General features: G+C 40.3%; 2 protein-coding genes across 3 annotated transcripts; one reads left to right on the plus strand and one right to left on the minus strand.

Annotated features, from left to right (window-relative positions):
• The first annotated feature begins 11,801 nt into the window (after positions 1-11,801).
• On the plus strand, positions 11,802-19,012 carry LOC127010454 (eukaryotic translation initiation factor 4 gamma 1-like). Its single transcript, XM_050884648.1, has 7 exons — positions 11,802-11,983; positions 15,319-15,437; positions 15,665-15,799; positions 16,112-16,264; positions 16,400-16,467; positions 17,289-17,442; positions 17,591-19,012. Exons 2-7 carry the CDS (start codon positions 15,324-15,326, stop codon positions 17,759-17,761), a joined length of 795 nt encoding a protein of 264 aa, XP_050740605.1. The 5' UTR covers positions 11,802-11,983; positions 15,319-15,323; the 3' UTR covers positions 17,762-19,012.
• A 7,548-nt stretch (positions 19,013-26,560) lies between these two features.
• On the minus strand, positions 26,561-45,415 carry LOC127010455 (F-box/LRR-repeat protein 6-like). Of its 2 annotated transcripts, none has more exons than XM_050884650.1 (10): positions 44,667-45,415; positions 42,104-43,555; positions 39,146-39,309; positions 35,349-35,521; positions 34,986-35,126; positions 34,223-34,390; positions 33,868-34,004; positions 32,489-32,716; positions 30,972-31,210; positions 26,561-29,182 (listed from the first exon to the last, which is right to left on the minus strand). In XM_050884650.1, the coding sequence occupies exons 2-9, from the start codon at positions 43,159-43,161 to the stop codon at positions 30,997-30,999; spliced, it is 2,283 nt and encodes a 760-aa protein (XP_050740607.1). In that variant the 5' UTR covers positions 43,162-43,555; positions 44,667-45,415; the 3' UTR covers positions 26,561-29,182; positions 30,972-30,996. The 2 variants fall into 2 exon arrangements, with proteins under 2 accessions (XP_050740607.1, XP_050740606.1); XM_050884649.1 differs by having other exon boundaries at positions 26,561-29,241; positions 44,667-45,414.
• Positions 45,416-72,089: the final 26,674 nt, after the last annotated feature.

Below are 72,089 nucleotides of genomic sequence, written 5' to 3' on the forward strand. Positions count from 1 at the left end.
GCACCACGGTCGATACTTGAGCGTCTGTGGCGGCGGCGGTGGCTTGGCGCTGAACTTTTATGAGTGTAGGCTCCATGCTTACATAACTACAAGAATATCAGGATGTGTGTGTGTGTGTGTGTGTGTGTGTGTGTGTGTGTGTGTGTGTGTGTGTGTGTGTGTGTGTGTGTTGGAGCGATACTAATATCACGTTACATTAATCGCAAAATCACATATTTTTCTCCCGTGACTGAAAGACATTTTTCGATCTGACAACTGACAAACAATATACTGAAACGTGCAGTCTGGCTTTCCCTTACTGCACAAAGGCTACAAATAGAAAAGAGGCAGTTTGTTAGGTCCGGACACACTTCCCCCGAACACTGTCAAAAGCTAAAGAATGCTAGAAACATGCTCCTGACAACACTACAAACATGCGATGAGTAAAGCCTGCTGAAATTCCTCCAAGCAAAGACGGGAGCAATGTTCAATCCTATGGCGGTTGCTGCTGCAGTGCTTAGCTGCATTGCATATAGCATAATTATAGCTAAACGCTGTCGCCGATATTTGTAACTGCAGAAAACATGATTAGAGAGCACGTTCTACACTGAGGACGCAAATCCCACCTGCTGATCGCCTGCCATTACTTCCAGATCCTCACCACCTTCGGTACTTAACTGATCAGCTGCATTCATATTCCGCGCACGAAAGGGCTACACCAGTGCTACCAACTTGTTGACGAAGACCTTTCATAGTAAGTTTGAGACAGCGATTCTTCGATCATGCCTGAAGTCCTCTGATAGTGTTTCAAGCACTTGCTGAGCGCGTGTGTCCGTGTCTTAAGGAATTGTATGTTTCCCTTGTTTTAATTTATATTTTTATCCAATGGTCATTTGAATTCCTTGTTAAGCATAATATGTGACAGGCGACTTTACACATAATACAAGTGGATTCCTTTGCCACGCCCTTTTTCTGCTGAGTAATGAATAACCTTTCAGTCACTCGAACGAAGTATAGATCAAAGTCTAATTATAATTAGACTTTGGTATAGAGACTATAGACAATCGTTTACGTGTTTTTCGTAACTTTTACTGGTAAATCTTAAAACAACGCACGCGTCTTTCTCTTTTACGTAAGATATATTTTCTTTCGATTTATGAGGAGTCGCTTATGATTTTCACACACACACACACACACACACACACATATACAAGAGACCCTTCCTCCATTTTTAGCCTTATGCAGAGTACTATTAAGCCTTGATGGAGTACTCGCGTTTTACTATTTATATAAATGTATAACCATATAACCTTTCTTAAATTCGCTATTCATACGCTATCACTATAGAAAGGCCTTGCTCTTAGTGTTATATGTTCTCTTCTTACACATGTCAGTCTTATTTAGATGAGATAAAAATGTTTTCTCCTCATCACCTTGACTTCTTTCACCACTTTCCATCCTTTCATCACTCCGGTGGCTCAATCGGTTAGAGCGCCGCAAGGCTTCACGACCAAACAGGCGGCTGTTCGAGCCCCGCTCAGGCCGGATTCTTTCCGTTGACTAGGAGTGGTTACTGTCCCCCCTTGAGCAAGGGGGATGGGATGTGTGGTGTGTGAGGTCCTGGCAGTACCCACAGATCGACAATAATGAGCACTTGCTCACGCTGGCGAAAGGGAGTCCAACTCGTGATCAGGCCGTTGTGAATTACACACACACACGTACACCAATACTATAATTTCGTTGTGTCACGCTTCGTAAACAAGGGAAAGGAGATCAATCACAGTCAAAGAAAACATGACAGGTAAAAAAAAAATAGACACAAAAAAAGTTAAGATTTTCGCCGAGTGAGGCAAAACATGAAGGTGACAGATACGGTTTCCTGTTTTGGGGATTTTATAGCATCCCGGGATTCCGGGAAAAAGCAAGACATTTCCCGGGATCCCGGGATTTCCCGTAGCAGATAATGTTTGCTAATACTCCTGCTCCATCGTAATTCGTAAATGAACCTCAGTAGTATATACATCATAAGTAGTTACTTGCCCTGTGAAAGTGTGAAATAAGTATTTTTAAATGACTTGGAGTTTCCTTGTATGTATAGAATATGAATTTTTGCATACAATAGCATATCCATATGGAAGCTTGACCAGTGGCACAGGGCACCCCAGTGACCCCCACCACTGTAAACTACACAGAAAATGAAACTATGGAGTAACCTGTGCATATATTCAACAACATGTAAAATAATTTGGACATCATATTCCGAAAAAGCTAACCAAAAAACTGAAAATTCTAAAATGCCATGAAATAAAAGAATGATAGATATAACCTGGTATTTTGTCATTGTACGTATTGAAATAAAGCTGAAGAAAACAATGAAAATTCTGCAAGGCACATACAAAATCATAAATAGAATATTTGGAAGTTAGGCCCAACTCTCCAGACATGGTAAACAAAAAAAACACAAAAAAGTGAGATGGGACTCAAAACACTCAATACTAGAGTATGGAATGGCCTGTAAAAAATAAAAAAAATAAAATCAGACAGCTGCAAACGCAGTCATACACCCTAAGAGTTATTCATGAAATAACATTTCAAAAAGCACAAACAGTCAATACTAAGATCACTGAGCTTTGATCTTAATTTGGAGTGGCCGCCTTCAGTGACCCCCACCAAGCCTCGATCCATGCTCCACAGAGAGAGATATGCCTGGGACCCAGGCATCTCTCTCTCTCTCTCTCTCTCTCTCTCTCTCTCTCTCTCTCTCTCTCTCTCTCTCTCTCTCTCTCTCTCTCTCTCTCTCTCTCTCTGCTATAAAGTATATCCTATACTGCTTAAAGAAACAAAGAGCGAAATACTCTCCTCCCTCATAACCGTATTCAATATGTCCTTGCGACAAGGCACCGTCCCTTCGGATTGGAAAAAGGCTAACGTGACACCGATTTTTAAGAAAGGAGACAAAAAATACCAGGTAACTACCGACCCATTAGTCTAACTTTAATTGTAGGTAAGCTACTTGAGAGCATAATTAGAGACAAAATTGTGAGTTACCTCGAAAGCCACTCATTAATTTAATATGGGATTCACAACATGGCTTCCGTAACAAAAGATCCTGCCGATCAAATCTATTGACCTTTTATAACGACCTCTTCTCAGTTTATGACGTAACCAAATCATTGGACGTAGTCTATATTGATTTCCAGAAAGCGTTTGATAAAGTCCCACATCATAAATTACTTTATAAATTAAAGCAAATAGGTATTGACGGTCAAGTAAACCAATGGATCGCGAATTGGTTGAGCAACAGACAACAAAGAGTGGTGATTGACGGATTTAACACAGAGTGGGCGCCGCTCACTAGTAGCGTCCCTCAGGGCTCGGTTCTTGGCCCAGTGTTCTTCATTATTTACATCAACGACGTGGATGTTGGACTCAATAATCGCATTACTAAATTTGCAGATAATACAAAGATTGGTAACTCGGTTCTCACTGACGAAGACAGGCAAAGCCTCCAAGAGGATTTGCACAAAATTTCAGCATGGTCGGATAGATGGGAGATGCCCTTTAACGTAGACAAGTGTCGGGTCCTTCAAGTTGGAACAAGAAATAAGAAGTTCTATTACGAAATGCGCGGCGTTAAACTCACAAGCGTTCAATGCGTTAAGGACCTGGGGGTCAAAATAGCGTCAAACCTCAAATTCTCACATCAATGCATCGATGCAGCAAATAAAACGAACAGAATTTTGGGCTTCATTAAAAGAAACTTTTTATTCAAGAATAAAGATGTAATACTTCCGCTCTACAATAGTTTAGTCAGACCCCACTTGGAATATGCGGTACAGTTTTGGTCTCTTCACCATGCAAAGGACATTGCAAAATTAGAAGGTGTTCAGCGTCGGGCAACAAAAATGATCCCATCCTTGCGCAACAAATCCTACGAAGAAAGGCTTTCCTCCCATAACATGTTCTCTCTTGAGAAACGTCGACCTCCTGAGCTTTCCTCCCTACACATGTCTCTGAAACGTCGTTCATCCTCAGAAAACTGGTCGAATGTTTTAAAATACTTAATGGTTTCACGAATGTAAACAGAACAAAATTGTTTATGATCGATCACACTTTGCGAACGAGGAACAATGGCATAAAACTCAAATGTAGACAAGTAAATTCAGACTGCACCAATTTTTCTTCATCAACGTTGTAGTGCGAGAATGGAATAAGCTCCCACCGTCAGTGGTCCAGTGTAACACGATTGACTCCTTTAACAACAAGCTCGACCGTCATTTCCTTGAACTTAATATTAACTAGAGTAGAAAAGCAACGTTTTGGAGCCATCTGATCAATGTTGATTCATTAAGGACTGACCACCTATAGTCTAGACCATGGGGTTTGTGTGGTCTGATTTTCTATGTAATTCTCTCTCTCTCTCTCTCTCTCTCTCTCTCTCTCTCTCTCTCTCTCTCTCTCTCTCTCTCTCTCTCTCTCTCTCTCTCTCTCTCTCTCTCTCTCTCTCTCTCTCTCCTTGAAAGCCACTTTTTACCTTGAAAGCCACTCATTGATTGGGGACTCACAACATGGCTTCCGAAACAAAAGATCCTGCCGATCAAACCTATTAACCTTTTATAACGACCTCTTCACTGTTTATGACGTAACCAAATCAGTGGACGTAGTCTATCTTGATTTCCAGAAAGCGTTTGATAAAGTCCCGCATCATAAATTACTTTACAAATTAAAGCAAATAGGTATTGACGGTCAAGTAAACCAATGGATCGCGAATTGGTTGAGCAACAGACAACAAAGAGTGGTGATTGACGGATTTAACACAGAGTGGGCGCCGCTCACTAGTAGCGTCCCTCAGGGCTCGGTTCTTGGCCCAGTGTTCTTCATTATTTACATCAACGACGTGGATGTTGGACTCAATAATCGCATTAGTAAATTTGCAGATAATACAAAGATTGGTAACTCGGTTCTCACTGACGAAGACAGGCAAAGCCTCCAAGAGGATTTGCACAAAATTTCAGCATGGTCGGATAGATGGGAGATGCCCTTTAACGTAGACAAGTGCCAGGTCCTTCAAGTTGGAACGAACGAGGAATAAGTTCGAATACGAAATGCGCGGCGTTAAACTCAAAAGCGTTCAATGCGTCAAAGACTTGGGGGTCAAAATCGCGTCAAACCTCAAATTCTCACAGCAATGCATCGATGCAGCAAATAAAGCGAACAGAATGTTGGGCTTCATTAAATGAAACTTTGTATTCAAGAATAAAGATGTAATACTCCCGCTTTACAACAGTTTAGTCAGACCCCACTTGGAATATGCGGTACAGTTTTGGTCTCCCCACCATGCAAAGGATATTGCTAAATTAGAAGGCGTTCAGCGTCGGGCAACGAAAATGATCCCTTCCTTGCGCAACAAATCCTACGAAGAAAGGCTTTCTACCCTTAACATGTTCTCTCTTGAGAAACGTCGCATCCGAGGAAAACTGATCGAATGTTTTAAAATACTTAATGGTTTCACGAATGTAGACAGATCAGCATTGTTTATGATCGATGACACTTTGCGCACGAGGAACAATGGCGTAAAACTCAGATGTAGACAAGTAAATTCAGACTGCACCAAATTTTTCTTCACCAACGTTGTAGTGCGAGAATGGAATAAGCTTCCACCATCAGTGGTCCAGTGTAACACGATTGACTCCTTCAAAAATAAGCTCGACCGTCACTTCCTTCAACTTAATATCAACTAGAGTAGAAATGCAACGTTTTGGAGTCTTTTGATTAATGTAAAATCACTTAGGTTTAAGGACAGACCACCAACTCTGGACCATGGGGCCTGTGTGGTCTGATTTTCTATGTAAATCTATGTAAATCTCTCTCTCTCTCTCTCTCTCTCTCTCTCTCTCTCTCTCTCTCTCTCTCTCTCTCTCTCTCTCTCACTTTTCCTCCATTACTAAACTACCTCTCACACACCTCACCCCCTTTCCTAATCCCCTTCACTCTGTGTTTTTATCTCTTTCATTTCAGCTAAGATGGCGCCTAAGAAGTGCAGTACTTGTAACGGTAGCTTCTCAGCTCACTTTTTTACAGGGCGTTCTGCTGTCTGTCGACTGTGTCTCTCCAGGCAGCATCTCGAGACAAGACTGCAGGAGCAGGAAGAGAAGATGGAAGAAGGCCAGAATAAAATAATAGAGCTTTCTCTCACCAGGCAGCATCTCGAGACAAGACTGCAGGAGCAAGAAGAGAAGATGGAAGCAGGTCAGAATAAAATAATAGAGCTTTCTCGCACTGTTGCCTCCTTGCAGGAATTCATCCAGGCTAACGTTGCTGTGGTGCCAAACCCTTCTCCAACCGCCCCCTTGCCCTCATCGGTACCGTCGACACCAGCGGACAACACCACGCAACGGGAGGATGCTAGTGGCACCGCCCATGATGGCTTCACCGTCGTGAATGGAGGAGCCAAACCAGCCAGACAAGCGATTTATCCTGTTCATTGCTTCAACAGGTTTGCCATTCTGGAGGAGGAGGACGAGCAGAAGAGCACCTTCGTGGTGGGTGACTCCATGATTCGCCAGCAGGTCGTTGAGTTCTGCGGCAGAGTTCCTCGTCGAAGACGGAACTATTGCTATCCTGGTGCTGGGATCGACGATATAACTGCTGCTCTTGAGGAGATCTCCCCCCAGGCTACTAATGATTCACTGTTTGTTATTCACACAGGTACGAACGACGTCACCACGACCTGATCTGAGGAACTCCTGGAGAAGTACCGTAGGCTCATCCAGCAGTATAAGTCTAAATCCCCTAACATTTTGATTTCAGGAGTTCTACCACGGACTTAGGCGGAGAGCGACTTTTTCAGTAAGGCCTTCAGCCTAAACAACCGCTTACAGACTCTTTGTAGGGAGCTTGACGTGGAGTTCTTCAACGCATGGGACAATTTCTATGGACAAAGTGACCTCTTCCACAGGGACGGATTGCACCTTTCTCCCATCGGGGCAGCCAGATTCGGAAGGCTCCTCAACGACGCAGTACGTGTCATCCGAGCAAAAAACGAGTCACAGCCACGTCCCTCCACCCCGCCCGTGTAAATAGACGCCGTGCATCGCAACAAACCCGTAACCGTGATCCCGCAAGTACCACCACCTCTATTACCAAGCCTCTAGATAACTTAAAAATCCTTAGTTTCAATGCGCGTAGCCTAAGAAACAAATTTGATGAACTGAGATGTCTTGCTTTAACAGAAAATTTTGACATAATTGATATAACCGAAACATTTATCGACACCACAAATATTGATTTAAGTTCCGAATACAACATAGATGGCTACAGACTCTTCAACAAAGATCGTGTAAACCGTAGAGGTGGTGGCGTCGCCCTTTATGTCAAAAGCTATTTGCAACCCACTGACAAAACACCGGGAAACAGTAACGTTGAACATTTGTGCGTGCGAGTAAACATTGCAAAAGTCAATTTAAATATATCTGTCACCTACAGACCTCCCGGGCAATCACTCGATGACGACCTTGAAATGTACAGCGTCTTAAGGCAGTCACTTAATAACAACGACTCACTGATATTAGGAGACTTTATCCTCCCCCATATCGACTGGGCGACACTGTCAGGTACAGAAGGCGAGTCACATAGAATGATCGAATTTCTAGAAGAAAATTATCTAAGCCAAATGGTTTCTGAGCCAACTCGACAAAATAATATACTCGACCTTGTTATAACGACCCAAGATAACCTAGTCAGTAGTGTCACGGTAGGAGAACACCTCGGTTCTTGCGATCATAAATTAGTGCGCGTCGACATTAGAGCTCAATCATCAGTGACTGAAAGTAAAGTAAAGGTGCCCAATTTCAAAAGAGCTAACTTCGTAGAAATCCGACAAAAACTAACAGAAATACAACTATCAGATGACGGCAACGTAGATGAAGCCTGGCTAAGCCTTAAAAATCACTTACTCACTCAGCAGAACACATTCGTCCCCTTGTGCGAGAAGCGAATTAACACTAATAACACTAATAAAAGCCCACCTTGGTTTAATAGCGAAATTAAACAATCAGTCAATGCGAGAAAATTGTTTTACTGGTTAAAGAAAGAACAAAGCACGCCCGAAAACATTAGACTTTATAATGATGCCAGGCGACGAGTAAAAAGACTAGTAGGTCAGGCAAAGCGTAGATATGAAGAAAATATTGCAGCCAACTGTAAAAATAGTCCGAAATCTTTCTTCAGTTACATAAACAACAGAAAGGCGATCAAAAGTGGTATTTGACCTTTAACAAACAGCGACGGTGCACTAGTGACTGACAGCCAACACATTGCAAACCTCTTAAACAATTACTTTTCCTCGGTGTTTAATACTAACAGTCTTCCTCTCGCTACCAACAACACCAGCACTGTTGTAAATCTCGAGCATGCATTGCCTAATTTTGAAATAACAACCGATGAAGTCCTTAAAGCTCTCCATTCACTTAAAACAAATAAAAGTCCCGGACCCGACAAAGTATATCCTATACTGCTTAAAGAAACAAAGAGCGAAATACTCTCCTCCCTCACTACCGTATTCAATATGTCCTTGCGACAAGGCATCGTCCCTTCGGATTGGAAAAAGGCTAACGTGACACCGATTTTTAAGAAAGGAGACAAAAAAATACCAGGTAACTACCGACCCATTAGTCTAACTTCAATTGTAGGTAAGCTACTCGAGAGCATAATTAGAGACAAAATTGTGAGGTACCTCGAAAGCCACTCATTAATTGGGGATTCACAACATGTCTTCCGTAACAAAAGATCCTGCCTGTCAAACCTACTGGCCTTTTATAACGATCTCTTCTCAATTTATGACGTAACCAAATCAGTGGACGTAGTCTATCTTGATTTCCAGAAAGCGTTTGATAAAGTCCCACATCATAAATTACTTTATAAATTGAAGCAAATAGGCATTGACGGTCAAGTAAACCAATGGATCGCGAATTGGTTGAGCAACAGACAACAAAGAGTAGTGATTAACGGATTTAACTCAGAGTGGGCGCCGGTCACTAGTGGCGTCCCTCAGGGCTCGGTTCTTGGCCCAGTGCTCTACATTATTTACATCAACGACGTGGATGTTGGACCTAATAATCGCATTAGTAAATTTGCAGACGACACAAAGATTAGTAACTCGATTCTCACTGACGAAGACAGGCAAAGCCTCCAAGAGGATTTGCACAAAATTTCAGCTTGGTCGGATAGATGGGAGATGCCCTTTAACGTAGACAAGTGCCAGGTCCTTCAAGTTGGAACAAAAAATAAGAAGTTCGATTACGAAATACGCGGCGTTAAACTCACAAGTGTTCAATGCGTTAAGGACCTGGGGATTAAAATCGCGTCAAACCTCAAATTCTCACATCAATGCATCGATGCAGCAAATAAAGCGAACAGAATGTTGGGCTTCATTAAAAGAAACTTTTTATTCAAGAATAAAGATGTAATACTTCCGCTGTACAATAGTTTAGTCAGACCCCACTTGGAATATGCGGTACAGTTTTGGTCTCCCCACCATGCAAAGGACATTGCTAAACTAGGTGTTCAGCGTCGAGCAACAAAAGTGATCCCTTCCTTGCGCAACAAATCCTACGAAGAAAGGCTTTCCACCCTTAACATGTTCTCTCTTGAGAAACGTCGCCTCCGAGGAAAACTGATCGAATGTTTTAAAATACTTAATGGTTTCACGAATGTAGACAGAACAAAATTGTTTATGATCGATGACACTTTGCGAACGAGGAACAATGGCACAAAACTCAAATGTAGACAAGTAAATTCAGACTGCACCAAATTTTTCTTCACCAACGTTGTAGTGCGAGAATGGAATAAGCTCTCACCATCAGTGGTCCAGTGTAACACGGATTGATTCCTTTAAAAACAAGCTCGACCGTCACTTCCTTGAACTTAATATTAACTAGAGTAGAAAAGCAACGTTTTGGAGCCATCTGATTAATGTAAAATCACTTAGGTTTAAGGACAGACCACCTAGTCTGGACCATGGGGTCTGTGTGGTCTGATTTTCTATGTAAATCTATGTAAATCTCTCTCTCTCTCTCTCTCTCTCTCTCTCTCTCTCTCTCTCTCTCTCTCTCTCTCTCTCTCTCTCTCTCATGCATTTTCATATTTTGTAGCAGATATAAGAGAAAAGTAATAAAAAAAGTATCCCGGGATTTCCCGGGATTTTACAAATTTCCCGGGAAGAAAAAAAAGAAAACTTTATGGCCGGGATCCCGAGATCCCAGGATCTTCGGCTGGACTGTCGAAGCTTCTGTCACTCTTGCTGAAAGCGTTAAAATTCATCAAACTGCATTACTACAATTACCTGTCAGTCACTTCATGCATGCCAAAAACTAGTTGATTCTCTCTCTCTCTCTCTCTCTCTCTCTCTCTCTCTCTCTCTCTCTCTCTCTCTCTCTCTCTCTCTCTCTCTCTCTCAAGAAACGAGACTCATTAAAAGGCAACACACATACGTTGATAAAAAAAAAAAAATGCACGTAAATGCTAATAAGAAAAGTTATACGTGAAAATTTGGAATCATACCCAAGACGCACGGAAATTTGACTCCCCTCTTTCATTGCACAACGTTAGGTCAGGTTCATCTATCTACAGCAATCGGCGAAGGAAACTCGATCAACATTACCAGTTTATCGTACTTAGCACACTGTATTTTCCTGTTTCCTGGCCCATAACTATCGCAGAAAAGTAACATCAATAATTAACGGGTTTAACAATAACTGATAACAGCGTTCTGAGTACGAGTCTGGTAACGCTGGATTCGATAGGTCTGACGAAACAAGTAATTAAGATTAACACAAATTTGACTTCCCTTCCTCCCTTCTAATCCCCCAGGCATATACACAAAGGGTCAACCCTCCAGGACATTGCGGTCACCTTCTGTAGATCACACACAGCAGACAGTAAAGAAAATAGCAAACAAAGGGATGTAGCCTACTGTCTGGAGAGGGGAGGGTAAGGTTTTCTCTTTATCTTGGGGGAGGGGACCACGGCGCCTGAGACGAGTAGTGACCAATGACGTGTGCGTGTGAGACTCCTTAATTATGTGGGGGGCTCCTGGGTTAAGATTGGTTTTATTTAACGCGCCGATATATCTTCTACTTAGCTCCAGGTTTATGGGGCATGGCTGCCCTGTGCCTGTCAGCCTGCCCCTGCCACCCACCTGCCCACAGGCCTGCCCAAGGAATCGTAACTTATTTCCCCCTTGCACCTGCCCACAAGAATCTTTACAGCACTGCCAGAAATCACCGTTATCTTACTCACCTTGTTTACGTGGTAAAGCCTCGGCTGTCACAACAGGTCGGCTTGCTTTGAAACCACGTAAAGGAATAACAACAGCCCGAGGCCGCACATGGCGCACGTCCTCCGTGTTTGGTGGGTTTTCTTTATAAATAATTCCTCTGTTCTGCAATGTTTAGAAAAAAATGACAGCCATGAACAAATAAATAATCGGAACAATAGTAGCCTACAGCTTTATCGTCACCATGCGCAATGCAAGTCATCGAAAAAAAGTGAAATTACACGTGATTGCCCAACCCCCGGCGGGCTACACAGGTGGTGGAATATGTAGTTCTTTCATGAACAGTTTTTTATACTAATTCAGTAACTGATTTCTTGTTGTTTTATCTTCTCATTTTGGGGGATATTAATTATCTGTCTGTCTTATATTTTCCTCCCCCTTCCAGAAGTACACATTTCACAGTATTGAGCAAGATAGATACCTTTCCAGGGGTCCGGGGGCCGGGGCTCAGTGGCCCCCAGCCCCTGAACACTGGGGGGCAGGGCGGCGCCTCCCGCTCTCCTCCCTCCCTCCCAAAGAGACTATTATACTCCCCCCCGCGAGCCACTCGGAACCAGTGTAAACAAACCCGGGGCCGAGTAGGACGAGGCGCCGCTATTCCTTGGTGCTATTCCTGAGTCGCCGAGTGGCGCTCCTCAAACGCCTCCCCGAGTGTCAGCTCTACTAGCGGTAAGTATATGTGAAGGCAGGGAGTCTAGTGTCACCGCGAGCTTTAGTCAGGCCACAGCTCACCTGCGCGGGGAGAGCCTGTCCATTACCGCCGCGGTGATTGCGTCATCCCTTCTTCTTTCCTTGTTCATTAACCTGCTGAGCACCTGCGCCGTGAGCTCCGCGACACGCATTATTGCCCATACAGGAAGTGCATCTAACATTTTACTCACTATTACCTATGGGGGGTGTCAGGTGCCGGCACAGCCTCTGGACAAGCTACTCTGTCATGCTGGCGCTGCCCTTGCCCCATGGGCAGTTGTGCCCTCTTGCCTGCCCTGCACCCATACGGCCTCCGTGGCCATCCCCTCGTGTTGGCGCTGCTCTCATACCCACTGAAGTATGACATGTTGACACTAGTCCAGCACTAGGGCCAGGCAGCAATAGAAACTAAAATAAATCAGAATCGGCAATTTTGATTCTTATTTCGCACAGCAAGTATAGGTCTAATGTATTGGCCACTTAATAACTGAAGCTGACTCAGCATCAAGGCAGGGGTGGTGGACAGGCCAGTCAAGTAAGTTGACATTGTGGAAATGGTATAAATGTGTAGAATCCCTCTGTTCATATTGAATCACAATTTACACTTTCATATGATAATTAAGATGAAAGTAAAATTGGCAGTACCGTATATGCTATTAGCTGTGTGTGGCCGCAGTACTCATCTTCTTACCATTGACACTTAAGGCTGTGGTGGGTGAGAACCCTTTAACCCAGGACACAGGGCCAGTTCAACATGTAGGATATCACAGTTTACCTTCCACGGTGTATATTAGCACCATCCCTAAATGAGGGCTGTGGCGGGGTCAAGGTGGGGCAACAGCTGTGTCCAGCATTGCTGTCTCCCAAACCCATGATGCATAACTTCTGTGATATATGTAAAAAGCATCACTAATAAGATAAAACACATACCAATACAGTTTTAACATAAATATTATGATATATATATATATATATATATATATATATATATATATATATATATATATATATATATATATATATATATATATATCAAAGAAAGGTAAACTTATGCGTAAGGGATTTTTATGGCAATAAAGAAATGTGGCATACATATTTTACAGTGGTGCTAAGAAAATGTTATTATTTTCATTGACTTTCACCACAGTTCAAAGGTGGGTATGGACTGTTACAATTATATTTATAAGACCAGTGCAGGGAGATCTGATAGAAGTATTCAAATGGGTCAAGGGTTACAACAAAGGCGATATAAGTAAAGTACTGAGAATTAGCCAGCAGGATAGAACACGCAGTAATGGATTTGAATTAGAAAAGTATAGATTTAGGAGGGAAACAGGCAGGCATTGGTTTAGTAATAGGGTGATGGGGGAATGGAATAGACTCAGCAATCACATAGTGAGTGCAGGGACGGTAGCTTGTTTTAAGAGTAGACTTGATAGCTATATGGACAAGGATGACAGGTGGTAGGTGGGGGGGAATCTGGAGCTGCCTTGTGTAGGCCATTCGGCCTCTTGCAGTCTCCCTATGTTCTTATGACAGCTTGAAGGAATATAAGTAGAAAATATGATATTTTCTTGATAAAAATAAATATGTTAAACCCCTGATGAGTGGCAACACTCCCACTGACCTAAGCTGACATAAGTCACGTGTCAAGTGCTTCCACGAACTCACTTTGCGTCTTGACACAGACATTGTAACCAGGATGTAACAAAATATATGAGAGAGAGAGAGAGAGAGGGCAGTGTTGAGTGCATTGTCAGAGTGAGGGATAGATGGAAGAAGGGATTGAAGGGAGGAGAGAGAGAATTACTGAATGAAAACAAATCATGGTGCTGGAACACCGAGGTCATCAGGTGCCATTTGTAAAACAATAATAAATTACCGTACTTAAAGTAAAATTAGATAAAATAAATGAACAGAAAACTAAGAAATGATGGCACAGATTTAAAAAATTCAACCATAAAAGAAGCATAGTTTCCAGAGAGAGAGGAGAGAGAGAGCATCTCAAGTTTGGGAGACATGGCACCATTGGACACAGGTTTTGCTCTGCCTTGACCACACCCCAGCCCTCATTTAAGGGTGGCGCTACTATAGTGCCTGACCTGCCTGATGGGTGAGCCTCCCATAACTTACTCTGCTAGGGGTTACCTCTTTGGCTGAGTGGTTAAGGAGTGGCTTACCCATCTCACCAGTTGTAGGTTTGATCCCTGGCACAGGTGAAACCCTTTCCTGATTTGGATTAATTTTCTTGTGTGTTTTGTGCCACACTGTGATTGTGTGGAGATTTAGTGAGTGGTATCTCAGGAAATATATTTTGTTACCCACTCACGGGAAACACAACAGAACCTAGAAGAGGATGCCCACTGCATTGCCACCACATGTATTGCCCGAAATACTTCACTATATCTCCACACAACCAAATCGTGTCACAATACACACAAGAAATTAATCCACACCAGGAAAGGGTTCCACCGGTGCCAGGGATTGAACCTGCGACTGCCGAGATGGGAAAGTCACTCCTTAACCAGTTGGCCAAAGAGGTACCCCCTTCACAGAGTGAAGTACAGGAGGCTCGCCCGTCAGGCGGGTCAGGCACTACACCAGGTTATCCCAGGTACCTAATAAATGACCATTCTCAGAGGAAGGATGAACAGGTGGATGGGCTGCTGGCTGACTGCCCAGGCCAGGATTCGAACTAGGGCCCGCAGATTTGTTGTTAAACTAACCACTGTACCAGGGAGATGGTATGTAATAAATGTCCGTCATTTTTAATATGAAGGTGCAAGTAATTAAAAACTGTTTTTGCTAAATTAATAACTTATTGCCACAATATCAGTAACTTATCCACACCAAATTTGTAAGCAAGTCCCACTAAACCAGTAACAGCCAAATCAGTGCTGAGGCAGTGGATATAAACAAACATGGCAGCTGCTCATGTAAATCGTATTTAAAAGCATTTCACATCCTGTCTAGTAAGTCAACAACCGGCTGCATCCTAACACTTCACTTGCAGATGGAATGCTGGCAGGAGTTTTGACAGGAAACACCTGCAGCCTATGTTGATTTCAAGGTGTTTGATTTAGTGCTTCATGAGGAACTCTAGGAGTCCCTGCAATTCTGTAGTATTCCTATGTTGGTCTATTGACTGGCCTGTACTTTAGGACTGAGAGTAGTGTGAAGTGTGGAAGAGGGGGGTGTCCAGCTTCTATCCTGTAAACATTTGCTACTACTTAAGTGTTTCATTAATTCTGCACACCATACAGTTTGTTCAGCATACATTCATTTCACTATACCAAATACCCTTTATCATTTAGCCAACATGCCTGAGGGTCCATCCTTGGATATGGTGGGTGATGGTAGCAGCAGTGGTCAGCCAGCCCTGCGCCGCTGTGACAATCCTTGGAAGCCTAATGCCCAGCATGGCCAGTCTGAGGTGAAAACTGAGGATCTAAGATTATTTGTACATATTTATAGGTCATCATATGAATTACATCCTGCTTTTATAGAACTTGATTTTTCAAATTAATGTCATTCAGAACAATTTTACAGTAAAAAACTGTTGATCCTATCAAATTTTCATTTCATTTATTAACTTTAACAGAAGTTTAGTACAAAGTGTAAGCTGGAAGCACCATTTTCATTTGTAAAATTATTTCTCAGGTATATCGAAGGATGCTGGGCATTTTGAATCGAGTAACTCAACAGTCACTTGGCATCTTTCTGGAACAGGCTCGAGAATTACCTCTTTCTGATCCCACGCACTTGCCCCACATACTCAGTCTCCTCCTGGAAAAGGTTAGAATAATCAACTGTAAGAATATGGTGATTGGTTTCAAAATAATGATTCTGTCTTATTCCCAGTACTCTAGTAATATGAATGTTGGGATTTACAATAACTGGATTGGAGTGGCCATCAAGCCCAAGATTAGTGAGATGCCTAGTGAGGAGTGCTAAAAATTCTACTATGTATATTGATTTTGTCAGAAATAATACTAAGGCAATACATCTGATAAGCACTCAGTAAAGCAATATGTGTCAATGGTATCCTGTTGTCTGACTATAAAGCTTGTATTGGGCTGCCACTGATGAATGCCTAATTTTCTTTAGTCTCAGGATGAGCCTATGTTTGCACCTATTTATGCTCGCCTGTGCCGGAATCTGGCAGCAAGTGCCGGGATCCAGCGAGACCTGACAACAGCCTGTAAAGATCACTTCATGGAAAACTATCAACAACTTCTTCATTATAATAATATATTTGAGGTAAGATTGTTAACACTTGTTTATATGTCAATTATAAATGTTTCTTTTTTCATCAGGCAGATTGAAAAATATGCAGTATTTTAGAACTGGTGTTGGAATTTAATATGATTTCCTTTTCTTTTTCTTTTTTTACAGGGACCAATATCATCTCAACTGATTCATGAAGAAATTTTAGCAAGAAAAAGGTTCATTGGTCATATGAAGTAAGTTAACAGAAAATTGACTTCTATGTGTATATGGATATATTTAAAGGTGCCTGCTTCCAATCAGCAATTCACATGTTATCAGATGTCCATTTCTGAAGGTAAGTGAATAAAGGTGGTACTATGTGCATGACAAGAATATCTTGCAGTGTACAATGTAATGATCATCATGGAGGACAGTGAGGGAGGGAGTGATGGATGATTTCAAGTTTGTAATGTGTGTGGTAGATTATTTGTAGAGGCGAGAACAAGAATGCTTGTGTTCAAGGTAGTTTACTTGTGACACTGTTCTTTTAGCTGAGAGTTGCTTAAAAGGTGCATGAGTTTGGTAGACAATGAAGAAGGAATTTCAGAGTAAACTTTGGCAAAGGGATGGTAATGAAATTGCAACATTGAGAAGGAAGATTTAAATAGTTGTATTTTCAGCATCCTGCAGGTAGTTCAGGGCAAGAAAAACATTTATGTTAGGTGGGAAGGTTAGTCCTTTTCTTTGATGAGGTACCATCCTAGCATGAAGAGCTACATTGAAAGGTTTGGAATTGGAAGACTAAAACAAGAGGAGTGGGAGATAATAACACAAGGTTAAGTGCAAGGTTTTCAGTGCTCAGTGAATACTTATTTCATTGTAACTAGAAGGCTTTTGGAAACACTCCAGATGTTAAAGAAAATAATGAAATATGGTAGATACAGTGTTCAGTTAAATAAATTCTTTATGTCAAATTTCAGGACTAATTGTGTTTTTATTGATTGAGTTTGAATTTCACAATGTGCTCATACTTTATTGTGTATAGATTATTTGATAAATTAAATTATTTGTTTAGGTTTATGAGTGAGCTGCATAAGGTAGGCGTGGTGCCGGGTGACCAAGTGGCAGCCATGGCGGAGACTCTACTGGAGCATGGGGATGACCGTTCCTTTGAAGGACTCTGCCGTCTTCTCTCATTTTCTGGCCTTAGTCTCAGTCGTACTCATGAGGTAAGACTTCTTGTTTTCTTAAATAGTTTAAACAAAATAACCAATCAGGATTTGTGTATGCAGCAATGTGATTGCTTATGGAAGATTGTTTATATGAATTAAGAATGGTGTCTCACAGATTTATTTACCAAAAACATTTCCTTTACAGGAGTTGGTAGACAGGTGCTGCAGTTATCTCGAGGTGTGTCTGGCAGGCGGCAGCTTGAATCCTCGATTGCGTTTTCTCACCCAAGATATCCTTGACCTTCGCAACAATGGTTGGAGACCTCAGGAAGGAAATAGAATCCTCCCTCCTCCAGGTAGAAATGTACGAGGATAGTTTTATGCATAGTAAAACTATTGGCTGTTACCTTCGACTGTGTTTACCTTTTATTCAGTAAGATATTCATCGTCATGCTTAGTGTGTCACATAGTCACCTTTCATGTGTATAATATCAAGATGACTGCAGCATTTCATGCAATTTGTGCTATGGTTATGGTTTCATTACATTTCACACAAACAGTACTTCAGAGTTGTCATTCAGTGACATAGAAGACCTTATAGCTTTGATGAATCTGTGAGAGTCAAATACAAATACCATAATTATCATCAATATACTAGTTATATGGTTATAGGAAGTTTTCTTCTAAAGTTTTGTAATGACATTTTTATTTGTTTTGAAAAAAACAATGCATCACACAATAATAGGTGATTAATCCTGTTGTTTTCATTATGCTTGACAGTGAAGCATTCTAGTTTAAACCAGCATAAGTCTTGTCAAACAAATTATTTCTCTTAACTTTGACGTGAAAGTTTTGTAAGAGAATGATGATTGTTCCATTTTGACAGCTGCATGTATGCACACTGTTGACAAGACAACTTCAATAAACAATCGTGCAAAGGTTATGTTGGGAAGGCATCATCATCAATCATCTTAACTCTCCCACCTCCCCAACATCAATAGGATTTATTTTCAGTGAGTGAGTGATAGAAGTAATATATTTAAAATAATTATGGATCTGATTACTTTTTTCATACACAAAGGCTTTTGATTTATATATATTCAGAAAATATGCAGTATACAAGTGTTACCTAGAGAATTACAGCTATGAGTAAAGAAAATTTTGGTGATTTAATTTTGACAAGTATATTCCTTCCATGATGAGCATCAGTGGTTAGGGATTTGGAAAATTAAAAGCTCCCTCCAGTAGATAGTGCAGCGCCTCTTGAGAAATAGAACACCTATATTCTTGGGTGTTCTTAAAGAAAACATCCAACAAGAGGCAGCAAGTTTAGGACACAGTGGGACTTTGCTTCTGCAAGAAACTGTGCATGTAACAGTAAACAACTTTCAAAATATGAAAACTTGAGTAATCAGTATTCAGTTATTTGAGAAATTGTGGCGATACTTTCTATGTCATTGCTGTAGATTATAATCAAAGGAGGTAACAGTGACTACAGATTAGATAGAAAGTGCAGGCAAGGGAGGTTGAAATTAGGTTCTGGTTTTATCATGACTAAGTGTATTTTATCTTGGAAGATAGTGTCTCATGTTCAAAATAATTATCAAATAAAATCATTCATTGCAAAGGAGGGGTACTTTAGCCTGCATAATGGAAATGCCCTATTTACTTCAGATGAATCCACTGGGAAAACTGTAAAGTTGATTCTACTTTCCTGTAGCAGATACACTCTTGCCACCTTCCAGCTTGATACACTCTTGCCACCTTCCAGCTTGCCAAAAATGAATTCGTAGACATGAGACTTCACTCCTTTCCTACTTCAGGCACAAAGTATGTGCAAGGATGTTGCATTGTTCATATGTATATTGATCTATTCATATCTGTGACACCATGTTCCTTTATGGAAACCCTCATATGCCTATGACAGAGTTGGGAGGAAAATGCCATTTCTTATACCCTTTTTTTTTTTTTTATCCCCATACTCGCATTTCATCCTTTCATAACTCTCTTCAGTGCATCTGTTACCTGTCTGCCCTTCATTGCTCTTTCTCTTCATCCCATCATTCTTACAAAGAATTCCCAAAGTACTTAAACTCAATCTCTTTTTCCATCCCCTCTTCCCGCAACTAGATCTTACTTGTTCATGCTCTCTGCATTGGCTGTACCTATGTCTGCAAAATTAAGTCTGTTCCCTTAGCCATCCAAATTACTCTTACTAGCTTCTTGTATTGCAGATTCTCTGTTACATCTTAATAGATTCTGTTCCATTGCTTCAATATAATAATCATCAAGACCCCTGTCTTGCAAAGCATGTGCAATTTAAGAGGCCTAATGAAATGGGAAAAACAATAAACTTAACACCATTAAGGATTAGGTTATGTTACAGTTTCAAGCATCTTGAAGAACTTGTGTGGATCTGGAGATATAATGCCCTCTAAGCTTGTGCAGACAGGGATTGCTTTCTAGACTGATTTTGAGAGAAAAATGTGCTGGGGATAACAACCCACCGTTCATGAAGCATCCCATAATATTCTACACTAAGCTGTCTGAGTCTCTGATCACACTCACCACTTCATGGGCTCCATTGACCAACTATACTCACCTTATATTGACCACTTTGTTGATATATATATATATATATATATATATATATATATATATATATATATATATATATATATATATATATATATATATATATATATATATATATATATATATATATATATATATATATATATATATATATATATATATATATATATATATATATATATATATATATATATATATATATATATATATATATATATATATATATATATATATATATATATATATATATATATATATATATATATATACACACACACACACACACACACACACACAAATACTTGCCTACTAATGATCACCAGCAGGACCTTTAATTACTCTATGAAAAAAATATTTAAAAAAACTTATTTATAGAAATAAATGAAAAAAAAAAAGATAAGTTAATAGTAATTAACTTGAATGTTTCTTACATTTAATCTAAAGGATTACAATAAACAATATGAACTATCCATACACTTTAATATTCTTTTCTAATATATCTATCTAAATGATCATGTTCACAGGAGGTTGAGAGGCTGGGATCATATTTACATTTTTGTTTGTAGGATGACTTTTAAAGTTTCTCGTGACAGCAGTGGCTCAAGAGTTGACCAAATTAAGAATATACAAAATTAATCAAATTTCCTTTGATTAAAAACTATTCACTTGTTTAGAAAACCACATTAGCACTAACATTCAGTAGCAATAAATGTATAAAAATAAACATACTGAATTAGTAAGCTGCTATACTTCAGTAAAACTCCAAGTCCACTCCAGTTAATAATATTCATTGAGTCTGTAACATTTGCATTTCAGAGCTGTCTCCTGTGATCATGACCTAGAAAACACAAGGGAACATTTATGTACAATGTTCTGTTTGGTATTAAATGCATAATATCAGATCTTCCATCATAACATTAGTCTTAATTTCAAAATATGAAAATAAATGTATTAAAAATAACGAAGCAACAGGCAACTTGTGAACATTAACTTCTGTTTCATCATTTCAAACAAAACTTGATTTGACATTTCCATCTATAATACATAAATAATTACATCCATCAAAACTGAACATTTTAAAACACTGCAGAACAAAATACAAAGATGCAAGAGACTAGTAATAAGAACATGCTTCTTAGATAGCCAAAGTCTAAAAAAAAAATAATAATAATAATAAAGAAAATAAAAATAAGTAACTAGCCTCATGGGTATTCAGTGTACCTGTGCCAAATTGCAGCTCACATTGTAACTTGTGCTCTCTGGATTTGGGCGGTTGTATTATTTACATTTGACATTTCTTTCCCTGACTCTAAAATATCTTCTGTGTGGAGAATAATATGACTGACAAGTTACACTGCCTGAATCGTCATACATATTTCACGCAACAAGCCTTACCACTCTATAGATAAATGAGGAGTCTTAATGATCTCCTCTAAGTACAGTACAAGTCATCAGTCATATAACAGGTCCATATTCTTAGATATTGCTTGAATAATACAAAATTAGTTATCAAACATGATCATGTAAAAGCCAAACACTTATTTTAAAAACCCTTCACTTATGATTTATTTGTCTTCAAGCAGTTACTAAGAAATAGGTGGAAGAGTCAGGAAGGTCTGAAAATTACATATGAATACACACTGACCATGATCTTGAGTACAGGACTCGACATAAAAATCTGGAACTCTTAAATTTCTATGTACAATGACATTTTACATGCTTTTATAAAGCAGATGAGAGGCCATAAAAAAGGAGATCTGAAACATTACTGAAAATATTTAGTAAAAAATTATGATAAACTTAAAAACATTCAGATAATTGGTAAATGAGAAGTCTGCTGCAATCTGACTTAATATACAATATTGTCATTATTTTTTTTCACTGGAACAGAACAATTTCAGTACAGGGAATTTTTTATTTTGCTAGAGAAGGAAAGTTGGCCTGGAAGTATTTAAATATTTTGGCATTGCATTTACCATACACTAAATTACAAAATGATGCTGTATTTCTGTGCCATATACCCATTAAAAAAGAAACTGATTACGGAACATAATCTTTTAAAACCAATTGTTTTACAAGATTCCTGTGCATTACAGTGTATCATGCACTGAATGTCTGCATCATTTGACTTTTTGATGAATGAATGGCATGTTAAAAAGGTCTTTTTTCAAACATATAAATTACTGCATAACTCCATAAAATTTCAAGTGCTTGACTGCCTATTTCATAGGAAAAAAAGAAAAAGAAAAAAAAGGCAGCAATGACATGAAAATTTGCAACATAAAAAAAGGCTTCTACCTTCAGCATATATGAATTTCCACACATTTTTTTCTAAAACTCAACTATAGGAACAAAATACTTTTATATTTTGAGCCAAGCAATTGTTTTTAGCAGACAGTTTTAGTATGATTAAAGATACAGGTAATGTCAAAAGTTTCAATGAAATTAGCTGCTTGAATGTATGTAAGGTGTATGAAAACATTTAAAAGGTGAGGAAAAAGGTTAAAAATCCTAAGGCTGTGTTTCAGGAAAATGCTGCCTCACCATGGAGCTGCTGAGCATCGGGTGTGTGCTTGCAACCCCAAGGAGACTGACTGAGCACTGCACCAGAGCCATCTTATCCTAATGCAATCTTTTGATACTTGACCAATCAATTACCTTCTTCCTCAAACAGATACATGTGCTGATTCTAATAAGAAATCTACTTACAGCTGCCTTTTCCAGTTAATTAGTAACTTTTTTATAGAAGACAATCTAGCTCCCCTCTACCCCATGTGGCCTGCTGCTAGAATGTTATATATTTCTTATGAAGGAATATATCTTGAAAAGCATCTCCATGTGAATTTAAAATAGGTTTTGAAATCTTCCAGTATCATTTCATTTTGTACGTCCATGGGCAATGCTGTAACTTGCTTGCATAGTGCCTATCTACGTGTTTGGCTTGATGGTCATTCCATTAATTTAATCAGCTATCCTCTACAGTTTCATAAACTTTTCTTGAAAACAGCCTCACCAGCAAACAAGCTTGAGACTATCTGCCAAGTTTTTTCTTTTAATATTTTGTCCTGATCATCTTGGTGTTTAAATTTAGACAGTTGAGGATGCATCACACATACACAAAATTAGAAAAAGGTTTATATATATATATATATATATATATATATATATATATATATATATATATATATATATATATATATATATATATATATATATATATATATATATATATATATATATATATATATATATATATATATATATATATATATATATATATATATATATATATATATATATATATATATATATATATATATATATATATATATATATATATATATATATATATATATATATATATATATATATATATATATATATATATATATATATATATATATATATATATATATATATATATAGTTTTTGCAAATAGAAAATACTAAGAATATTTTGCTATGCTACTGCAGTCAATCTTATTTAAAAGCAAAATAGCTGTGGTAATCTGAATTAATTACGGTGAATGCACAAACAACATTCTTTGATTACCCTTTTAAAGCATTTTAAGTAAAAATATAAAAACTAAAGTAATATAAAATTATTTGAATATTTGCAGTAAAACTGGATAAGTGGCACTTTCTACAGTATCATTATTACATTGCCAAAGTAGTTTGTATATTAAACAAAATTATTACACAATTTATTGTATAAATTGACCTAAAAGCCTCAAGATATACTTTATTTATACTATATATACTTTACCATCCACTCTATTCACAGTTCTCTTCTTTTGCCCCAAACCCCCATTAGAAAGCTAACTATTTTAACTGCATTATAAGAAAGAAACGTGAGCAAGACCTATAATAAGAGTAATGACTCCAGTCACTCTTATCTTGGTGAGAATGCCTTATTAAAGACAAAAAACTAAATAAATACTCTGACAGTAAATACATAAAATGGAATTAACAAACTTTTAATTACATTAGGTATTTACATAATTTTACTCATACCAATCTCAATAAGAAATAGCTGAATGCAAAATTGAAGTCTGATGTCATACCAGGTTGAACAATTGCATCTCTGATTGACTTGAGTGTAGAAATGAAAAGCAGACCACCAACAGCTGACAAGACAGGCTCAGCTTACATGTGTTAGCTCAACGAAGCACACTTACACAAAGGGGATGAATTTAGGACTGATAACCACATGAATGGCATCTAATGCCTATGCAGTATTGCACAATCCTTAATGCAAAATAATGGTGTGTAAGCAATATGGCGAATATTTTCAATACTTTTTCACAATATACAAACTCCATCTTTATTATATTTGCATTCAAAGTTGTGTGACATGAATATATTAAATAACTCACATCCATAAGAAAAAAAAATATATAATCCAATGCTCACTCATTTTTTATCAAATCTATTGCATAGCTTTGTGTTACATTGTTTTCGGTGTATATTTACAAGATAAGTCTTGAAATTTAATTTCACACACTATAAATGTGTTATTCAAGTTAAAACAGCACACACTATTTTTTGTCATTAGTTTATAATGAAACTGTGAATGAAGTATTGGGAATCTGAAATCTTACTGATTGTATTACTGAAAAAAGGACTAAATATTTCCTGTTAGGCAACTCAGATCACTCAGCTCTGCTTGGATCATGTGAGCACACATTTCCCACCAAGAGGCCACTGTGGCTGAGTTACACACTGACACCCTCGAACATCAGCTGAATATTCTACCCCAGAGCCACCCACTCACTGCTTTTAACACTGAGAATACAATAATAGCACTTCTGAAAACTATAATACAACAAGTTTAGAACTTTAGATGCTTCATAATTTTGAAATGGCAGCAAGAAAAACTAAATCTATTTGAGATATGTACAAGCTCCCATATACACAGGAAGCAGGAGATGGTATAAATGTATGCAGAAATGGAAAAGTGTGTATCTGTTACATTCTTACTCTAACAGAATGTACATCATGATTAAATATATTACTGTACAACATTATCTGATGTTAACTAAACCTCATATCTGACATTCCCTTGAAAAATGTCATGTTTAATGAACCGTTAGTAACCAAAGTCAATTAATCTGCATGGCTGACTTAATGCATAAAATTATTGTCACAGCTAATGAGCAATACAAGTACTGACTGCAATATAATGTAAAGATCATCATTCTTTTGTGTATATGAATGCACACACACACAAACACACTGATATATGTATGTGCAACCTAGAATAATTTCCATAACAAAATCTATTAATTTCTTTATTATACACTGAATATAGCATTCCTGCTACTTGTGATGTGCTTTGTGGTAGTTCTCATCACACAAAGCTGCAATGAAATTATTGTGTCCCTTCAATACAAGAGGCTTAAGGCTGGGCATGGTATGATCCTTAACTAACTTGATTCCTAAAGTCAGTCAGTACGTTATCCAAGACACTAGAAGATGAGCTTTTGCAGACTTCAAAGTTTGAAACATTTGTGCGCCAATCCCTACAATCCCCATCTCTGAAACTGCAACTCTTCCTATTGCTCTACCAGACAGCAATCTTGAGTTTCATCATTGGATTCTCATGAGCTAAAGCACAACCCTGATAAGTAGTACTAACCATAAGTTTGCATTCCTGAACTGGGTCTTTATAATCTAAATAATGAAAATCTTAATGTCTTATGGAAGAATAAACTTTAGGTACTTAGAGGAAAGGTTCTTGGTTGATTCAATTATCAAGAGTTACCTCAGACTCAATCTCTCCCACCTAGAAGCTGCTGTCAGCCGTCATGCTATTTTTAAAATAAAATTAAAATGATTCATGGTTGATGTAATTGTTAATTAGCTCTGGATTTACACATATACCTCTGAATTATGACAGTATGACAAATTACCATTACTAATTTATCAGTGAATGATTTTGATGACTACAGATCTCTTTTTGTGTGTGTGTGTGTGCCATTCACTTATGAACTGATGGCATACTGGACTCACAATCACCAGCCAGTACCCTCCTCAAAGGAGCTTTCTTGAGCTCATTGAAATGAGAACCTGGAACCTCATACACTACACCCAAACCCACTTGCTCATGGGGGACTGACTGATGGTCAGCTAAACCTATATTGGCCTGAGCAAGGAGTGCATTATTCACTGCATCAAGAAAGTGTGTGTGTGTGTCATTCACCATAGTTTGATCATGTGCTGGGCTCACATATGCCAGCCAGTACCCTCCCCGCATGAGTTTGGGGCTGCATGTTGATGGATTTCTTGGGTATGGCTGGAATCTCACATCACAACCACACAACCTGGAGGTGGGACACAACCTGCAACTAACACTCACTGTGAACTAGACAGGAGCATGGATAAAAGGAGACTGCCCATTCATCTCTAATCCACCTGGGAATCGAACCCGTGATATCTCAGCTGTGAGTTGAGCGAGCTAACCACTACACTGTGTGTACGTGTGTGTCTGAGTAACAACAATCATAAAATTACTTTTAATTTAATATTTTCCCTAGTAATAAGTCATTTTGACACAAAAAATAAAACACCAAACTGAAGAGGATCTTAAAAATGAGATTTTATTTGAAAAAACTTTGGTTTTCTTCAAATAGAGTCATGTTTTCACTGTAACATAAGTTCTAAATGATTCTGTCAAGCTGAGGACTGGAGCATGCATCGGGCTGATGTCCATGTACTCTTACAGGGACACTATGGGTGCTAAGTCAGTTTCATTCCAAGCAGCAAAAATTTGAAAACTTCAGTAACTAGTTATAAAATCAAATGTTATTCATGTTAGTATTCTAAAACTGAATGCTTGGAAGTAACAAACTGGTGTGGTCATTATTTCAAGTGAAAAATTAATGAAAGAAAATTAAAACTGCACATGGTAAGTCTAATCACTTTACAGCGAAAGAAGCATGATAATCCATTAACATTATTTTGCAGCAGTTTCATCAGTTAGAATGGTAACACAAGTTTAATCTGAATAATGATTTATGGACATATCTTGTCTTTCAAATGCTGAGCCTATGTATCAAATGGTATAAAGATGGTTTTCCAGTGCCAGACTTCCACTTTAAACTTTAAGCACAGATGGTAGTTAAGTTTCAATGAGTCCCCCAGAGCTAAGTGTAGCGATGCAGTTAAAGATTCTAAATGAGAAAGATTCTATGGTACTCAAAAGTAAATATGTAAACCATTATTTTGTGATCACACAGATATGCTATTTAATTTAGATTATTATCTCATCATGTGACAGTTATTATACCCATTAACCAAAGCAGAGTACAGAAAAAAATAAATAAATAAAAGTTTTAAGCATGTAATTTGTATAAACAGCATTTTGTGTATATTTTCTTATATAGCTAAATGCTGACCATGTCAAAAAAATATAACACACCAGACCTTATCTTGGTGAATAACCTGTGTAAAAAAAAAAAATAATAATAAGACAAATAAAATAACAAGCACTAAATATTGGCTTTATAAAAAAATCAATCAATCTGATATTTTGTAAAAAATGCATCCAACCATTGCTTTATACAAGAGTCCATTGTGTCCAGTTACCACTGAGGAGAGAAAGACTACAATGAAAATTATTCTTTTACAATATTAAATTTTGAATACCCGAGTGGTAACTAGAATGTGGACCAATAATAAATGGCTGTCACGGACACAGGAAGGCACAGCATTTTACGCATGTCCTTGAAAAGGACGTAAGAATACTATTGTGCAAAGTATTAATTCATAATATAGATCCTAATGCTTCAGAATAATGCCAAACCATGCCAATACTATTTGAATGATAAAGGTTAACGAAGTTTAACGTATCACAAGTCTGGTAAAATTTACCTCTGGGTTAATCTGTTACCTTCAGTTTTCCTTAGATGACAGTCTGAATTTTAGAAATGGAAAGATTTAGAACTTAAAAATATAGTAAATATATGTTGGAACATCAATATTTCAAGAAAAATACTGCTATTCCTCTCTATAATACCAATGTCATTATTGTACTCTTGATCAAATAATGGTGGAATATAACACAACTAATTCAATTTTGTCATTGAGACAATTTTTCAAACCTAATGATAAATAATTAAATATTTTCAATATATGTCATGCATTTGTAGCAATAACAAAAACAACCCTTAGATATATATGTAATATATATAATACAGATCTATTTCATCTATGTGTAATGATTGGATATGCACTTTCTTATGGTATGGTTTCTAGGCCTCAAATCATGAAGGCATTACTACATACAATTTGAATTTCAATAACAGGCAAGTTTATGTAATAGTGAGCATGGTCTGCTTAAAGTAACAATTATAATCATAAACCCAGAAAATGAACACATTATGATCAGTGAATTTACAGTTACTATTAATGGTATATGGTCTTTCTGCATGCAGCAACAAATGTTGAGAATTTTTATCGTCAGAGTATTTATTCAAAACTATATGAATAAAACTTATCCTTAAATATTCGTATCTAATGTCAATATTTGCAAAACAAACCTGACCCAAATTTCATTGTAATAACTGCATAGATATAAAATTCAATTTATGGAAATTATTATTAATGTTACTGGAGGCATCCAAGACAAGAGTGACTTGTCAGGAATGCAATGTTAGGACAAACATAATTTAGTACTGGCAGGATATTACTTTTGGAAAATTATTAACTATGGAGGACCTGGTAGTAAGACAACAAACACAGACTAAACAAGAAAACCTACAAGCCAATTTTTGAGATGCGCACAGACTAAACATCACACCAGCATCCCACGGTAACCATTGTTGGCCATTAATCCTTGACATCTCTTATAAATTACAAGACACTTTCATCAAGCATGTCTGTACTCCATATGGACAACACATGATGGCTCTGAAAACATACTGCTTGCCAAGGATAGGGGGAGCATAATGCTTAGCCTGAGGCACTTTACTGAATACAAGCCTACATACTGAGAGACTATAAACATCATATATAATTCCTCCCCCACCCACCCATCATAGACTGTAAAACATTTACAAAACAATATACAGTACCATATTTTTGTGGTAAACGTCATCAAAATATTCATTTGACCTCGACTTGCTAATCCAATTTGTGAGGCCTACTTCCCCTCATCAGGCATGTAGGATTTCCTTTCCTGAAGGAGTCCTCACAGTCACTAGCTGGAAGGCAAACCATATTTGCTTTGTACTGGGCACATGAGCTGGTCAGAAATTTGGCTCTGAAATGGGGAGAAAATCAATATAAAAATTAAATGGAGAACTTAAAAGATTCATTATTTCCTTCAAAAATGAACTACAATCTGATAAGATAATCCCTACATTTTTAAACACAACTTCGTCTTGCATCATCCCCCCTGTTTCTACGATTAATGAGGTAAATAATGACACTGCTGATGGTCAGCACCATTACCATCAAACTGTGGGAGCACACAAGGCAACCTGCAACACTCATCGCCATGTGAGTGTTGATCATAGGCATTGCTATTCTCCAATGCACAATGAATAGTGACTAAATCATGAGCCTGTCCAATGTCAGAGTGCCTAAGTCAGCAATTGTGGCTGAAATAGAGCTATAAAGACCATGTGTGTGTGTGTATGTTCTTACCAACTGTATCTTTATAGAAGCAAAGTTTGTATTCTCGTGATTTTGAACAATTTTGTCATACCTGCCTAAATTTGTGAATGCTATGAAAATGCACAACTTCATTTGATAGTGCATTCCACTGATCAACTGCCCTATTTAGAAAACTGGGGTTTCTTTTTTACATCCTTATCACCTTTCCTTAAATATTTTTCTACTGCGTCCTCTTGATCTAGATTTTCTACATGATATAAACTCATTTACATTCATCTTCTCTTTTCCAGCGGTGCACTTATATAATATTATCCTATATCTCTTTCTTTTCTCTTCTAAGGCTGACAGATTTAATTTTTCCAATTTTTCTTCATAAGTTAAATATCTTATGCTGCGAGTCCCTCTTGTAGATGCCCTTTGTACTTTTTAATATTTTTCAAATGTGAATTTGAAACAAAAGCTGCATTCTCTAAACTTGACCTTATAGATGATAAAACTATCTTCCTTACCATATTTTGGATAATATACGTGCAGGCTACTCTCATGTTTGCAAGCAATGTCTTCATATTCCTTGCTTTTTCATTTATATGATCTATTGGTACTTCCTTATAAATTATTACTCCCAAATCTTTTTCATTTCCTGTTGTTTGTAGATTTGAATTTCTAATCTTATATTCTAGTCTGGTTTCTTGTCACTTTTCCCAAACATTACTACATGACATTCATCCACACTGAAATTAATATGCCACTTGATACTCCATTCTTATAGCTCATTTAGATCTCCTTACAAATATATGTGCATTAATTTTTGTGATTTTTTCAAACACCAGACAAGCTTCACACATCACAGTACAGTAGCTTTCAAGCAGACCTTGAGGCAGATGAATCTTAATTTGAATTTTTACCTCAAACCACAAAATGTTTTCTTGCTTACTCAGAGCTACCTTTCAATGCTGTTATCAAGGACGACATCATCTTTGCTCTATAACTCTACATTATTTTTGAAACCAACTTTAAATACTTAAAATGCTTCTCTTGTTTCCTTACATGTTAGAAAAGTAAGCTCAGTGTTGAGGACAAGCTGTGTACCACAGTATATTCCATATCAACCAATTTTGTCAATATGAAAGTAGACAGGGCATGAGATATCTTAAGAAGATATAGAAATGAATTTAATTCTTCTAGAGCTCTCTGTTTATTATTTAGGAACTTTATGAACTATTTCCGAGAGAGAGCAGTCCGAGTTATCCCTTTTATCATGTCAAGGTCGTTTCTATAAATTTTATCAAATATATCTAATAAAGAGGTAGCTAAATAACATAATGTATTATAATTTGTACGGCTTCTATAAGAGGTGAAAAACACAAAGCTTACCTCATTTAGTGGCCCCTCCAGTGGTTTAATCATCTTCATCTTCGTCGGGGGCCTCATCGAATTTACCACTTGCTATATCTGCTCGAAGGGTCACCAACTGAGTTGCCTCATGGAAACGTTTCACCCCTCGTGGTAGGGCACGGCAGGAAGTTAGGTTCAGGTTTTCTAGATGGCTACATCTTGTTAATACTTGTCGTATAGGAGTGAATGTAACTGAGGACCCACACATATTCAGGTACCTGGAGGAGAAAAAATATTAAATGGGAAAACTTAAATATCTTTTACCTGATCTCTGTTAGCATGGAAGAAAAATCAGTACCATATTTTATGGCTTACAAGATGCTGCATCTTGGAAGACTCACCCTAATATTGGAGAGAAATTTTGAGAGGGAAAAAAAAAAAAAAAAAATTAAATAGTCATTCTCACACAAGAACAGCTTCACCATATCCATGAATTTATGTAACCTTTTCTTAAAACTATCTATTGTCTCAGCACTCACCACAAATGTACAACTAGGCAATTTCAACTACCGTTGGTAAATACACACACACTGAAACAGTGGGTCCCTGACATAAACATGGCGGCATATAGGCTATTGGTTTGTTTACATTCATCACGTCCGATTTTGTCCATTTGGCGATGACATACTAGTTGGTGGTTAGTAAATATACTATACATCTTTCATTGTCCAAGGGTAGTTGTATTTCCATAAAAGTGAATTAAAAAAAGACGATCCAAAGGCTTGTTGGTCTATGGATATAAGCCACCTGTACCATCAAAATCAAGAGTGGAATGGCTCCCGCCGCTGCCGATACAAAGGCCTGGCTGGGGAGAAATCCCAAGCCACCTGTGACATCAAGATCAAGATCAAGATCAGTTACCAGCTGCACAATAAACAACAAACGTCTGGGTCACGTTTGGGCTTGTGGCTTGGCTCCAGCCACAGGAAGGTTTATGGTATTGGAAATACTTGTAACAAGTAAGTACTGAGGTTATATCATATAAAAGGCTGAATTAAATAGTTACGTAAGTTAACCTCATAATGTAATGACAACATACAAATCCACGTCCCTATCGATCGAGCCAATACGGCGACCGTCCAAGCTCACTTGAGCCTGGACGTTGCTGCCACAATACAACATTCGTCTTGGAAGACGCACAAGTAGTTTTCATGGTATTTTTTAAGAAAAAAGTGCATCTTGTAAGCCAAAAAATACGGTTATTGTTTCAACACAATAAATGGAGTGTTGGCAATATCCGAACTGTGAATTTGAGATATTAGCAGTACATGTGAAGATAACAGAAAATTATGAATTTACACAAATAAAATTCTGCAGTATTCCTATTGCTGGAACAATATTATGAAGAAGTTAAATGATGATGATGCCTTCCATCTAAATTTTGTTATTAACCTACACTACTACTGTAAGCAAAATCCATACTAAAGGGAGAAACATAACTTTTTAGTACTGTATCATGCAAAATCTAATTTATTATAGGACCAAAGATAACTTACCTGAGCTTATTATCAGCCTCTTCTGATATAGCCATTACAGCTGCATCAATACTGTCTGCATTAGCTGTCCAGGACAAATCTAATTCTACCAGAGAGTGCTGCCACTTGCGAACCACCAATTCCAGCCTGTCAGAATAGCTCTTGGGTGAGGTTGAGCCAGCAAGAAACAGGTGCTCCAAGTCCCAAGGTGGAATGCGAACTAGTGATGAATCTGTGATGTTCATACACCTGCACAGGAGAGGGTAAGTACTTTGTCAAATACATCAAATAAAGAGACAACAACTTGCATCTGTGATTATCATATATATATATATATATATATATATATATATATATATATATATATATATATATATATATATATATATATATATATATATATATATATATATATATATATATATATAAGACATTGGAATCTGAAGCCTGCTAGTCTACATAGCATGAGTAAAACTTAGTTTAGAGTTAAATATTTCTGTATAAATAAATGAAGAGCCCAACAATAATTCTTGCTTCTACATACACTTTCAAAGGATATTCCTTAGTTAAATTTGTGACACTGGTCGTCTCAAAATGCATTACAAAAGAAAGGAGGCAGATAATTCCTGATTCATCTTTTGATGTACTCTACTTGTTACCTATATTTAGTAGTCATGATGCAATGAACTGGTGTCACTATATAAATAGTAGATGGGTTTAAAGTATCAGAGTATCAATTACTATCAGAGACTGGGGCTCCTTATCTGTTGATTTGGAGCTAAGCCATCGTTCGTTTACTTGTTGGTTTTTTTTATATATGCCGATGGGCAAAATAAAACTATTATTATTATTATAATATGCCACTTGGCTGGAGAAGTAGGGCTTTTCAGTTATACTAGCAGAGCTGTATGACCTTTGCTGTTTAGCACATGGTGAAGGCCATTTGCATTATGAATTGTACAAAAAAAGTAATAGCACCTACTGATACAGGCTGTAGGTAGGTTTTAAATGTTGTTTGACGAGTTCATATTAAATGATTGAAAAATGGTACATAATTAAAAGATCAGCTTTTTTTGACAATTTTACACCCACAAGTGTGTAAAATTATACCAATTTAAATTTTCTAACCACAAAGTATGATTTGAGAGAAAAAAAGGAAATTAACTTGTAAACGAGGCAGTAATATCAAATGTTCTTATGTACAATCATTTAGATGGAGTCTATTAAAAACTGGTGTTGGTATTTAGTTTAAATCAGTTGATATTTTCCCACTTCTCCCATAAAATTTACACCACTCAACACTAGATAAAAATCCAGTTGCGGCATAATTAGATGTAAGGCCAACTGATGACCCTTCAAGGAATTCAAGCCATAATAAGTGACTGGGCCACAATACTTACCCTCTCACATCAAGGAGACGAAGCTTGTGAGAGTTTTTGAGAACCCTCTCTAGTTCTCCATCATTCATACCAACACTAAGATTACCATCCACTGCCAAACTTAATTCCTCCAAATCAGGAAATCCTGGTGATGATGCCTGAAAAATATATCTCGAGTCAGCAAAGAATTTCACATGTAACATTATTAGATTACTTAGCAATCCAATATTATAACAAGCAACCCCATACTACAACACTAGAAAATATTTCATTATGAAATGACAAAACAAGAAAATTAAATCTACGCTACTGACTTTAGAATGCAGCAATAAAAGTACAGATAACATTTTAGCAGGCAATAAAGAAATATACATACTTGTTCAGACAGTGATGTCTGTGCAAGTCGAACCATTGAATTGGTCAGTCTCAGCGTTTTCATTTTTGTGCAGCCCTTTTGTAGCCTCTCAATATTGATTAACACACAATCACGTCCAATGGTCATCACGTTTGACAGATCCAATGTTTGGAGGTTTGGACAGTTATCCTGTAAATCATGGGATGTAAGTGTCTCATTACCACCCTCACCCTTGACAGTAATTTTACTTCCCATGCATGAATGTGTTAAAGGCTTCTGGCTAAGAAAATATAGTTCTCAAGTCAGATATATAATAGTGAGAGCAACGAACGCTACACAATCAATGCTATATAGTACATATTATGTAAGGCACCTCCTCAATCACTTAATTCTTGCTTTACCTACACTTACACTTTTACTAGTCAAGGCTCTTTTGATTGACCCAATGGCCTGTTTTCCTTTCACTGCTCTTCCTTACTCCTCTCCGAAGAACTGTTCTAAGATATTTGCAATCTTTCATCTCCTCCATGTTTACCATCACCAAAGTTACCTAAAAACCTAGTAATATTTGGCCTACACTCTATAGGGTGCTGCAGCATCAACCACTTCAGGCTATTTTCTTAAAAAAAAAAAAAAAAAAAAAAAAAAAAACATTGCTCTTTGCAACATTCTTTATAAGCTTCTTTCTCCTGTAACTCCTGTCAATTTCACACACGCCTTTCTTGCTTATGGAAAAGAAGTATTTTCTTCCTCTATGGCAATGTAAGGTAAATGTAATACTTACAGATAATGATTTGATGAGTGATGGCATGTTGGACAGAGTATTGTTAGCCAGGGTGAGGTGGGTCAGTCGCTCCTTCATTGTGGATGCTAAATCTGACAATGTCTGCTGCCCAACAGCACAACGTGGGGTCGGCTTATGAGACTGAGAATCATCAAATAAATTAGGTTAATACAGCAATACCAGTAATAACAGTCTATTATACTTACACAAATGTATGTTATGACTGCTGTAAAAAATATCAATAATAATATTACAATAAATATTTAAATAAAAAAATGCGGATTTTACAATGAAAAATAAACATTAATGTTCTTATCCAATAAAATGGGATTCTAGAGTTCAGCAAATGTGTGGGTAACTTACTGCCATGACATTTGTCAAATCCAAGCGCTGAAGCTTTGGACAGTTAGACAAGTAGGTGTGAAGATTTTCTGAATGGATTTTATGGCAGTAAGAAAGGTTGAGACCAGTGAGGTTTGGGCACAACTGCACCAGTCTTGGCAAGAGATGTGGTGTCACAGCTTCATTCCATCCAGCTGAAAGTAGTCCAAGTGGTCATCATAAACTATAATGCAAATATACATTTCTATTCTGTTTAACCAAAATAATGATATACTATAGTCGGTTCACCCAAGTCTGAAGTGAGCATTATCGTGCACTGGCAACCTGCTGTCACATGGCGTGTCCGATTTCGTGGATACTGTATGCTAGCCTACCCATAGTAAAGTCGTCAGTGTCAATAATATGCAGGCAGCAATAACAAATACTGTCAATTATAGTCGATTTTGAGTTTAAAAATATTACATAAGAACGTAGGAGTCTGCAAGAGACCGGTAGGCCTGTACAAGGCAGCTCCTCTGAACCAGAGTTCCTGTGAATCTAACCCCGCCTAATATCGCTGTCCATGAGTTTATCTAATCTATTTTTGAATGTGACAATTGAATTGGCACTCACCACATGACTGCTCAGCCTGTTCCATTCATCTACCACTCTGTTAGTAAACCAATTTTTGCCTATGTCCCTGTTGAATCTGAATTTATCCAGTTTAAACCCATTACTACGTGTCCTACCCGGTTCTCTTACCAACAGAGCCTTATGAATATCCCCCTTATTAAAGCCCTTCATCCATTTATAAACCTCGATCATGTCTCCATGCACCCTTCGCCTTTCTAGAGAATGCAGGTTTAACTATTTGAGTCTTTCCTCGTACGGCAAATTTCTTAACCCTTGAATCATCTTAGTCATCCTCCTCTGCACCGATTCTAACATTTTTATATCCATTCTATAGTAAGGTGACCAGAACTGAACTGCATAACCAAGATGAGGTCTAACTAAAGCAAAATATGTAGTTTGAGGAAGACGTCGGTGCTTCTGTTGCTTACGTTCCTTGAAATAAAACCCAGTACCCTGTTTGCTCGATTTCTAGCCTGAATGCATTGTGCCTCTGGACGGAGATCAGAGCTCAGTAAGATTCCTAAATCCCTCTCGCACCCATACCTGCTTATGGGAGTGTCATTTAAGCAATAGTTGTATGAGGGGTTGTTCCTACCTACACTCAGAATACTGCACTTCCCTACATTGAACTCCATCTGCCATTTATCTGCCCAGTCAAACAATCTGTTTAGTTCATCCTGGAGAATACTAGCGTCCTGATCCAACTCAATTACTCTACCGATCTTGGTATCATCTGCAAACTTACTGACCACTACTAATTCCTGTATCTAAGTCATTGATATAAATAATAAACAAAAGTGGACTTATTACCAAACCTTGTGGGACCCCACTCGTAGCACAGCCCCAGTCAGATCTTTTACCAATGATCTGCACTCTTTGCTTCCTAATGCTAAGCCACGCCTTGACCCAGTTCAAAACTTTACCCTCTACTCCGTGAGCCTGTAATTTAAGCAACAGTCATTGGTGAAGAACTTTGTCAAACGCTTTACTAAAATCAAGATAAATTACATCATAATTTTCATCTCTGTCTACCGCCTCGAATTATTGTAGAAGGACAAGAGATTAGTGAGGCATGACCTACTTTTCGTGAACCCATGCTTCGAGTAGTGAATTAAGCTATGTTTCTCTAGATGCTCCCTAATGTTCCTGGCTATTATGGATTCCAGCATCTTGCCTATAACCAATGTTAAGCTAATTAGGCAATAGTTGGAAGCAGCTGACCTGTCCCCCTTTTTGAAAATCGGCGTCACATTAGCTACTTTCCATAGGCTGGGCACATAACTGGTATTTACCGACATCTTAAAGATGTCGGTTAGTGGGTCACTGAGTACATCCTTGCATTCCTTGCATTAGTAATGTCGCAAATAGCTGTTTTATTAATATAAAGCCAGCTATTTTTCCTCGGTGGTGGACAGCTTCACGGCTGTTAGATAATTAAAATCAGTGATCTTGTAAATTAACAAAACAACTGTTTGCAACATTATTAATATTTTTTAACTTGTAATATAATTGACTATAATTGAAGGCATTTGTTATTGCTGCCTGTATATTATTGACACTGACGACTGTTAACTATGTGTAGGCTAGCATACAGTATCCACGAAATCGGACACACCGTGTGACAGCAGGTTGCCAGCGCACGATAATGCTCACTTCAGACTTGGGTGAACTGACTATACTAGTTTTCATCAATGCTTTATTTCGTTTTCAGAGGCAATCCTTAATGGTAAAAAAAAAAAAAAAAAAAGAAATCGGACACACCGTGTGACAGCAGGTTGCCAGCGCACGATAATGCTCACTTCAGACTTGGGTGAACTGACTATACTAGTTTTCATCAATGCTTTATTTCGTTTTCAGAGGCAATCCTTAATGGTAAAAAAAAAAAAAAAAAAAAAAAAAAAAAATGTCTGCACTGTACAGAGAGGAATCAGTATGACCCCTGTATGAGAAAATTTGTGGGAAAAATATTTATACATAGTATATGAAAAAATATAGTCATGCTCACCAAAGCAAATGTAGGTATTAAATAGTAAATCAAAGAATGAGTTACATATATCTACATTCTTCAACATTTACAAGTCTTCAGGACTTTTTTCTGCACACTGTAAGGTGACCAGAGGCCCTCTTTTTTTTACATTTGTCTTGAATTCTTGAGTGTCCCTAAAATGTCCCGGACACTGTTATTAATTTGGTATTGAAATATCTCACTTTTTTGTGAACAACTGATAATCTTTTCAGTCTTTAATGTTTCACTAACTAGTAACTTTACACAAATCGTACTCGTACCATCCATACTCCATACAGGTCAAGGTAAAGATAGTTACGTGTAGCCATCTTCACCTTGATACAGATATGAAGTTCGTATAAGAAGTTATGCCTCCGACTCTACTCACATTAGTATTAGGTTTGCATCGCTGGCGTGAGGTGCACTCTTAACCCTTTCAATGCGGCGATGCAGACGTCGGCGTCACAGTATGGAAAGGGTTAAGAGGAAATGGAAGAGGAATAATCCTCTTCTAAACCACTTAATCCTCTTCCATTTCCTCAAGAGGTTTAGAAGAGACTTAAGAGGAAATGGAAGTGGATTAAGAGGTTTAGAAGAGAATTACTCCTCTTCCATTTCCTTTTAACCCTTTCCATACTCTGACGCTGACGTCTGTGTCACATATTGAAAGGGTGTGTGTGTGTGTGTGTGAAAACTGAAAACGTCCCGCTTTTAGCTTCAGCAAGTCTGGTCACCTTAGCATACTGTCCTCATGCCAGAAGCTAGCAAAGCACGTGACCAAAGTTCTCCGTGGAAATATGTGGGGGTTGCACTGACCAAGTAACTATTGATATTAAAATTTAGGCAAATATTCTCAGGCTGTCCATCCTATTAGTTTTAATAACCTTAACATGCCTCTGAAACTATGGGTGTGAAATTTACCCAAAACATGAAGAATTTCATCTGCAGAAATGAGCTACTTAGCTTTAGTTTAGTAGACTTTTAACATGTAAATGTCAACTAAATGCAATTATTTTCTGTAAAACTTGGCATGTTTTCCAGGGTTCAAAGCAAAGCATTCAGCAAATTTCATATATCATGTGTGGATTTCAGGTTCTATAAGCTAATCAATGGTTCCAAACTAAGATTATCTTGGAGACAGTAAAAGCAGTAAAGTCTGCATCAGCTGCCCCTCCTATCCATTTATAAAAACAACTCTTACCCAAAGTGAGGTCTGAAACATCACTCAGTCTGTTTTCCAGGAGCCACAAGAGTTTCTTCTCATTGCGGTGCCGGGGCTTGATGCGCCCCGTGGCCAGGTCAGCTGTGTGCCACAGCCGCTTGTCTGTTGATACTTGTCGCCACAATCTGCAAACTCTTGAGGTTCTGTGAGTGAAGATTACAGTCAGTACAAGTTTATCTCATGTATTCTATCAATATTTACCTTTGAACAAATGGAAAATCCCCTTTCCAAATTCTTTCATCTCTCACAAGGTACATTGAAGACTTTGCTTAATATATTATGAAGTAAATTTGCTTGTACACTTTTGATTTGTTAAATCAATAAAAAAATATAATATAAGGATAATATAATAAGAATAAGAATACTAATAACAATAATAATAATTACAACCATTGTTGCTACTTATCATTCACCATTTATTATTATTTTTATCATTATTATTGTTATTATTACTGTATTATTATTATTACCATTATTGTTAATATTATAATTATAAATTAATTTCACATATACACCATAAGTACATCAAGCATGCCACAATGTTCTGTCATTTACAAACCTTCCATAAATATTTCCATTATTGTCACCATTTGTAGTGTTTATACTGCAACCATAATACATCTAGCTGTTGCACAATATCTCTGACACCCCATAACACAAGAGGAAACTACACAGAGGAGACACTGCTATGCTGGGCAGAGAACCCCAACATGACATAACTAGCTATTCTCCCAAACCTCTCCTGTGCCTGGCAGTGTATTGGCCCTCATTCTGCTGCTCTGTCAACCATTATGCAACATTATGTGGTGAATAATGTTTCCACTCAGCTTGCAAATGACATGATTATGGTGCTGTATGCTGGCAGATATGTATTCATAAAAGATCTGGCTGGTAAGGGTTTGTGATCTAAGTTGCATTAGGCTGAATAGTTGTGTGTGAGGCAGTAAAGACCTCTAAAAGGTATCACTGCAAAAAACTTTCCTTTATCTACATTAATGTAAAATGTGTTTCCTGTAGAGAATTGGACTCTTTTTAGTAAATACTATTTTGATGTAAAACAATGCCTAAGAAAATAATTAACACCAAGGTCAACTATTTGTGGCTGATAGAAAAAAAAGAGAACTCCTCAACACCCTACACATAAAGATGGATGTTCAATAATACCCTGCAAGATATTTTACAATCGTGTCAAAACTAGAGAAACATGCACGCTGCATTGCAAAGCTGTAAAAAAAAACAAAAATCGTAATTTTATTGAAAAATCTATAATTTCCAAAAGAACAAATCTAAAACCACTTTAATAAATACTCTATCTTACGTTTTTTTTCTTTTCTGACAAAACTTTCTTTTCGGATGAGGTGAAGCACTCCCAGACCTGGTGCTAATTATTAATATAGAAATTCCACTTTGTCACCACCTAAACACTGCTTCCCATTTCTATTGATTCTAGTTTCCACTTCATCATCAGTCACAACAGTTTGTCTCTCACCCCCGCTTCTGAGGTGAAATCTTATCTCTGATGAGTCCCATGACATGTATCTGTATTATCATACAGGCTCCTTCATCAGCTCCCTAACACACCAGCTTCTTTGCAACTCTTATTAAACCATCCCACTGCCTTGACTCCATCCTAAAAACACATAAGGTTCATAAAAAGTCAGCACTACACAAAATGTCATCAATTAGCTTTTTTTGATAAATAAAATCTCTCTCTCTCTCTCTCTCTCCTAACTATATCTCAAGCAAGCAGATTCTTAGAAAACAGTTTTGCAAACACCAAAAATAACATTTTCTTTTTGATACTCCACATAACCTCTGCAGAAAATTGGTTTAGCAATGATGTTAAGTTGCCAAGAATTAACCTAAAGAATACCTAAAGAATAAGTCAATAGAGAAACATGGATCAAAGGGGTGCTTAGCCTAATGGCTTTGGATTTTCTCTATGAAGCTACTTCAAATAGTAATCATGTCACAGGTAATATACAAAAATCTGTCTTTCTCATCTGCCTCCTTTAGTTTTTTTTAAATCTCTTTTTTTATAGCTTTCAGCCCCTTTAGTGTAGACTGCTATGCTTTTAGTTGCTTATATAAAAGAAAACTATAAAGCAGAGTAAGAGAAATTCATACATCATCCTATCCCAATGCCCTGTACGGTTTGTCTTGCAACTCTACCCTCTTACCCTCTCATCTTCCTCCACTCACTCCACATGCTTAGACCCTCTTATTTCCATGATACAATATCACTAACACATTAAGGTTCCAGCATTTTCCTCAAACCCTCATATGTACTCTAAACCCCACATTTATATTTCCAACACCTTTAAGTTCGAACCTGTGAGTAGTGCACCATCCATTTTCCTTGTTAAGGTCTCCTTGGTATCAATAAAGGCAACAACTAGCTTTTTCCCTGGCTACCTTCACTCCTGGCACCAGGTCCACCTCTCACATTATCCTGTCACAGATGAAAGACCATTTCTCCACACATTTGAAGGACTATACAGTGTGGTAAATCTTCTTCACTTCCTCTCACTTACCCTACAAACACCTGACCTTCACATCACTCTTTAACCATCCAGTAACACCACTAGTACTTAAGATCATGAGGAGTCTGAAAAGTTTGGAATGCCTATAGAAGACAGCTGTGAACCTAACCCCACCAAACCTCACTATCGATAAATTTATCTAACGTTTTCTTCAACCTATCGTACGGGCACTCACAACATGACTGCAGAGCCTGTTCCTCTCATCCACCACTCTATTGGTAAATTAATTCTTGCCTGTGTCTTTGTCAAATCTGAATTGATCCAAATTATAAAGATATTAATTTGGAAATTCCTGTACCATTCTCCTGGTAAACCATTTACAGAACCATTATATTTTTGTTAGTAACCACAATAATCAGTCAAGCAACAAAAAAATATCTCATTCAATACTCACCTTGGAAGAAGAGGAATGGCTCCCACAGAACGAGTGGCCAAGTCCAGAATGTAGAAGAGAACACTTTGCGGTAATTTCCAGGCCCACACGGACTGTGGCTCCCCATCCACGTCACTCTGAACTGGACCCCACTCAACGAACTCCGACGCTTTTCTCCTTCTCTTCCCACCTTCTCCAGCAGAAAACCTGGAGTTATCACTGTCACAACTTTGGGAACCTTTTCTCTTTCCTGGTCCCTTCTCACCTGGACTAGACATAACACTGAGAGTTCGGTTCCCGTATGAGGAGTCTGTTACTGCGTGGCATGCAGCATTGTCTTTAGCTGGAGGGAAGGTCATCTTTATCTTCATCCTGATTCCAGTTTCTTCAGAATCTTGGGAAATCTCACTCTGATAATGCATCTTCCCAGACTGTTTACGCTTACGAGGCTTCCGCTGTGCATTGGGGTCTTTGTTTCTCTTTGTTTTCACTTTGATCTCACCACTATACTTTATGTCACCCTCAGTTTCTGGCTGGGGGTCATTGGCGTGTCTTCTGTGGTCCTCACACAGAATGCACGAACAGTCCTCCCGACGCTCGCTGCCTCTGCTGCCACTCGGGTGGGCGTGTCTGGTGGCCGTGCTGGGGCTCACCTCCATCTTCTCCACGTAGATCCCATCTTTGACATTGTCTGCATACAGCCCTGGACTGCGGGGGGCAGGCTGGTCGGGCGTGATGGGCTGGTCGGATGGAACGGACTGGTCGGGAGTGATGGGTTGGTCTGGGGTGATAGGCTGGTCTGGTGTCATTGGGGTGATGGGCTGATGGTCAGATGAAGGGGTGATGGGCTTCATCCCAACATCTTCGTGAGTATTATACTGGTATGGAGTTGATCCCGCTGATGGAATGGATGATGGTGTTGACCCAGCAGAGGGGATGGAAGAGGGGGTGGATCCTGCAGAGGCTGTTGTTAATACACTTGGAGGTGAACTCATATTATCTTCTGGTCCTGACATGGGACTAAAGCCTTTAGGGTCCATGTCCATTCTAGAATCTAATCCAAGGCTCTCTGTAGGCATTTTAGTCTGTGTTTCTGAAAAATATTACCCAAAAAATATTGTGGCCAAAGCCACTTGTTTTCTTTTATAAAATTCTTCACTAAGGAGCCAAACTAGCAAGGCTCAGAATTGAACTACACTTTCAACTGTAGGCAGCCAATGGCTTACCACCAAGTTGCCATAATCCTCTAAGAAGAGTTGCTATTATATATTTTTGACTCTTTGGTACGAGACCAGAGGCCTGGCGGCCTACACCATACCATATCTTCTATACTCTGGGAGTAACAATGGAAGAAGGAGGGGCATCATGGAGTCATGTGTATGACACCAGGAAGAGGCAGACTTCCTTAAAATTATGGTGCTGTTTTTGTCATTTAATATTGCTGCTGTAAAGAGTCATCCTTGGCAAAATGATCTGAAACAATAAAGGAGAACAAAATTAGTATAAAAATACACTAAGGATCATCAATTACAGTCTATGATCTAGATAAAAGATTTATTTACCTTTGAAAGCTAGTTCATATTAGCCTCATTATGATTAAATTACAATTATGTGAAATAATTATCAAAGGCTGATCATTCATATGCTCAATTGCTTAAGGAAATGTAAAAAAATAAAATTCAAACTTTAACAAATAAAAATGTATTGATTCTCTTATGTAATATTAAAGTATTTCAAGCTTTAAGATATTCTCCATTCACAGAATGCCTTATACATTTTACAGCCACAAATCTCACTCTGATCAATCAGGTGATAATGGAATTATGGCAACAAAGAGTGATAATTGAAATGTAGGACGAACTAAAAACTTACAATACAAACACACTCATGCAAAACAAAGTGCTGGAAAAGTACACATTAACAAGGAAAGAAAAACTATTATCTTATGAGTAAAAAAAATAGTTGCTAGGTGCAGTGTATGTCTCATGAAGATAATCACAACAGTAACTTGTAGACCGAGTGTTGACTGTTACTACCGTGGATCTCTCCCCAAGGCACGGTAATTGCACGGCAGGGAGCACCACTCAGGTCCCAACCCTGGCCACTGATAACACGCGTTTGCAAATAGTGGAGAGTGGCGGGCGTAGCTACACTCGTTTTCTGACCCTTCGATCCTGGCTAAGACCAACACGCCCCACCACTACCACTCCAGAAAAGCACAAGGGACCCAAAATGGGGCTACAAAATCCTAAAACCTCGAGTCCGTCCCAGCTCAGCGGCCACAGGGGCTAGAGAGATGCTGTCCCGGGGGTGCTGTCTAGTTATCCCAGCACTGCGGAGTCATAAAGGGGTGACAAAATCGTAATTCCTGAGCCAATAAAGAGAAAAATAGGTTAAAAAGACACAAAGAATTGAATAAAACGCTAAAAAGAGAGGCATTAGTGGTGGTGCGCCTCCTCCTCTTCTTCTTCAGTGTTTGGCTCGACCTGGTGAGAGTTGCTGAGAAAGTCCCCCTTTTCTCGCCCTCCCGAAGCACTGCCACGGCGCAAAAAGCACACAAACACTCCCTGGACACTAAACTCACGTCGCCTGAAGGATTCATGGGCGAACTCTCCCTGGATGACGCGAAAAAGGAGAAAATATCGAGGAGCGGGGCCCAGCGAGCGTCCCCCCGCGCCACTCGCCTCAGGGTTTGTTTATTGTTTATGGTCGCACGAACCAACTAACTTGTCTCTTTTTCTAGGCCTTTTTACCGGTTTATCAGCGGTTCTAGGACCCAAGTAGCCTCCTGGTCCGCTTAGCTATTTAATTTTTTATATAATGAAGGGGGCACTATCCCTCAGAGTCCTCACTGCAAGCTAAAATCGGTGAAATAGCTCGCCCTGCCAGTCGGACATTTTGTTGGCGCGTCTGTTTCCCGTGCTAGGTTCCGTTATATTGATTTTGACGTTTTTGTAACTGTTCTCTGACAGGCTGGTAAAATAGCATATTCCAGTGTATGTGATTGAAGTAAGTGTGGTAGTTTTTAGGGCGAGGTAAAACACCTTTTGAATACCATATGAAGGCCACGGTGCCAGCTGAAACAGACGCAGCCCCTTTGGCTACGGAGTGGTGGGACGTCGTCTGCATATTAGGAACTTTTCATTTAATTTGCAATCTGTCCCGCTGGAGGTAATCGCTCTTCTTGATACCTCAGAATGATTACCCGGCGGCATATTATCGTTGCACGTACAAATAAGCCGAGACTGACTGCACATGAATAAATATCAGGAAGTGTTTGAAAAAGTGCGCGATGTGCAACACGGATCGACCGCCTCTCTTCGGGTACCATATTCCCAAACGACTGGCAGGGCGAGCTATTTTACCGATATCAGTTTGCAGGGAAGACTTTGAGGGATAGCGCCCCCTTCATTATGTAGCCAATTAAATACCCAATCGGATCGAAAGGCTATTTAGGGTCTAGAGATGCCGATAAAACAATAAAAATGCCTAGAAAAAGAGACAAGTTATTGGTTCGTGCGGCCAACAACAGTAAATACTCACATTTGACATGTTTTTTGAAGGGGTTTGGGGCATTTCCAGGGGTACATTTATGACACTGGTAGTAGTTTGAACCCTCTTCTGTACTCTGAAACTAAAAATCACTCATGAAAATTTGATTAATTTCCTTTTCGGCCTTTGGAAATAGTTGATGTGAGGTGGAAGAGTCTGACAAAACCGACCCCCGTATTCTCAAACCTTTTGTCGACCAAGTACACATATTTGACAAGGCTTTCGTAGGCGTTCTGGGCACTTCCAGGGATAGTTTAATGACTCTGATGGTAGTGTGACCCTTCTTCTACACCATGAATATGGAAATACCCTCATGGAAACCCGATTAATATCCATTTTGGCGTTTGGAAGTAAATGACATGAGAAGCGGGAGTGTCTGAGAATGCTGACCCTGGCAGATGCTTATCAATTTATGAACAATGAGTTTCTAAGATGCCACACCTACAGCAGCCATGTGCATTGCTATCTATACTGATATGAATTCCGGATTAGATAATAGCCCGTCGTGGCCTTCACTACGACGGCTGCCGCGGGGAGCCCCATGGAGTTATGCGAGGCTCAGCGAGGAGCATTGCCAAAAACTTCAATTTTCTTTTACTTCACTTGACATTTTTATTTGTGAAGTTTTGTAATCGTGGACGAAACTACCTTCACCTTCGATAGCTGCGCATCACCTTTCCAATGTAGTAGGAATAATAAGAGTAATAATAATAATAATAATAATAATAATAATAATAATAATAATAATAATAATAATAATAATTAGATAATTATCATTCTGCAGGTATTTTTTTCTCTTTTTTTCACGTCTTCGCCTATAGCGCCGGTAGGCTTTCTTCAGGGGAGAGAAATTTTTATTTCAGATCTTTCCATCACACGTGTAAAGTTTTACCTAAGTTGTATATCGCCACACACACACACACACACACACTAGTGTAATAGAGTTGCTGCTACGCTCGCCTCACAATGGAGAGGTCCAGAGTTGATTCCCAGGCTGAGGGGAAATGGATGGGCAGTACACTTAATCCGTGCCCCCTGTCCACCCATCAGTAAATGGATACCTGGTGTTATAGTCGGGGGTTGTGTCCTGCCTGCCAGGAATGTGTGGGTGTGATTTGAGGTTCCAGCCGTACCCGAAGATCCGTCTCTTGTGAGCTCATTCGGCTGGAGATAGCGAGTCCAGGTGTGATCAGACCATGATGAATTACCCCCCACCCCACCCACCCACACACACACACTGTGTGGCTATAACTCAGTGGACTGGCTCTGCTGTCAGGCTGAAGCTCGAGTCCTGCTCAACTAAATATTTTTCAGCTGACAAGGAGCGGTTGCTGTCCATCTTCGAGCAAGTGGGATGGGGGACCAGAGATCGGCTAACGAGCTCGGAATGCTCTCACCTGGAGGGTACTTGCTGGCGATTACGAGTCCAGTAACTCTCTAGGATCTCTCGAGGGATAGTGGTGGTAGATGCCAGTACGCGGTGCTGTATGCTGATTTTTTTTATTTTCCTTTTCTTTTAGAGAGGCCATATCCTTCCCACTGGGTGGACAGGTGCACGGGGGTAAGGACTCTAAGGAGGTTGTCCAATACTCCCCGGCACCACGCCGCCCATCATGAACCATGCATCAGCTTCGTAATAAGAAGTCAGTAAGGTTTGTCAATACTATCAAACATCAAGGTGATGAATAAAAATAAAGTGCGAGCTTATAGATCAGTACTAAATCTGGGATCACTTTTAACTGGATGATATATTCCTTGACTCAAGGCAAAGAGGTTGTGGGTCTGTTTATAGTAAAGAAAGGAACCGCTCGGGAGGGGCGGAGTGTGCCCAAGTTAGGGAGGGGAGCGCGGCACGTGCAGGCCCAGGCCAAATGTGGAGGCGGCAGCTCAGCCCTCTGCTGGGAGCGTCGCGTGCCGCGTGCCGTGACAGCTGACGGGCCTCTGTGCAGCAGCGCTGAATACGTACTTATAATGCCTTTCTAAGTTTCTACACGTGGCTGGATAATAGCAGGTGACAAGATATCCTACGTGGAGCCACAGCAAGACGTCCTTGATGCTGATCCGCGGGCGCGTGGCGGTGAGCCCAGCCTGGCCGCCCTCCTCCCTGGGGCAGCGCAGTACCACGGAAGCAGCAGCGCCTCGCCACCGCTAGCGGGCAATGACCCTCTCCTGGGCAAGCAGCGTCCCGCCGGGGGGGGTCACTGGCCGCTCGCTGCCCGGGAATGCGATTTCATTCATTTCATATTCCTGTTTGTGCTCCTGCGTTTTATTGCCGGATTTGAGGTTTATTCATGCGTATGTCATAATTATGACACCTCAATCATATGACCTTATTCACAAATAGTTGAAAATAATATTCTTATAATAATCACAGGGACATAGTTCAGGCACGATCTGAAGAAATTACATTAACCTTATACACGTGACCTAATTACGTGTCAGGAGTTTTTCATATATATTTTTTCACATGCAGGCCGTAGCTCCGGTAACCTTGAAGTGAAGCTTGTTAGTGGCGAATTTATATCTTGACGCCATTACACTCTTATTACTTTTCTGCTTGACCCATGATGCTGCCCGCCACTGCTCCTCTGGCTGGAATGGTGCGACAGACCCACTCAGTCCGTGTCTCTGTGTCAATGTGGCGCCCCCCCCCCTCCATGCCCCCGTCAGCCCCTCGCCCCCCGCTGAGTGTGGGTCTCAATTATTCACACGCCGCGGCTCGCTGAGTGAATTAGACAACCGACCTTTCCAAAGGCTTTGTTTGCTACACAAGAAGTGATGTTTTGATTTTTGTTTCTCGTTACTCCTTTATCTTCTTCATCTTCTTCTTCTTCTTCTTCTTCTTCTTCTTCTTCTTCTTCTTCTTCTTCTTCTTCTTCTTCTTCCTCTTCTTCCTTCTTCTTCTTATTTTTCTTCTTCTTCTTCTTCTTCTTTGTATTATTATCAGTTATCGCCGTCATCATTGTTACTATTATTATTGTTACTATTATTATTGTTATTATTATTATTATTATTATTATTATTATTATTTTCATTATTATTATTATTATTATTATTATTATTATTATTATTATTATTATTATTATTATTATTATTATTATTATTATTATTATTATTATTATCATCATCAGCATCAGCATCATTACAAAGGCAGCAGCAGCAGTAGCAGTACCTCACGTATGGGGCTAAACACTTCACAGACAGACAGACAGACAGATAAAGGCAATTTGAGCGCGGCTTATTTCAATTTTTCATTCATTATTGGCTTCAAGGTTTCACTGAATGGGTAGTTTTCGTCCTTGCCTTGACATCATGAAATAATAAACGGCCCCACACGTGCTGCGAAGGGCACAGGGGAGCAAGGGGAGCGAGGGAGAAAGAAATGTCCGTGTGCTCTGTTTAGATGACTAAGGAACGACTGGTTAATGAAAAATGAAAGATGTGATGAAGAGAGGACATAGCAAGGACAAGAGAACAATAGGGACAAAATGACAGAGAGGACAAAAAAGTACGACTGGTAAAAGAAAAAAAATTACAAGAGAGGCAGTTCGGGAGCAAAAAAAAGAAGAAGACCGCTGGGCTCTGCTATAGTAAAAGAAAGAAAACAATGATGCGCCAGAAGAAAGGCCAATTTCGTAGGGAGAGGTGTCTTGATCCTCATGTGAAAATGATGTAAAGGAGGACGTAAAAAGAACAACAAAAAAGGACAAAAGGACAAGGAGAAAAAAAGATACGACAGATTAAAGAAAATGGAAGATTAAAATGATGAAGGGAGGACGAAATTACAATACGATTTGTACGGGGTAAAAAAATAGGGTGGGAGGATCCCTCATAAAACTCGTCGAAGATTCGCAAGTTTATTTTTTTCCTCGCATTAATTTTTCAAGTCTTTTAAGAGGAAAAAATAAGAAAGCCTGGGACCACTTTGCCGTTAGTGTGCATCACGGGATACATAGCGTCAGTTTTGCTATATACCAATGATGCAAATAAACAGGGACAGTCCACACGTAGAGCTTAAGATGAATAAGGACTTACGCAGGGTTGTTTTGATTTAAATCAGATTTAAAAAAAAATCATAATTTAAATCAATATGAAATAAAGTGTATTTAAAGTACCCCCCCCTTTATATAAATATAAAAAAAAAAAAATATATATATATATATATATATATATATATATATATATATATATATATATATATATATATATATGGAGGCTGCAGAACGCTTAGCCTCAGACCTTACTATTATTTCCGATTGGGGCAAGAAGAACCTGGTGTCCTTCAACGCCTCAAAAACACAGTTTCTCCACCTATCCACTCGACACAATCTTCCAAACAACTATCCCCTATTCTTTGACAACACCCAGCTATCACCTTCCTCAACACTAAACATCCTCGGTCTATCCTTAACTCAAAATCTCAACTGGAAACTTCATATCTCATCTCTTACTAAATCAGCTTCCTCGAGGCTGGGCGTTCTATACCGTCTACGCCAATTCTTCCCTGCACAGTTGCTGTCCATATACAGGGGCCTTGTCCGCCCTCGTATGGAGTATGCATCTCATGTGTGGGGGGGCTCCACTCACACAGCTCTTCTGGACAGAGTGGAGGCTAAGGCTCTTCGTCTCATCAGCTCTCCTCCTCATACTGATAGTCTTCTACCTCTTAAATTCCGCCGCAATGTTGCCTCTCTTTCTATCTTCTATCGATATTTCCACGCTGACTGCTCTTCTGAACTTGCTAACTGCATGCCTCCCCCCCTCCCGCTGCACTCGACTTTCTACTCATGCTCATCCCTATACTGTCCAAACCCCTTATGCAAGAGTTAACCAGCATCTTCACTCTTTCATCCCTCACGCTGGTAAACTCTGGAACAATCTTCCTTCATCTGTATTTCCTCCTGCCTACGACTTGAACTCTTTCAAGAGGAGGGTATCAGGACACCTCTCCTCCCGAAACTGACTTATCTTTCGGCCACCTCTTTGGATTCTTTTTAGGAGCAGCGAGTAGCGCGCTTTTTTATTTATTTATGTTTACTTTTGTGCGCGCTAGAGCTGTCTCCTTTGCCCTAAAAAAATATATATATATATATATATATATATATATATATATATATATATATATATATATATATATATATATATATATATATATATACTATATATATATATATATATATATATATATATATATATATATATATATATATATATATATATATATATATATATATATATATATATATATATATATATATATATATATATATATATGTGTGCCCGTACACGGGCGAAAGTGTCTCCCCACACGAGGTGAGTACGTGTGCCCGTACACGGGCGAAAGTGTCTCCCCACACGAGGTGAGTACGTGTGCCCGTACACGGGCGAAAGTGTCTCCCCACACGAGGTGAGTATGTGTGCCCGTACGCGGGCGAAAGTGTGTCCCCACACGCAGGTGAGTATGTGTGCCCACACTTGGGCGAGTGTGTGTCCCTGCAAGCGGCCGTGTGTGTGTGATTGCACGATATATATATATATATATATATATATATATATATATATATATATATATATATATATATATATATTTTGTTTTTTTTTTTTTTCCGTCGCTACCTGTTACGCCGGTAGGCATCTTCCTGGTGGGGCCTGATGGTCGGCCCAAGGCTTCTTCCAGGTGGGGCCTGATGGTCGACCCAGCCCGTTCTGGCGCAGGCGAGTGTTTATAGTGGCGCCATCTTGCATTGGCTCATGCTGCCCCCCGGAACTCGTTCTTGATTCGCTTGGACGGCTTCCTCTAGAGTCCGGGTTGATGGGTGGTCTTCAGGACAACATGTGGGTAGTTTTAAGCCACTCGGCGGTGACTGAAAAATCCGAGTGGTAGCGTGAGGATTCGAACCCGCGTCGTCCATCACGCAGTGAATGTGGGCCCAGTACGCTACCATTTCAGCCACCGCCTACCCATATATATATATATATATATATATATATATATATATATATATATATATATATATATATATATATATATATATATATATATATATATATATATATATATATATATATATATATATATATATATATATATATATATATATATATATATATATATATATATATATATATATATATATATATACTGATATCGCCGTTTAGCGATGTGAGGAAATAGAGAAAAATGAGAGAGGGTGAGAAGAGGAGAGAGAGAGGAGAGAGGTGGAAGAGTGGAGAGAAAGAAATACGGGAGAGGTTTACTATCGCGAAGGCCATTTATCGTCGAGAATGTTATGACATTACGGTCAGAGAGGTCACCAAATCCATTAGGCCGGCCTACAACTATATGAGGGTGCCCTTGTTCAGAGCCATGAGTATGCCCCATACAGGAGGGAAGCGAGTCCGAAGGCCCCGGCGAAGGGCAGACGGTTAAGGAAGTTGGTGCAGGAAAGACGTTGAGGCAGACGAACGACTGAGAGCCCAAGATGCTTATAAACCCTGACAGTGTAAGTTCCGTTGAAGGTGTGTTTTTATGTGTTATAGTGGTCTGTATGTTGTATTTGTATGTACGTCAAGCAGTCGGACACCTGACGGTGTGTTATACTGTTTTATACTGATCCATGTATTGTCTTTTGTACTCGATTGGGGAGGCGGTGGCTGAGTCGTCAAAGTAACGGCCTCGTGTTCAGGAGGACGCGAGTTCAATCCCCGCCCGGTACCACCAAGCTGGGATTTTTCAGCCGCCGCCGAGTGGCTTAAAACTACCCACATGCTGTCCAGAAGACCACCTATCAACCCGGACTCTAGATTCAATGATCAAAAATGAGCTCTGGGAGGGCAGCATGAGCCAATGCAAGATGGCGCCACTATAAACACTCGCCTGCGCCAGAACGGGCTGGGCCGACCATCAGGACCCACCGGAATGAAGCCTTGGACCGACCATCAGGATCCACCGGGAAGAAGCCTACCGGCGCAATAGGCAGCAATGTAAAAAAAAAAAAAAAAAAAAAAAAAAAAATATTGAAAGGTTTGATCGATAAAACTAGAGATCGCATCAGACAGACGGGTCTTTCCTTATCCATCAACTGACCGCCCACGCTATATATATATATATATATATATATATATATATATATATATATATATATATATATATATATATATAGATATATATATATATATATATATATATATATGTATATATATATGTATATATATATATATATATATATATATACTTCACTTCACCGCGAAGACGTATAGTGTAGCTGTAGACATATATATACATATATATATATATATATATATATATATATATAGATATATATATATATATATATATATATATATATATATATATATATATATATATATATATATATATATATATATATATATATATATATATATATATATATATATATATATATATATATATATATATATATATATATATATATATATATATATATATATATATATATATATATATATATATATATATATATATATATATATATATATATATATATATATATATATATATATACGTTAAAAGGATAAAAATGCGACGATAAAGGACCAGCATCATGTTTGCTTGTCCTGTATTGATCCTGTACTGGCCCTGTAGCAAGTCAGGCACCAGTGAATGAGTGACATCTCTGACAAGACAAATATCCAAAAGAATAAAAAAAGGAAAGTAATGTCTTTTTGTTGATAACAAAAAAAAATGATTTTATGAAGTTTAATTAATGAGCATAATATTTGTTTTAATGCACAGGAACATGACTGAGTCTAATTTCTTAATATGATCCAAAATTTGACGACATTTTGATTGAAGTCCCTCTTCTCCTTTTCTGTATTTATGTGCTGGTTATTTTGATTTGATTTGATTTTGATTTGATTAAACCATCAGTGTTTTTCTGCTTACGATTTTCAAATGAAAACTCATTTCTGGTAATGCAACAACACTAAAATATGGTTTCATTTGACACTGGCAAAATTTCTTACAAGAAAATGTTCTCATAAAAATGAAACAAATAATCAACGTAAATCAATAAATTATTAAGGCAAAAAAAAAAAAAAAGATTTAAATGAAAAAAAATATAGTATTTATAAAAAATCCGATTTAAATCAAATGAATCGATTTTTCATTTATATTAAAAAAAATCACGATTTTTTTTTCCAACCCTTAACTAAAGAGTGTTTAACAATTACAGAGACGTGGGCCCCTACTCTAAAACGTCTCGGCGCCTCAGTTGGCCTATTGAAAATCCTCTCGACACTTATGGGCTGTTATGTGATGCTGGTGATAGTTTTAAGTGACTTCTGCATCTTGAACGGGAAAATCACCCAAGAAAACCCGGTTAATCTTTTTTGTGCCAGTGGGAAATAGTCGTCATGGGAACCCGATACGTATAATAATTTGGACCATGGACACAAACTGAAGCTTTGGAAAGGAAAATAAGAAATACACAAAGAAGGATGGAGAGATCGATGCTGCGAATCACTGTATACGTTAGATTAGAAAAGCTGTAAATAGATAAGAGAATAGACATAAATGTGTGTGTGTGTGTGTGTGTGTGTGTGTGTGTGTGTGTGTGTGTGTGTGTGTGTGTGTGTATCATATAATCACAAAGGGGTGGATTAAGGGAAGATTTGAGGACATGAAGCCTATGATGGTGATTCCTTCCACTTTGGTCTAATTTCGATCTTGCCAGCCACGGTTTACTTCATGGCAGGGTAGTGTAGGCGCCTTACTGCGTTCCCGGCATCCTTGTAAGTAGCTGAAACTCCCAGACTGACAAAATAAAGCTTTAATTTTTTACTCTTCAAACATCAGCCAATCGGGTTTTATTATTCTCTAATTTCCTTTTTTTTTTTTAAAGCGAGGACGGCAGCTCACGGGCAAAAGAAAAACAACAACATCAACAACAACAACAACAACAACAACAACAACAACAACAACAACAACAACAACAACAACAACAACAACAACAGCCAGCTAGAAGCTTTTCTGAACAAAAGCAGAAAGAACGAGAGGCCAATAAAGAGATCAATTTCGGGTGAAGAGGTGTCTTCTCGTGAATGAATTCAAGTCTTAGGCAGGAGGATATACAGACGAAAGAAGACTGTTCCAGAGTTTAGCAGTTAAGGGTTGAAAGAATGAAGGTGCTGGTTAACTCTTACATATGGGATTTGAACAGTATAGGGATGAGAGTAGAAAGTCGAGTGCAGTGGGGCCGCGGAAGGGGAGGAGGGATGCAGATAGCAGATTCAGAAGTGCAGTCACCATGAAAATATCGATAGAAAATAGAGAGATGAAGCATTGCGGCGGAATTTAGGGGGTAGAAGACTGCAATTATGAGGAAGGGAGTTGAAGAGAGTTGTTGTAGTCGCGCCTATGGTATGTCGCGCCTATGAAGGGCAAATGTATGTAGTCGCGCCTATGGTATGTCGCGCCTATGAAGGGCAAATGTATGTAGTCGCGCCTATGGTATGTCGCGCCTATGAAGGGCAAATGTATGTAGTCGCGCCTATGGTATGTCGCGCCTATGAAGGGCAAATGTATGTAGTCGCGCCTATGGTATGTCGTGCCTATGAAGGGCAAATGTATGTAGTCGCGCCTATGGTATGTCGCGCCTATGAAGGCCATATGTATGGAGGCACGCCTATGGTATGTCGCGCCTATGAAGGGCAAATGTATGTAGTCGCGCCTATGGTATGTCGCGCCTATGAAGGCCATATGTATGGAGGCACGCCTATGGTATGTCGCGCCTATGAAGGCCATATGTATGGAGTGTATGAATGTAGAATATTAGAGATAGAGCGGGGTGCCCCGAGCGAGTAGTCGGGGCGCCCCGGCATGTTGTTTACAGTGCCTAAAAGGCATAGATAAGGAGGGCCTCATGGTTGACCCTAGGGTCAAATGAGGGGCCATAGAGAGGTTCGCCTCGGGCGGGAGGAGAGACGGGAGTGAGACGGCGTCAGGGGAGGGCGGCCGAGTTCCCGTCTCCCACGGCTGACGAGAATGAGAAGAGCTGCAAAGGCTGTCATTAGACCCTCAATGTCGTGAGTTTAAGAGTGCATTGTTAATGATCTGTTAGGATAAGGTGACAAATTTGGTATACTCGATGTGTCTGTATCAATTATCTGTTATGCTGTGTCGTGTGCTGTATGATTAAGTGAATGTATCGCTTATCCCGCAGGTAAACCGCATTAAAGCGAGTGTGCGACAAGGTCTTGTGTGATTAATCCTGCTCCAGTCGCAATGGCGACTACAGTTTACGACAACGGGTCGACTGCAGAGGCGGGAGAACGTCGATCAAGTGTCGAACCTCGTGGTGCGAGGTGACAGGATGAATACAGTCTACGGGAGTTGTGGAACGAGTACTTTCGCTGACGTGGTGAACCCAGCGCCGCGACGGCGTGACGAAGTGCTGGACAACTTCGTTCTACGGCCGGGTATTACGAGTGATAGTGATACGTTGTTAGCGGCCTTTGGTGCTGCCATGGGTTTGGTGTGAACGGTGACACTCATTGCTATCGCGCTTGGTGTGACGGTACACAAATGATAAACTCAGTTGTGATAAATGAAGTAACCATTTGTGATAAATGAAAACTCAGTTGTGATGGGAGTGTTATCGCCGTTTGGCGATGTGAGGAAATAGAGGGAAATGAGAGGGGGTGAAAGGTGGAAGAGTGAAGAGGAAGAATAAGGGAGAGGTTTACTATCGCAAGGGCAATTTATCGTCGGGAATGTTATGACAGTATGGTCAGAGGTCACCAAATATATTAGGCTGGTGTACGAAGGCACCCTTGTTCACAGCCCTGGGTAAGCACACATGTTTGCGCGTGATGAAAATAAGACGCGCAATTAAGGTATGCGAATGGCTGTTGATAAGTTGTGTTAAACGCATCTGGTGGTATGCGTTGGACGTGATTGTTGAAAGGTGGTTGATGACGCTCAGTGATCGTTGATGAGTTGTATTAAACGTATCTGGTAATACACGTTAGACGTAATTGGCGACGCTCAGTGGTCACGTGTTGTATGCGTGACGAGAAAGAGATAGTGGTAATAAACACGACGTGCACGACAGTAGTATTGAGTGCAGTGTGCACGGCTGTGGTAATAAACACGACGTGCACGACAGTAGTATTGAGTGCAGTGTGCACGGCTGTGGTAATAAACGCGACGTGCACGACAGTAGTATTGAGTGCAATGTGCACGGCTGTGGTAATAAACGCGACGTGCACGACGGTGGTACTGAGTGCAGTGTGCACGGCTGTGGTAATAAACGCGACGTGCACGACGGTGGTACTGAGTGCAGTGTGCACGGCTGTGGTAATAAACACGACGTGCACGACAGTAGTATTGAGTGCAATGTGCACGGCTGTGGTAATAAACGCGACGTGCACGACGGTGGTACTGAGTGCAGTGTGCACGGCTGTGGTAATAAACGCGACGTGCACGACGGTGGTACTGAGTGCAGTGTGCACGGCTGTGGTAATAAACGCGACGTGCACGACGGTGGTACTGAGTGCAGTGTGCACGGCTGTGGTAATAAACGCGACGTGCACGACGGTGGTACTGAGTGCAGTGTGCACGGCTGTGGTAATAAACACGACGTGCACGACAGTAGTATTGAGTGCAGTGTGCACGGCTGTGGTAATAAACGCGACGTGCACGACAGTAGTATTGAGTGCAGTGTGCACGGCTGTGGTAATAAACGCGACGTGCACGACGGTGGTACTGAGTGCAGTGTGCACGGCTGTGGTAATAAACGCGACGTGCACGACAGTAGTATTGAGTGCAATGTGCACGGCTGTGGTAATAAACGCGACGTGCACGACGGTGGTACTGAGTGCAGTGTGCACGGATGTGGTAATAAACGCGACGTGCACGGCAGTAGTATTGAGTGCAGTGTGCACGACAGTAATAAGCACAGTGTGCACGCCGCGCTTATTACTACTGTCGTGCACACCGCAATGGCGACTACAGTTGTCTGGTAGAGTTGTGTGTATGAAACCCTCCCACATAATTATATGAAATGCATACTCCATACGAGGGGGGACAAGGCCCCTGTGAAAGGACAGCACCTGCGAAGAGGAAAATAACTTGTGAAGATGTTACAGGACGCCTAACCTCGAGGAAGCTGATTTAGTGAGAGAGGAGATTATGAAGTTTCCAGTTAAGATTTTGAGTTATGGATAGACCGAGAATGTTTATTGTAGAAGGGGACAGCTGTGCGTTGTCGAAGAATAGGGTATAGGTATTTGAAAGTTGTGTCAAATTGACAGGTGGAGAAACTGAGTTGTTGAGGCAGTGAAAGACACCAGGTTCCTCCTGACCCATTCAGAAATGATAGAAGGTCTGAGGTCAAGCGTTCTGCAGCGTCCAGCCAAAAATCACGTAATTCCTGTAGGGAGGGTCTTTTGTCAAAAGATGTTGAGTAACGCAGTGTGGAGCCGTCGGCGTACGAGTGGATAGGACAGTTTGTTATGGAAAGATCATTAAAGGACAACAGAGAATGGGAGATAGTCCATGTTGGACACCACTGTTGATGGGTTCTAGGGAAGAACAGTGACCGTCTACTACAGCAGAGATAGATCGGCCAGAAAGGAAACTGGAGATTAAAGTACAGAGAGAAGAATAAAATCCGTAGGAAGGTAGTTTGGAAAGCAAAGATCTGTGCTAGATTCTGTCAAAAGCTTTCGAGATGTCTAAGGCAACAGCAAAAGCTTCACCAAAACGGCTAAGAGAGGATGACCAGGAGTCAGTTAAGAAGGCAAAAAGACCACCAGTAGAACGCCCCTTACGGAACCCATCCTGGCGATCAGATACTGACAGATAGAAGGTCAGAAGTGGATAGATGCTTAAGAATTTTCCGGTTAAGGATTAATTAATTTTTTTTTACATTAGAAAGACAGGAAAGTAAAGCTATAGGACGGTAGTTTGAGGGATTGGAACGGTCGCCCTTCTTAGGCACAGGCTGTATGTAGGCTTACTTCCAGCAGAAAGGGAAGGTGGATGTTGAAAGGCAGAGACGAAAGAGTTTTACCAAGCAGGGTGTCAGCACGGAAGAACAGTTCTTAAGGACATTTAATATACTAAATTACTCCGCATACTTGTGCCATTATCTTAGATTATAAGATAATTACTTATCTAGATCAACAATTACAACATACAAGTAAGATACATTGTAACACATACCAAAACATGTCCTCTCCAACCAAAACGACACAAGTCTCCTCCTCAACCTATGGTCAGCACGGCAATACCCACACGGGTTTTATTGGTTTGATTCCTTGGCTCTCACTAACCCTTGTTCTGGATCTTGTCTCTGCTGCAGAGATGTATCCACTGTGGTCAAATCCTGAGATTTGACGGTGCCCTGCCAAGGCTGCACTGCCATGGGAGGCCGCGGGTGGGAACACGTGTCGTTTACAACAGTCAGCAGGTTGAGGTCATAGGGCCACCTGACAAGATGACTCACGTACAGTAAACATTAATACTCATATATTATTGCTATAAATTCTTTAAAAAAGAAACAGTAAATATTTCCTACCTACTATGAGGCATCCTAAGGGTTTGACAATGATAATAAAAACAGTGCTGGTAATATGCAAGGTGACGTACAAGCGAGGTTGCAAAGGCACTCAGCGGCCGACTCAGGCCAAAGAGACCTGTCTCCCCCCTCACACTGCCCTCATCAGTGTGCTGCTCTTCCCTCATTCGCTACCAACTTGAATACGCTAAATGGCACTCTTTTTACATCTCGATTTCACCCCAGGTTAGTTCAGTACTATATAGACATATGTAAGTTTACCTCTAGTAACCATTTTCTTGCAACAGTGTATGCAAAGAAAACGATAGGGTAGGCTACTCTATTTGTGTTGCAACAACCTTTCACTACATTTTCAAGTACACAATCAAATTATTTCATTGACTGGCTGGTCTATTATTATTATTATTATTATTATTATTATTATTATTATTATTATTATTATTATTATTATTATTATTATTATTATTATTATTATTATTATTATTATTATTATTATTATTATTATTATTATTATTATTATTATTATTATTCAGAGACACGCCAGTCCTCGTCGAAAGACCGACTTGGTCGGCTAGATTTCGATCGCCGATAGAGTCGGTCTGTCGGCACCCTGCTACGGGCCGCCTTTGGCAAAGGCCCGTGCTCTCTCGTGCAGGAAGGGAGCAATCTTTTCCCTCATAACGGGCCTGGCCGTCTTTGGGCAAGGGGTAAATCCTTAAAAAAATTATTATTATTATTATTATTATTATTATTATTATTATTATTATTATTATTATTATTATTATTCAGTAATGGATCACAATAAATTATATAGCAATAGGACCCTTGGGAGTCGAGTCATCAGTTCCCTTCAAGAAGAGCTTTGAGCGAAACTAGTCGGGAATACTGATACTGATACATTCATTGGCAATAAAATACACAATAAAAAATGTTCATATTACAGTCATGAAAGGCCGGTCTGTTGAGCCTAGGCACTAATACAGACATTTGTAGTAGTAATTATATTTGCCGAAGACAGTCAGATCAAGACCACGACAACATATCTGGAGATATTACACGAAATATAGGAAAGAAGAACAAAACACATAAGTTACACTAAAAGACTATGCATATAAAGTATTGAATGAAAAAAAATGCATATAAAGTTATAAATGAAAGACAAAACATACATATTAATGACATTTACAGAAAATAATACCATGGAATTGAACAGAGACACACCAGTCCTCGTCGACAGACCGACTTGGTCGTCTCGGGTGACGTCAGATGATAAAGTCGGTCTGTTGGCATCCTTCCCTTAATTGGCCGTCACCCGACAAGGGCTGGTCCCTCCGCAGAGGGACAAATCCGCATGACCCTGACGGACTCTATATTGCCCGTGTCCCCACCCTTGAGGTGGCGACAAAAAAACAACAACAACAAGAATTAGAGTAAAGAATAATCCATAAAATGTAGAAACATTAGAAAAAATCAATTATTTAGTAGTTTTTTTATTTGTTTCTAAATGCATTGCATTATATGTGTGGATGTTCTTGAGGTCATCTGCATGGAAGCTGGTTCCGTGCCTTTACTCCTCTAATGTTACATGACGTTGCGCATGTGATGTCTTCCAGAAGGGAAGTTTTAAATCATGTGGTCTTCTACTTTCTTGATTTAGATATGAAAAGCAACTTTAAATTTGAAAATAGAGGGTGTGTGTGTGCATACCAATGACTGAAAGAAATGGTAGTACGTATTACCTATCTCTCCATTCCCCACCTTGTCGAAAATGTCTCAGCAGCAACAACAGCAACAACAACAAGAAACAACAACAACAACAACAACGACGACGACGACGACGACGACAATAACAACAACAGCAGCAGCAACAACGACAATAATAATAATAATAATAATAATAATAATAATAATAATAATAATAATAATAATAATAATAATAATAATTGTAATAGTAAAGCTTGGAATATCCTTCTCCACATGGTCCGTACATTTATCTCCTGCTGCAGGAGCCTCGGTCAAGTGGAGTGGCTGGCGCCTCGTGATTCCGTGTGAGTAATTCCCCGTTGATAATTGCTGCCGCCTTTGAGAATGGATCATTATGAGCCATTGTTCCTGGCACGCTGACTGCCAAAGCCTCGCTGCCCGAATTGCACTGTCCCTAATGTGTGGTACCTTTCCTGTCTTCACGTCAGTATTTTTAAGTGACAATTAATGTGCCTCAATCCGATTAGTGGATAAGTGTTAATAGTTTATCAATATTACCTAAATATTGTTATATTCATTCTTCACAAGTTTGTTTTCAGTGCCTGTTCTAATCTCTCTGAGGCTCTAAGCTGGATCTCTTTTGGAGGTTTCAACCCAGCCAGTTTTTTTACCCTCAACATATATATATATATATATATATATATATATATATATATATATATATATATATATATATATATATATATATATATATATATATATATGTTGATTTTTTACTGAATTTGTTTAATATTATTGTATATAGGACTTATTTCACGGGGGAATAATAGCAGCACCATTTCGACATGCTCGATATTTTTTCGTACACATCCTGAAGCCCCCCAGTGATCACAGAGGTGCTACGCATTGAACATAGTGAGTGTATAGGAAGGGCCGGCACTGTTTGTTTTCATCGCTAAATTGTAATTGTACTTTGCTTTAAATATCGACATCATAATGTTTGATATATAGTAAAATCACTACACTATAATAATAATAATAATAATAATAATAATAATAATAATAATAATAATAATAATAATAATAATAATAATAATAATAATAATAATAATAATAATAATAATAATAATAATAGTAATAATAATGATAATACTAATAATACTAATACTAATACTAATACTAATACTAATAATAAAAAAAAAATAATTAAATAAATAAATAATAGTATCTATAAATATCCTAAGATATTTCAGGGCTTACTCATTTACATTTACTAAGGCTTTTGTGGAGGTTGTGTTAGTATTTCCATGGACAGCTGCATGAACCTAGTGATTGTTTAACTGTTTCTGCACCATGAACGTGAAAAGCACTCAAGAGAACCAGACTAAACGCCTTTGTGGCCTTTGAACGTAATTGTAATGAGAGCTGAAAGCGTTGCGAATACGGGTCATAGTGTTATATACAGTTTTTCCATGTTCTATTAATATAACACCTATTTGACCCCCCCCCCCCTACAATATAAGTTATCATTCTTAATTACTACTAACATTATGACTTTAAATACAAGTTTGAGTGGAGCACTTTCGTAGTTAAGACAGTGACGTCGATGCCTATGATAAAGGTTTGATAATTGAGGTGAGAATGTGGCCCCGGGTTGGCTTAGTGAGCAAAACTATAAGCAGGGGGTGTCTTGTAGTAGTATTTATTTGGCCATTTTCACTAGAGTATCCAGAAGTATTGACATGGAATTCACGATTACCTTTTGTCTGTTTCTCTTGGCGGTAGGCTATGTCTTAGACAGTTTTCATGGGTGTGAGCTATTTCTTGTGAACAATAGTTTTTAGGCCACTAGTGTTAGCTTGCAATACCTAAAATATGCTTTTTAACTTCATTATCTTTAATTTGGAGAAATAATGTTAATGAGTAACTATTGAGTCTGATCTGATTATTTTACTGATAAGGCTTTACATGGATGTGGTAGGTAAATATGTGGAAACCCAGGGGATAAAGCAAACTAGTATGAGGTGAGTAACTGAGTAAATGGCAGAGTAACCTGTTTGTTGCTTTGAAAGTTTATTAATTCTCTTACTGACGGTTGTGGTGGAAACAGTGTTGTTACTTTGTTGTGGAGTGTACATTTATAAATCCCTAATTAAGGGTGATACACAGTGGTAATAATGCAGAAGTAGAAAGTTACTGGGCACTATTTCAACTATGGGTGTACTGACTTGCACGTGAGAAGCAGATGTGGGTGTGAATCACGTTTGACATAGTTTACGGTCAGTGAAGTAGCTTTCTCAGTTCTCTTTGAAAACATATATGCAAAAAAACAAAAAATATGATCTCACTGTCTTAGATTTATCATTATATCTTTTTAAATAATGGAGAACTCAATGAAAAATAGATATAGTTGGTGTATAAATTTCGGGACTGCAGAGCTGCCAACCTTTGAAACCATGGACAGCAATGCGAGTGTTTTATCCCTTCATCCACCTAGACTTGACCAATGCGCATCAACCCCAGGGGCCTCGTAATCTCTTCTATTTTTAACATCATCAGTGAGTCAAATTGTGGGCTAACATCTTCCCAAGGCTTTGATCGGCGTCGCGGCAAATCCTCATGCACTCGGGAAGGTTGGCAGTATGAGTATATGGGGTCGTAACTCTTAACCAACCAATCACAGACGTAGCATTGGTCACATGCCTCGTTGACCAGTGAACAGACATTGCACACGGCACATGAGGGGACTGTTGGCGGGGGGGGATGTGGAGGACAGCATTACTAAATTATCGTACTCAGGCACTCATCACATCGTATTTTCCGGTTTCTGGCTCACAACAATCGCAAACAAACATCAATAAGTAACGCTTTTAACGATAACTTTAGCTGGAATCTCGTTATCTGTGTGGGTGCGAGAGTTTTTGGCCCTGGAGGTGATAAATACGATGTTTTGAGTACGACAATATGGTAACGCTGGGTGAGGGCCCGGGGGCAGCATTTGGCGACGGGGCGGTGGTGAGTGTCGACGCGCTGGTGTGCCGTGACGTAATTAAAGTGCTTCGCGGCGGGAGTGTATTTTCCTCCTCCACTTCCTTCCAACCATTCCTCTTTCATTATCCCATTTCTCCTCCATTTTCACCCCTTCCTCTTCCAGTTTCACCTCTTTTTCCTCCATTTCTCCATTCCTCTTTAACTCCTCCCTTCCTCCTTCACATTTCTGTTCCTTTCTCCTCCAGTTTCATCCCTCCATTCCTCCATTGCCATCCCTCCATTGCTACTACATTTTTATCCCCTTCTCCTCCATTCCTCCTCCATTCTTCCCTTCCTTCTTTCCGGTTAACTGCCAGCCATTCCGGAGGTTCGTGCCTGTCGAGGACGCCACGGGACGGCCAGCCATGGGTGAGTATGCCGTGTGTTGCTTTCAAAGTTTATTATTTTTCTAACTTACATTTGTGGTGGAAACAATAGCTCCTCCTCACCACCCTGTTATAGTGACCTGAGATTTGAAGTGTTGTTAGTGACCTGAGATTTGAACTGTTGGTATTATGTTGTGGAGCGTATAACCTCATTTATCGCTTGTTTAACAGTGAGGGAAATCAAGTGTATTTATGAGGAAGTTTGTCAAAATGCCGGCGGGCGGAATAGACGCCGACAGGAACACACGCTACACGAACATACAATCATCATTATCCAACTTAAGTCTGTCTGTTGCTGGGTTACTTGTACCTGTAATGAGGGAAATACACGTTTGGGAGTTTAGAGACGGGCGGAGGTCCCCAAGTGTGCAGGTAGCAGGTAGCCCGCGTAAGGTTACACGTGTAGAAGGCAGATTAGCTTGTCATCTAAGAAGGCCTCCGTTCACATAATACGGTGCTTAGTTTTACACCCGTCGCAGTGCAGAGTTGACACACTTCTTTGGATGGATCTTGTTCTACTACTCATCTTTCTTTATAACCAATCCACGCGGAAATGGCTAATTAGAGCGGGGGATGGGGATGGGGGGTCGAGGAGAGGGTGATATTGGGTCTGGTCGGATGAAGATAAGAGAGTGGCCTTCCCCCATTTTGAGGTGATGTTGGGTTGGTTAGGTTTGTTAAGTTTGGTTATTTTCGATACATGCTTGTGATACGCTTCGCTATGCACCGTTTTCAACACAGCGATCGAGGCGCGTCTGAACTACAGCGTCGGAGTCCCCCTTCCTCCTGGTCTTTTGAGTGCTTAAGTGCTTGTTTTTCCTCGTTTCTGCTTAGTATGAGGACGAAACTTTTAATTCTGATGAGATTAGATGTCTGATATTAAATTGTTATAAGTTTCTCGGAAATCACTAGCTTTTAAGAGAGGGGGGAGGGAAATTCGGGGAACTAGTGATTACCGCGCGGAATAGTTATAGGTTAATTAAAACACCAAAAACATACCAAAGTTTCGCCCGCCATTGTGAGATGGGTGAACTTACAGATAGTTAACCAATATACTAACATGTAAACGTAAAGCAATATCAAGGTGATGGGAAGAATATTGGTCATTGAATCGAGAAGTTATGACGCGCTAAACTGCCTCCAATGACCATCTTGTTTTCATCCACTTCAGCTATTTAGTAGGCTACCTATTTAATGCATTATTTAACGACAAACCTCTAGAAAAAGAACACTTGTCACTTCAGGTTTCGTTTTGTCTTATTAGCGTTCAAAGCAGGGGTCAAGTGGCTTTGCAAGGTAGAAGGAAGCTGTGTATGTGATGCTGGAAAAGGTGAATAAGGTTACATTTTAGGTGTTTTTCTTTATAAATATCGAGCACGAGTTAAGTGGCAGCAAGCATTCATCACGGCAGAGGCCTTCAAGTGGGGCTTCGTGAGGGTCGAGCGAGTCTGCTTCGGGGCGGTTCGGACTCGTCAGAGAAGGGGTGGGGAAAGGGGGAGGGAGGTGCTTTGTCCAAGGTGTCGGCTTAGGAAATTTTGCCATTAGTGTAAAGTTACGATGATTTATTTAGGGAGCTGAAGGACGTGAGAGATAGATAGGCGGAGAGAGAGAGAGAGAGAGAGAGAGAGAGAGAGAGAGAGAGAGAGAGAGAGAGAGAGAGAGAGAGAGAGAGGGGTGGGTGGGGTGACGGTAAACGAGTGGTTGCTGAGGTGGAGGCAATGGTTAAAGGTCAAACACCACTCGACAAAGGAATTATACTTTTAGACAGAGAACACTAATGATGATTCAGCCTGTCAAAATGCTACGTAAACTTTGTAATGTGAAACGTGATGTAATCTGCATAGATATTGGTTCAGTGAGAGAGAGAGAGAGAGAGAGAGAGAGAGAGAATGTTTCGGAACTCGTTGAACTCCCTGTCATCAGCTCATTATTATGATTTAAAGGAGAAATTGGAACCACAGGGCTTCATTCGTTCCTTTTCTGGTGATAATCAATGTCAAGCAGGTGTCCAAAAGCAGATGAAATCCTTCCTTGTGTGTGTGTGTGTGTGTGTGTGTGTGTGTGTGTGTGTGTGTGTGTCTCTCTCTCTCTCTCTCTCTCTCTCTCTCTCTCTCAACCTTTCTGTTATTACACTTTTTTCCCCCTCGTCTTCCTTGTCTTTCTCAACATTTTTCTTCTCGTCTTTTTACGCATTTTCTGCCTCCTCTTCCTCCTCCTCCTCCTCCTCCTCCTCCTCGTCTTTCTCCTCCTCCTCATCTTTCTCCTCATCCTTCCACTGCCTCTGTTCCTCATTTTCCCTTCTCTCTCCCTTCCTTCCTCCCTCTTTCTTCCCTGAATATTACATGAGGTCAGACTCCGTGTGACCTGTGAGGGTGTCATCTGCCTAGGTCACGTTTGGGGCAGGTCACATCGGGAGACACTCAAATTATTCTCTCTCTCTCTCTCTCTCTCTCTCTCTCTCTCTCTCTCTCTCTCTCTCTCTCTCTCTCTCTCTCTCTCTGATAATTTTCTTTTCAGAAGCAACATTTATTTTACTAACTAACTTGACATTTCTTTGGAGTTGTTCACTTTATGATACATTTCATACCTGTTACTGAATGACAGGTAGCATCTCTACTAAACCTTGTCCTAGTGTTTACCTCAGAGATTAATTAGGCTTTCGTCATCACATTAATCATGAAAAAGGTATTAATGGATTTGTATAGGTAGTAATTTATGTATGAGAGAGAGAGAGAGAGAGAGAGAGAGAGAGAGAGAGAGAGAGAGAGAGAGAGAGAGAGAGAGAGAGAATATGTTTTAAGCGCTCCAGTGAAATAACAAACACAAATAATAGTTAGGAAAGAATAAATATTTCATGATGCGATTGGCTATAGAAGCTGACCATTCACTCCCTTTGTATTAGCCAGCAATCGTTCCTCCTCCATAACTATTTAACAAAGCCATAACACTTGCGCGTCCAGGGCCATCCATCATGCACCACGGAGGGGGAATGAATGATAACCAAAGCTGCTGATCAAATACATAATCGAGCTCACCCTCCAACTCTCTCTCTCTCTCTCTCTCTCTCTCTCTCTCTCTCTCTCTCTCTCTCTCGCCTCGCTCCACTGGCTTGCATTGTAGTTCGTTTCCTTTTCTCCCCTTCACAAAGTTACGGTTATCTTTACAAATTGACAATCATCTCTTTAAAACACGTGTGACTGCAAAACGAATTTCCTTCTCAGATCAAAATATAATATGGTTCTTTATCAACAAATTATACGTGGTTCTTTTTACCATGAATTTTTCCTCTGTAGAATGGTGAAAGATGAACGTGTACGGAGTGTGTGTGTGTGTGTGTGTGTGTGTGTGTGTGTGTGAGAGAGAGAGAGAGAGAGAGAGAGAGAGAGAGAGAGAGAGAGTTCGGAATTAGTGGATAAACTCTCACCAATCTGCTCCGGAGTGTAAAGTTAAGTCAGGTGAAGGTGTAAACTAGTCCACCTCAACGTATTTGTCTGCATTAGGAGTGGTCAAGCATTCATGTATCCGCCACCAACCAGAACAATCTCTCTCTCTCTCTCTCTCTCTCTCTCTCTCTCTCTCTCTCTCTCTCTCTCTCTCTCTCTCTCTCACACACACACACACACACACACACACACACACTTTTAAGCGAGCGTAACGTTATGCAAAATACGCAAGGATGATCTGACTTCCCCCCCTCCCCTTCCTTTACTTAAGACATTTTTAAGTATTTCCAAGACAAACTCACTGACTACTGTTTTATTTTTTATGTTTTTTTTTTACACAAAGCTCTTCCTGTTTTCCTCTTTGTATAGGGAGAACAAATTTTGGAGACGTTATCCATCTCTATCCATCTACCCCCTAAGCCGTAACTCTTGTTGTGTATGTTCCTATGGCTGCAGTGTTTTTAAGGGCAGAGGGAAGGGCTGCGTATCTGAGGGAAGAGGGAAGGGCTGCGTATCTGAGGGAAGAGGGAAGGGCTGCGTATCTGAGGGAAGAGGGAAGGGCTGCGTATCAGAGGGAAGAGGGAAGGGCTGCGTATCTGAGGGAAGAGGGAAGGGCTGCGTATCTGAGGGAAGAGGGAAGGGCTGCGTATCTGAGGGAAGAGGGAAGGGCTGTGTATCAGAGGGAAGAGGGAAGGGCTGCGTATCTGAGGGAAGAGGGAAGGGCTGTGTATCAGAGGGAAGAGGGAAGGGCTGTGTATCAGAGGGAGGAGGGAAGGGTTGCGTATCTGAGGGAGGAGGGAAGGGCTGCGTATCTGAGGGAGGAGGGAAGGGTTGCGTATCTGAGGGAGGAGGGAAGGGCTGTGTATCAGAGGGAAGAGGGAAGGGCTGTATCAGAGGAAGAGGGAAGGGCTGCATCAGAGGGAAGAGGGAAGGGCTGTGTATCAGAGGGAAGAGGGAAGGGCTGGGTATCTGAGGAAGAGGGAAGGGCTGTGTATCAGAGGGAAGAGGGAAGGGCTGTGTATCTGAGGGAAGAGGGAAGGGCTGTGTATCAGAGGGAAGAGGGAAGGGCTGTGTATCTGAGGGAAGAGGGAAGGGCTGTGTATCTGAGGGAAGAGGGAAGGGCTGTGTATCAGAGGGAAGAGGGAAGGGCTGCGTATCTGAGGGAAGAGGGAAGGGCTGTGTATCAGAGGGCAGAGGGAAGGGCTGTGTATCAGAGGGAAGAGGGAAGGGCTGCGTATCAGAGGGAAGAGGGAAGGGCTGCGTATCTGAGGGAAGAGGGAAGGGCTGTGTATCAGAGGGAAGAGGGAAGGGCTGCGTATCAGAGGGAAGAGGGAAGGGCTGCGTATCAGAGGGAAGAGGGAAGGGCTGCGTATCAGAGGGAAGAGGGAAGGGCTGTGTATCAGAGGGAAGAGGGAAGGGCTGCGTATCAGAGGGAAGAGGGAAGGGCTGTGTATCAGAGGGAAGAGGGAAGGGCTGCGTATCAGAGGAAGAGGAAGGGCTGTGTATCAGAGGAAGAGGGAAGGGCTGTGTATCAGAGGGAAGAGGAAGGGCTGCGTATCAGAGGGCAGAGGAAGGGCTGTGTATCAGAGGGAAGAGGGAAGGGCTGCGTATCAGAGGGAAGAGGGAAGGGCTGCGTATCAGAGGGAAGAGGGAAGGGCTGCGTATCAGAGGGAAGAGGGAAGGGCTGCGTATCAGAGGGAAGAGGGAAGGGCTGCGTATCAGAGGGAAGAGGGAAGGGCTGCGTATCAGAGGGAAGAGGGAAGGGCTGTGTATCAGAGGGAAGAGGGAAGGGCTGCGTATCAGAGGGAAGAGGGAAGGGCTGTGTATCAGAGGGAAGAGGGAAGGGCTGTGTATCAGAGGGAAGAGGGAAGGGCTGCGTATCAGAGGGAAGAGGGAAGGGCTGCGTATCAGAGGGAAGAGGGAAGGGCTGTGTATCAGAGGGAAGAGGGAAGGGCTGCGTATCAGAGGGCAGAGGGAAGGGCTGTGTATCAGAGGGAAGAGGGAAGGGCTGCGTATCAGAGGGAAGAGGGAAGGGCTGTGTATCAGAGGGAAGAGGGAAGGGCTGTGTATCAGAGGGAAGAGGGAAGGGCTGCGTATCAGAGGGAAGAGGGAAGGGCTGCGTATCTGAGGGAAGAGGGAAGGGCTGCGTATCTGAGGGAAGAGGGAAGGGCTGCGTATCTGAGGGAAGAGGGAAGGGCTGTGTATCAGAGGGAAGAGGAAGGGCTGTGTATCAGAGGAAGAGGGAAGGGCTGCGTATCAGAGGGCAGAGGGAAGGGCTGTGTATCAGAGGGAAGAGGGAAGGGCTGCGTATCAGAGGGAAGGAAGGGCTGTATCTGAGGGCAGAGGGAAGGGCTGCGTATCAGAGGGAAGAGGGAAGGGCTGCGTATCTGAGGGAAGAGGGAAGGGCTGCGTATCTGAGGGAAGAGGGAAGGGCTGTGTATCAGAGGGAAGAGGGAAGGGCTGCGTATCTGAGGGCAGAGGAAGGGCTGTGTATCAGAGGAAGAGGAAGGGCTGCGTATCAGAGGGAAGAGGGAAGGGCTGTGTATCAGAGGGCAGAGGGAAGGGCTGTGTATCAGAGGGCAGAGGGAAGGGCTGCGTATCTGAGGGAAGAGGGAAGGGCTGCGTATCAGAGGGAAGAGGGAAGGGCTGTGTATCTGAGGGCAGAGGGAAGGGCTGCGTATCAGAGGGAAGAGGGAAGGGCTGCGTATCAGAGGGCAGAGGGAAGGGCTGTGTATCTGAGGGAAGAGGGAAGGGCTGCGTATCAGAGGGAAGAGGGAAGGGCTGCGTATCAGAGGGAAGAGGGAAGGGCTGCGTATCAGAGGGCAGAGGGAAGGGCTGTGTATCTGAGGGAAGAGGGAAGGGCTGCGTATCAGAGGGAAGAGGAAGGGCTGCGTATCAGGGAAGAGGGAAGGGCTGGGTATCAGAGGGCAGAGGGAAGGGCTGTGTATCTGAGGGAAGAGGGAAGGGCTGCGTATCTGAGGGAAGAGGGAAGGGCAGCGTATCTGAGGGAAGAGGGAAGGGCTGCGTATCTGAGGGAAGAGGGAAGGGCTGCGTATCAGAGGGAAGAGGGAAGGGCTGCGTATCTGAGGGAAGAGGGAAGGGCTGCGTATCTGAGGGAAGAGGGAAGGGCTGCGTATCTGAGGGAAGAGGGAAGGGCTGTGTATCAGAGGGAAGAGGGAAGGGCTGTGTATCTGAGGGAAGAGGGAAGGGCTGTGTATCAGAGGGCAGAGGGAAGGGCTGTGTATCTGAGGGAAGAGGGAAGGGCTGCGTATCAGAGGGAAGAGGGAAGGGCTGCGTATCAGAGGGAAGAGGGAAGGGCTGCGTATCAGAGGGCAGAGGGAAGGGCTGTGTATCTGAGGGAAGAGGGAAGGGCTGCGTATCAGAGGGAAGAGGGAAGGGCTGCGTATCAGAGGGAAGAGGGAAGGGCTGCATCTGAGGGAAGAGGGAAGGGCTGCGTATCTGAGGGAAGAGGAAGGGCTGCGTATCTGAGGGAAGAGGAAGGGCTGCGTATCTGAGGGAAGAGGAAGGGCAGCGTATCTGAGGGAAGAGGGAAGGGCTGCGTATCTGAGGGAAGAGGGAAGGGCTGCGTATCTGAGGGAAGAGGGAAGGGCAGCGTATCTGAGGGAAGAGGGAAGGGCTGCGTATCTGAGGGAAGAGGGAAGGGCTGTGTATCAGAGGGAAGAGGGAAGGGCTGTGTATCTGAGGGAAGAGGGAAGGGCTGTGTATCAGAGGGCAGAGGGAAGGGCTGTGTATCAGAGGGAAGAGGGAAGGGCTGTGTATCTGAGGGAAGAGGGAAGGGCTGTGTATCTGAGGGAAGAGGGAAGGGCTGTGTATCTGAGGGAAGAGGGAAGGGCTGTGTATCTGAGGGCAGAGGGAAGGGCTGCGTATCAGAGGGAAGAGGGAAGGGCTGCGTATCAGAGGGCAGAGGGAAGGGCTGTGTATCTGAGGGAAGAGGGAAGGGCTGCGTATCAGAGGGAAGAGGGAAGGGCTGCGTATCAGAGGGAAGAGGGAAGGGTTGCGTATCTGAGGGAAGAGGGAAGGGCTGCGTATCTGAGGGAAGAGGGAAGGGCTGCGTATCTGAGGGAAGAGGGAAGGGCTGCGTATCTGAGGGAAGAGGGAAGGGCTGCGTATCTGAGGGAAGAGGGAAGGGCTGCGTATCTGAGGGAAGAGGGAAGGGCTGCGTATCTGAGGGAAGAGGGAAGGGCAGCGTATCTGAGGGAAGAGGGAAGGGCTGCGTATCAGAGGGCAGAGGGAAGGGCTGCGTATCTGAGGGAAGAGGGAAGGGCAGCGTATCTGAGGGAAGAGGGAAGGGCTGCGTATCTGAGGG

The sequence above is a fragment of the Eriocheir sinensis genome, chromosome 43 (assembly GCF_024679095.1).
Source record: "Eriocheir sinensis breed Jianghai 21 chromosome 43, ASM2467909v1, whole genome shotgun sequence".
Lineage (NCBI taxonomy): Eukaryota > Metazoa > Arthropoda > Malacostraca > Decapoda > Varunidae > Eriocheir > Eriocheir sinensis.

Coding starts and splice junctions, on each gene's coding strand:
- LOC127010455 (XM_050884650.1), bottom strand. CDS start 43,161: ATGCCTACAGAGAGCCTTGGATTAGATTCTAGAATGGACATGGACCCT. Junction 35,522..39,145: donor TGTTTCAGACCTCACTTTGG/GTAAGAGTTGTT, acceptor GACTACTTTCAG/CTGGATGGAATGAAGCTGTG. Junction 35,127..35,348: donor ATTTGACAAATGTCATGGCA/GTAAGTTACCCA, acceptor GATGATTCTCAG/TCTCATAAGCCGACCCCACG.
- LOC127010454 (XM_050884648.1), top strand. CDS start 15,324: ATGCCTGAGGGTCCATCCTTGGATATGGTGGGTGATGGTAGCAGCAGT. Junction 15,438..15,664: donor CCCAGCATGGCCAGTCTGAG/GTGAAAACTGAG, acceptor ATTATTTCTCAG/GTATATCGAAGGATGCTGGG. Junction 16,265..16,399: donor ATTATAATAATATATTTGAG/GTAAGATTGTTA, acceptor CTTTTTTTACAG/GGACCAATATCATCTCAACT.